The sequence below is a fragment of the Gossypium hirsutum genome, chromosome D09, assembly GCF_007990345.1.
Source record: "Gossypium hirsutum isolate 1008001.06 chromosome D09, Gossypium_hirsutum_v2.1, whole genome shotgun sequence".
NCBI lineage: Eukaryota > Viridiplantae > Streptophyta > Magnoliopsida > Malvales > Malvaceae > Gossypium > Gossypium hirsutum.
Window position 1 is genome coordinate 13,319,308 of NC_053445.1, and position 72,089 is coordinate 13,391,396.

The 72,089-nt window shown below is 33.5% G+C and overlaps 1 protein-coding gene, 1 long non-coding RNA gene and 3 other non-coding genes across 5 annotated transcripts; 2 read left to right on the plus strand and 3 right to left on the minus strand.

Annotated features, from left to right (window-relative positions):
• Window positions 1–22,447: 22,447 nt before the first annotated feature.
• On the minus strand, window positions 22,448–25,902 carry LOC107892143 (uncharacterized). Its single transcript, XR_001682495.2, has 4 exons — window positions 25,666–25,902; window positions 24,616–24,677; window positions 24,484–24,522; window positions 22,448–24,247 (listed from the first exon to the last, which is right to left on the minus strand). It is a non-coding gene; the product is annotated as an uncharacterized lncRNA (long non-coding RNA).
• Window positions 25,903–27,078: 1,176 nt separating this feature from the next.
• Window positions 27,079–27,625, minus strand: LOC107893001 (uncharacterized). Its single transcript, XM_016817998.2, has one exon. It carries the CDS (start codon window positions 27,484–27,486, stop codon window positions 27,274–27,276), a length of 213 nt encoding a protein of 70 aa, XP_016673487.1. The 5' UTR covers window positions 27,487–27,625; the 3' UTR covers window positions 27,079–27,273.
• Window positions 27,626–31,050: 3,425 nt separating this feature from the next.
• On the minus strand, window positions 31,051–31,156 carry LOC121221545 (small nucleolar RNA R71). Its single transcript, XR_005918936.1, has one exon. It is a non-coding gene; the product is annotated as a small nucleolar RNA R71 (small nucleolar RNA).
• A 2,347-nt stretch (window positions 31,157–33,503) lies between these two features.
• On the plus strand, window positions 33,504–33,622 carry LOC121221597 (5S ribosomal RNA). The gene has a single exon (XR_005918984.1). It is a non-coding gene; the product is annotated as a 5S ribosomal RNA (ribosomal RNA).
• Window positions 33,623–45,359: 11,737 nt separating this feature from the next.
• Window positions 45,360–45,466, plus strand: LOC121221428 (small nucleolar RNA R71). Its single transcript, XR_005918819.1, has one exon. It is a non-coding gene; the product is annotated as a small nucleolar RNA R71 (small nucleolar RNA).
• Window positions 45,467–72,089: the final 26,623 nt, after the last annotated feature.

The window sequence follows — 72,089 nt, forward strand, 5'->3', positions numbered from 1 at the left end:
GGCTTCAGAAACCTATTTTTACATTTCCTTCCTCACTCTTTTCTTTTTAATCCAATATCTGCTAATTAAGATATTTAATATTCACTACATGAAGACAGGTCTTTAACGGCGTTTTTTTAGGCCTATAGTGGTCCTTATAAGCGCCGCTAAAACAATTTACGACGTTTTGATAAGTGTCACAAAACACGCCGCTAAATTTTGTGGTGTTTATGTAGAAAAACGCCACTATAGAACATGACCTTTCGCGGCGCTTTCCCCATAAACGCCGCTAAAGAACATGACCTTTAGTGCATTTTTTCGAAAAATGCCGCTAAAGGTCATGTTCTTTGACAGGGTTTGTGGAAAAACGCCACTAACTTTAGCAGACTTTTACCATCCCATTTTCATTCATATAGAACCCAAATTGTCAATATAATTTCCTGTAACATCAAATCCAACAAAAAACTGCAAAAATAAATTATACTTCAAATCCAACCAAAAACTGCTAACTAAATGATACTTCAAATCCAACAAAAGAAATATGTATATGGTCAAAATTAATAAATGAAATAAAAAAATTATATTATATTATATTCAAAGTTATATTGTTAAAATATTCTCACAATAAGAAAACAAACGTTTAATATGGCAGATTTTGCGACTGCTGAAACATCTTCATCATATTCTAAAGCTCTAATTAGAGTTCGTCATATTTTCTGCTTGCCTCTACTTCCCTCGCTGCTGCCTTTGCTTTAAGTTGTAGTTGGAGTTCTTTATATTTTCTTTGAGCCTCTGCTTCTCTCGGTGCTGCCTCCGTTTTAAGTTGAGCAATTTGCTCCACTGTGCTCGCTTGCATCTGAGCCATCTGGTCTCTTAACCTCTGAACTTCAGCTTGAGCCTGATTCACCAAAGGCATGTATTAATGTGAGCTGGATCCAAAATATTGGGTTGGGTTAACAAAAAATCTTTGAAATCGAACCCAACCATACCTTTCAGGACCCAAAACTTCAGTAATAATTCGGATATCAATGTCGTCAAGATTAACAGAACTATCACTTGAAGCGATTGCTTCATACTCCGCCCTTTTATCCTTTAGTTCCTCTTAATAAATCAATCAAAGAGTTAGAAACGAAATATTTAATCAAAACAAATGCAACATAACTTAACATTATTTGCACTACAAACGATGAATTAAACCATTATAATTAAACATGATAAATATTTAAAATAATTCAAATTTTATTAAGTAAATATACCATAATTTCTACAGCTTTAGTAGTCATAAGAGATCCATCTTTCTTTCTATGTGTAATATCAAAAAGCTGAAGGCGTCCAACTTTTTGACCAGACGGTAGTTCCTACAATATAGTAGGAAAAATATCATTTAGTGCAAAGTAATTAATATTTGACACAATTAATAAATTCAAAATACCTCGTCATCAGCTACACAAGCAAAACTTTTCAACCCAGCTGTGTGCATGAATTTTTGTTTTTGCCTACTTGTAGTTTCAACTCGCTCACTATCCTACATTATGAAATTATTATTACGTATATAGTAAATACTATAAACCGAAATAACTATAAGAGTTTAGAAGTATGTAATACCTCTCCTTTCTTTAAATTCCAAAATCTAACTGCATCTTTCCATTGGTACCTCAGCATTCCCAACGGGACATTTCGTAATTTCTCTTCGAGGTTTATATTTTTCTTAAAATATTCCTTCTAAAGCACTTTTATGGTCTCTCCATTTTTCTCCTATGCCTTCTTCACATAATTATTCGAGACCTCTAAAGCAAATCTCTCCTACAAATAACACAAGTTTAGTAAGTAAATATAAATGAAACTTAAACCAAAGTATTATAAATTACATTCACGTTATTACCTTAATATTATCAAGAGCATGATTTTTGTTACTATTAGGCATATGATGCCCTGACTCGTAGTTGATAGGCAACAGATTGGCATTTCGTGCTATAATGCACAAATATCCTACTAAAAGTCGAGCTTCTGATCGAATAGGTTGTTCATGACTGTTTCTAGATACTTTGACACGCTCGATAGAATTTAACTCGTACAAATCTTTTAATAGTGTGCGTTATCGAGTTTTGCACCTCCCACCACTTTCAGCTAAAAAAATGGTATATTATAATATAAGAATTTGAAACAAAAATCAATAATAAAACTCAACATGCATGTAAATTAAAGTTAACATTACTTTGAATTTTAGCAGGTTTGTCGACTGTATTCGGAACATTCGAAGATCCAATAGAAGTCTGTTGTTCACTATTTGTTTCTTTTGAATATGGAGGATTTTGAATAAGACTTAGATCTTGCAATCTTCTTCTAGGCATTTTATCTGTAATACACATAAAATAGTTGAAATATTAGTAACTAATTACAACAATCATAGTACATATAAAATAGTTGAAATATTTAACAAGATCAAGGCTTAAATTATAATATTTCATATAGTTAAAAAATCATAAAATCTTACTACATCATGATTCATAAATATCTTCATCCACATCCTGGTGAACCCATTGAAATTGTGTACTAGGACTAGGATAGTTTCATTTAAGTTTTGTTCTAGAAAAGGCAAAGTTTTTGATCTTTTGTGAATGTCATCTCTACTTCCATTACCCATGTCAAACAACGTCTCTAGGGTTGTTACAGAGTACAATGTACCAACCCTTATCAGTTGGATCTTTCGAGTAAAAAACTTGTTTGACTTGAGAAGAAAATAGATACGGCTCGTCTATCAATTGTTGTCTAGTGTGAATTAATCGAGAGAAGTTCACCATTGTAAAACTAAATTGATCTTTTTTAATACCACGAGTAGTATAAACGTCAGCCCAATCACATCGAAATAAGACAACCTTACGTTTGCTGTAATAATCCAATTCAATAATGTCAGTAAGAAGTCTGTAATACTCCACAATTCCCTCAACATGATTACTGTCCCTAGCACTAGCATAACTTGTTTTGCTGTAATACTAAATAATGTCAGTAAGAAGTCTGTAATACTCCACCAAGTTTTGCTTCATGAGGGAGATGGATTAGCAAGTACACCATAATAGTGAAGAAGGAAAGTGGAAAGATCTTCTCCAAATTTCATAAAGTCAAGGCAGCCCGATCTTTTACTTTCTCAAGTTCTTCAACAATCAAAACTTTGCCACAAATAGCTTTCATTATATTGGATAGTTCAATTATACAATACGTCACCTTTTTTGACATACAACACAATAAAGCAACTGGCAGTAAATCTTGCATCAAGATGTGATAATTATGTATTTTAGGGAATATAGTCTTTGATCTTTAAGACTCGCACATCGAGATATATTTGATGCATACGCATCTGGGACCATTACATCCTTCAACACCGTGCAGAACACTTCTTTTTCTTCATTCGACATGGTAAAAATAGAAGGCGACAACCGAGATTTTCCATTCGGAAGTAATTGAGGATGAAGATTGTAATAGCCCATTTTTGCCCGAGCCCAAAACTAAAACCTAAAATAAAAATTACAGTCCATTAGAGCCCAATTCAGACTTAAATTAACCCATTACATATCAAGCCCAAACCCTAAACCCAAACTAAACCCTAGCCCACAAAACTTAAAAAAAATTCAACCAAAAGAAACACTAGGTGCGCCGCACCTAGGTCCGCCCCTAGCCGCCGCCCTTAGGCCTGCTCTTGGTTGCCGCACACCAGCCACCTCCAAGCCCGCAGCACGCGTCTGACACTTGCAAAACGAATAACCACACACAATAGCAAAAAATCCAATAGCAAGACGACAAAAAAAAAATTAAAGGATTGTAACTTAGCTATAAAAGCCGAAGTATTCTCGTTGTAATTTTTTTACGCACACTAGTAAATCGAAAAAGTAGAACAAAAGTTTTAAAAGGTGTTGATTTCGGTATTTTACTATTTTCTCTTCATTTTCTTATTTCCTTTTTATTTATTTATTTTTTACTTTTTTACAAATCAATTTTAATAAAAAAAACATAGAAATAGAAAGGGATTTTAAAAGAGGCATACCTTAGGGTTGCGCTCCTCTGTCGGGATGCTTGTGATAGCCACCTCCGATGAAAGGTGGCCAGAATTCAAGGGGTCTCTGGTTAGGTCGGGTATTTTCGCTTGATTTTTGGAGGTTTCGGCTTCAGAACGGGCTTGGGAGGTTGTTTTAATTGAAATGGCCCTTTTTTGGGACTCCAGCCGCTGTAGGCGGCGATCACTGCCGTCGTTGGCCGGTGGCCACGACGGACAGACGGTGGCCCATTTGGCCGGAGAAAAGGGTAAAGGTTTGAGAGAATTTCAATTTTTTCTGAGGAAGAAGAAAAATGAAAATTTTTGAAAAAAATTTGATTAAAATAGCAACCACTAAACGGTGTCGTTTTAAGAGTTGGGTTCAGAGACCAAAACGACGTTGTTTTGGCCTCTGACTCGTGACTCGACCCGTCTGTGTATAGGATCTGCTTGTTTCTGCGATGAATGGGCAATTTGTGCCCTTAGTCCTTCCGCTTTTGAGGCTGGTTGCAATTAGATCCTATCCAATTTTCTTTATTTTTAATTTTGCCACAAAATTTCATTTTTCCTTCAATTTGGTCCTTAGACCATGTGCAGACCCTCGGTTAAAATGCTGCGCATAAAGGGGACTGGGGCACTTTCCCTTTTGCTCCTTGGTAATTGCAGCGTGTTGCGAATTAGCCCATTAGTCTATTTTTATTTCAAATTCTTCCCAAAATTGTTATTAAGGTTTCAATCCAGTCCTTTCCCTTATCCTTATATCTATTTTATTTAAATTTAGACAAAAAATCCTATTTAAACGTCAATCAAGTCCTTATTAATTTAAATTTGGACTCTCTATTTTTTTATTGCATTTTATTATCCTTATTTATTTATTTTGTGTAGTATTATTTATTAATAGTTATTTATTTACAATCCTTTAGCCGAACACTTTTATTATTTTATTACCCTTTCTATATGTGTGTATTACCTCATTGTTCATTTATTTGTAAACTTTTCTGTGTTATTTTTATCATGCACTTTCGTTTTATTGTTTTATTTGTTTATTTATTGTGACCTATTTATTAGTCTTGGATCCATCTTTGTAATTACATCATCGCATTATATTGTTTTATCATATGTTTTTAAATATCGCATAATTTTATCCAAATTCGTAAAAAGGAAAACTTTCAAAAAAAAAAGGCAATATCTCGCATTTTGGAAATTCGAGAAATTGTACCCTAACTTTCAGGGTTTCAATTTTCTCGTTAAACCTAAATAGCAAAATATCCTTTCAAGTTTCAAAATATACGAAATTTTAATGAAAATCAAAGGCAAGCTTCTTTCTCTAAGGTTTCAAATGTCGTGTCCTAACTTACGGCATGTGACATTTTGTTACCTCAATACGAGTAGGTCTTTAACTTCCTTTTCGATTCATTTAAGCGTTTTTAATAACATTAATAAGAAGGGATCGTATTTTAAATTTCCATTCAGATTTTCAACCTTTGACATTAAGACATTAATTAATCAACTAGGTACCGATTTTGGGCATATCGAGGGTGCTAATCCTTTGTAACACCCCAAACCCGGCCTAAACATTAGGGCCGAATCTGGTGATGTCACATTTAACACCTCATACCCGTATTCAACGCTGGAATAGGGTAGGAGCCATTACCAGAATAAATACACTTATAGACATATTAAACCGAGTTATAAAATTTCATCCAAATTAAAAACTTTCAAATTATTATCTTCGAGTCGCTAATTAGGGCATACGTGACCCAATACATACCCATTCATATGCTCAATATATTCGTTAAATCAATCCAATATTGAAGAATCCACTTTATGTCAGAATCAATATTAATAACAATCATAAATCTTTTCATGTTAATTTCATATATCACTTACCGAACTTCGAATGTTAATTTACAAATATGTAATTCACTAACACATCCTGGTATACACAATGTTTAATTGATGAAATCATTTAATTAAGCTGAATTTCATGTTCATTCCAAATTTTCTTCTAAATCCATAAATGCTTCCACTTACCATTTACCTAATCAATTTCTCGAACCAAGCTATCATACAACAATAATACATCACTTGTGCTTCATGAATTCAATATTCGATTCTTATCACCATCAAATCCATGTCATTCGAATACTTAAAGTTTATTCAAGCATATATTATTACGTTTCATATACCAAGCATATGTCAAAATTATGAATATGCAATCAATTCTTTTTTCATTTTTTTGACTAGCAAATTAACCTCAAAATTTATAACATTCCATTACTTAAGATATGCTATAAAACACTCCTTTAACATAAACTAGCACCATGGCCGAATTTTATTATGCTATTTATTACCCCTTTTCCGAATCACATAGCAAAATATTACAAATATGTATATATTTGAATACTATAATTATGCATCAACTTACCAACATGAGTTAATTCATGAGTCACTTATGATATCACTTCATGCCAAATATACCACACACATATGCTATGAAACTTTATTTTCTCTCATGAGCTTACCATGACCAGTAATGCACCAATATAAACACCAGTCCTATTTCAACGATTATCGATTATAATCAGGCATATAACCAATTATACACAATTCATTCATATACTTTATTGTCCTCCTCCTCCTCTTCATCCCACATCCTTTATGTATATAACATGCTCAAATAGCATTATACATAATTTCACTATTCACATATATTTAAATTCAAAGCTATCAATTTGAGTCAGAGTCACTAAATCATTTTTATCCGAATCTGCAGAGCTTCAAATTAAGATCCGTTAATTTTCTCCAAAAATAAACTCATATATCTTCTTACCATAAAATTTTCAGAATTTTTTACTTGGAAAATTAGTACAGTTTATTCTTTAAAGTCACCCCTGTTTCACTGCTAAACATCTCAGACCTCTCTTCACTAAAAATGAATTGTCTCATTGTACAAAATTCGGATGATATTTCCGTTTGTTTCCTTTGAAAATAGAATTATTAAGGATTCTAAAAATATAAATTATAACTCATAATTATTTTTTAAAAATTTTTAATTTTTTTCCAAAGTCAGAACAGGGGATTCCAAAATCAATCCGACCCTGCCTCACTAAAATTCAAATATCTCAAAATACATAACTCTTTTGCTTGCTTTGTTTCTTTTATGTAAAAATAAACTCATTAATATTTCATTTCATATCTTATTCACTCTCTACTTCAATTTTCACCATTTTTGGTGACTTTTCAAAGTCACACAACTGTTGCTGTCTAAACTATTTTGTTGTACAATGTATTCTTTCATAATTTCACTTTTTCACTATCTCAATTTCATTGAATTTTTTCACATCTCATTCCAATAGTTCATTTCAATTCATATACAATTCATTCAATTTATCACTATATTCAAAGCAATCCAATTTCTCATTTCCAATTTCAAGTCAATCTTCAATTCAATTCTACATATATATTCATCACTCAATTACACTTAGTCAATTTCCCGATGAACACTTTGGAATAATAACAGATACATGGTGGAATCAACACATAGCAACCACCTTATAATAAGTGATACCCAGTTCACATAGTAGCCTGCACATAGTACTACACACGTGATCGAAGCTATCCGGTACGCATAGTAGCCTGCACATAGTACTACACATGCGACTTATCATTCCGGTACACGTAGTAGCCTGGACATAGTACTACACACGTGACCTAGCAACTTCACTCGTATCTCTTTCATTCCGAAGGTTCAACCGGGATTTTTCACTTTTTCTCACTTCTTTTTTACCAATCAATGTCAATTTCTCGTCTTTCTCAATTTATAATAACATATTTAGCTTATATAACATTCACATTCTTCAATCCAGTCCAAAAATCACATTTTGGAAAAATTACATTTTTGCCCCTAAAGTTTCACAAAATTACAATTTTGCCTCTAGGCTCAGAAATTAAACTTTATTCCTTTTTCTTATGTTTTATAACATGCTGAATATTTTACCTTATATAGCAACAACAAATTCTTGCTCTAACATGCACTTATGAACAATAATAATTTTTACCAGTTTTGTCGTTTCACTTGTTTTCACTAAAAATCGCTTAGCAAAAATTGTTTAACACAATTTCAAGCTTCATATTTTACCATAAAACATCAAAATAAACACATTTCACCTATGGGTATTTTTCCAAATAAAAACCCTAGGTTAAATTATTACTAGAATAAGCTAAATTAAGCTACCGAGACTTCAAAAACCTACAGAACATTAAAAATGGGGCTTGGAATCACTTATTATGGAGATTGGAAGCTTGAAAACCCTAACCATGGATTCCCCCTTGCTATTTTCGTTCATCCTGGAGAAGATGGACAAATTTTTGGCTATTTTGGCCTTTTAATTCTTTTAATTACTAAATAACCAAAATGCCCCCAACTTAAAAAAATCCTATTTCACTTATCTCTTATCCATTTTTATCCAACAAGTTAACAAATGGTATAATTACAATTTAAGGACCTCCAATTTAAAATTTCATAACAATTGGACACTTCTAACATGTAGAACTTAACTTTTGCATTTTTTACAATTTAGTCCTTTTAGCTAAATTGAGTGCCCAAACGTCGAAATTTTTGAACGAAATTTTTACGAAATCATTCCGTGAAATTATAGACCATAAAAATATAATAAAAAGTAAATTTTTCCTCATCGAATTTGTGGTCCCGAAACCACTATTTTGACTAGGCCTAAAATCGGGCTGTTACATCCTTCCTCGTGCGTAACCGACTATGGAACCCGTTTTCAGGATTTTGTAGACCAAAATTTACATTTTAGTAAATTTAAAATTTTATTAAAATTATTAAATTAGGAGGTGACATGATCACACCTCATAAAAATGATCGGTGGCGACTCTCAATTTTTTTTGTTTTCAAAATCCAAGTCGACCATTTTACAAAAAAATGGTTTCGACAGCTTGGAGACTCTACTAGGGACTATAAATAAGAGAGTCAAGCAATGTGTTGATTACATTTTGTCTTTTTGTCAAAAATTGAAAATTGAGGTTAAATTTACGATCCTTTCATTGTATTTCATTTTTATAGTCTGCATTATTTTGATATGTTTGTTTTATTGGTTCAAGTCCTTTAATCTCTGCATATTGCATAGCATAATCGCTCGATTATACCCCTTTAAGTGGGAGTGAGAAACTACGCCTTCGTGAGGTTTTCACCTCCGTATGGGGTAGTGGATCGTTTTCGGGATACATCCGTACCTATGTCTTCGTGAGATTTTCATCTTCGCAGGGCCGTAGGGAAATGTATTCCCCTGAACTGAACTCGGTCCATATGAGCCTATAATGGGTGAGGATTGAGGAATCTGCCGGTTCGAGTACCTTTACTTTAGAACCAAACTGCATATAGTGAGCCCTAATAGCCTACCCTAGGAAGAACTACACCAAACCCTAGTGGTCACCCAAATAGGTGATTTGTTTATTATTCCTTGCTCACTTTAGCTTTCTTAAACGTACTGACCTGTTTTGTTTTGCTTTGACTGTGATTGCATTGCATTTTCATCATAGAAAAGAGGTGTTGATTCATGATTCAGTTGCTAAATAGAGAGCTTGTCATGGAAAATAGATTTCTTGATAAAGTGAAGACAATGCGGTCGTCTGAATAGGGTTTAAGAAAACGTAACGAGGGAAGAATGATAGTCTGATGAATGAGTACACGACTTTGCTTCGTTTCCTGAGGATTCAAGCTCACAAAGATTATTCGAGAGTCGTTGATGTCCCAGCTTTCGTAAAGAAGCTAACGAGTGCCACGAGGATGAGTGAGCAATGGGTCGTAGCCTGGATCGAGCAAAAAGAAGCTAGTAGAGGTATCTATTGAAAAGTTCGCGATATTTGATCTTAACATCCGGATATGAAGAAAGAGATCGATGTCTTCGCTTGGAGTATAAAGGCAAGGCCGTAAATATCCATTTTATGTAAAAAGATTTGTTTTCTAGTAAAATTGTTCTAATAGAATTGAATTAGAATCAACGCCTCTTTTTGCATTCATTCCATTCATCTGCATCACATTTCATTGCATACATTAAATTTCACAAAAGAACACTAATTAATTGAAATTGTTACAGCTACCCTGGAAACTAACGAAAATCCATCAACTAAATATCGTTACAATACCCGCCACAAAACCAAAGAAATGGATCAAAGATTAGAAAGATTAGAACAAATACAGAAAAATATGCAAGATCAGTTGCAAATGCAACTGCAAGAACAATTAGCGAGGGTACAACAACAGATGAGGGATTAGATACTGGAATCCCAAAGAAGTATGATAACCAATTAATGCAGTTACTAGCCAGAGGGCTTGGAAAAGGGAAAAGCCCAGCGGTCAACTCTGGAGATGATAATGAAAACCCTGCCTATCCCTCAGGTTTTACCTCGATAAGTGTCTAGGTCCAACCCTACGCGCATCCACAAGGGGCACCCATTACTATCAGACCCTAACAATATCAGATCAGTACCTCGGCACCAATAAACTACCCTACAGGCTTCGGTTCCAATCCAGGAGACAGTCTAACCAATCATGTAGTTCCTGACCTAGATGAAATGGTAGAAATAGAAAAAACAAAGCTGGAACTGCCAAAAAAACTCGAAGATCGGTATAGGAGGTTGGAGGAAAAGCTTAGAGCAATGGAAAATGCTGATTACCTTGCGGGGTTGATGCCAAGGATCTGAGTTTGGTCCTATATCTACTACTCTCGTCGAAATTCAAGACTCCAGAATTTAAAAAGTATAGTGGGACTAGTAGTCCTGAAGCTCATATCATGATGTTCTTTCAAAGAATGATGAGATACGTTAATAACGATCAACTGTTAACTCATTGTTTCCAGGATAGTCTGATTGGGTCGGCTGCCAAATGGTACAATCAACTGAGCTGTGCCAAAATTCACTCATGAAAGGACTTGGCACAGGCTTTCATGAAGCAATATGGCCATGTGACAGACATGGCACCCGACAGAATCACTTTGCAGAATATGGAAAAGAAGTAAAGTGAGAACTTCTGGCAATATGCCCAAAGATGGAGAGAGGTAGCAACACAAGTGCAGCCACCTCTTTTGGAGAAAGAAACCACGATACTTTTCATTAACACTCTAAAAGCTCCGTTCATTAACCATATGTTGGGAAGCACTACCATGAGCTTCTCAGATATGGTAATGTTCGACGAGATGATTGAAAACGTGGTAAGAAGTGGGAAGATAGATGTGGGGGAAAGTGTCAAAAGATCAACCCCAAAGAACAAGGAAAATGAAGTGAGCAACCTGAGCCTGTATAATAAAGGGTATTCCAAATTGGTCACTGTACGCCTGTCGAGAGCCATAACCACTAGCTATCAAGGCCCTTCAAGATAATAATCCAACTCAAAGCCAAACACAAAAAGACTCCAGTTCACACCCATCCCGATGACATATAGAGAGCTGTATCAGAATCTATTTGATTCACATGTGGTATCCTCGTTCTATGTAGAACTCGTGCAACCTCCGTTCCTGAAATGGTATGATGCGAATGCCCAATGCGAATACCACACGGGAATAACATGAAACTCAATTGAAAATGCACTACATTTAAAAAGTTAGTTGAAAGGTTCATCAAGATACGCATCGTGAAGTTTGACGATCCATCAGGACCTAATGTGGCAGAAAATCCTTTGCCCAGTCATCTAGACCCAGAGGTAAATGCAATAATTGAGAATGAAGGAAAGAGAACCAAACCAATGTTGCAGTAGTAAAAACCCCACTGAAATGAGTTTTGAAATAAATGATAGACATGGGATTAATCATTTAGAATTTGGAGAAGAGACCAAAAGGGATGAGGAGTTACTGTGAGTTCCACGCTGAAGAAGGCTATGAAATCCAGGAATACGCTAAATTCAAAGCTTTGGTGCAGAGCCTAATGGATAATAAATAGTTGGAATTCTTTGAAGAAGCCAAAGGCCCGAAAGGAATGTTAGGGGAATTTTAATGTTAACACCATATCTGAAGAGGGAGCCGGGGAAGAGAATTTATGAGGCATTTTCCCTTACACACTTGAGAGTGTTTTGAACAATGAGACTGTGGAAGAGATCCCTGTATTTTTTAGACCTAATTCAGAGTAATGTCCAAAACTCGTTTATTGCTCTAAGCCTAGGAGCAATAAGAATCCTTTTGTGAGATAGGCTTATGTCCAACATATTTATTTCAATAAAATGCATCTTTGTTTCTCACTTCGAGCAAATATTCTTTTATTGTTTCTATTTCATTCATAATCATACTATACAGATAAATATTCTTCGATTCTTTTGTTCTTTGGATCTTCCTTCGTCCCTATAATAGATCTGTAGATATCTATGATATGAGTGACCCTGCTATTGACTCAGAACCCCCTTTTGAGCAAAATATGTGTCTAGAGGAACCACAAGACTTTGTAGATGACCGAGACTGTAACTTATCTCCTGATCTGTTAAGGATGGTAGAAAAAAATGAGAAATATATCCTACCTTACAAAGAATCAATAAAATCCATGGTCTTTCTCTATGTGGGGCATGGATGTCATTAGGCTGATCTCGCCAAAAGCTTCTGGTGGTCATCGATTCATCTTTGTGGTCGTCGATTACTTCACTAAGTGGGTGAAGCTGCTTCATATGCCAAAGTCACAAAGTCGACAGTCAGTAAATTCTTGAAAAAAAGAAATCATATGTCGGTATGAAATGCCAAAAAGGATCATATCTGACAATGCACTAAATTTGAACAACAATACGATATAAGAAGCTTGCAGTCTATTAGAGATTAACACCATATTACCACAAAATGAACGGTACAGTAGAGGCAAAAAAAATCTACTAGGGCAACGCTTTTCTCATTAGTTTATGGATGGAGGTGGTTTTGCTCATTGAAGTCGAGGTTCCTTCTCTCCGAGTTTTATTAGAGTTTAAGTTGGATGAAGCAGAATAAATTTAATCCCGATATGACCAGCTAAACTTGCTAGAAGAAAAGAGGCCTTATTTGGAAAAGCATCGATATTGACTAAGATGGATGGCAAGAACCTTCCGAACCCTGTGAATTCTGATTCAAGCAAAACATACTTCACTTTTTTTTAAAAAAGAAAAAATGAAAAGAAAAAAGAAAAAAAGAAAAGAAAAGAAAAAGAAAAACAAATAAAAGAAAAATAAAAAGGAGAGGCTAAGGTGAAAACCCGCAAAAGGGCACCTTGAGACCAAAAGGGTTTTGAGTTGAAAACCCAGGAATGGGCAATTCAAATTTTTGATCAAAGGTGGGGCATGTGGTCTTCTTGTCCTCTCCGAATTAACAAGGAGGGGTGCTACATCTTAGGGCATCAACAAAGTCTTCTAGGACATTTAAACACGTATCAAGTTCAAAGGGTCCTCGAGAAGTTTTGTGCAGAGAAGCTCATGCTACGATATCTAAGGCACCTATTTTCATCTTATTCATTTCATATCTTAGCAAAATTTTCTATCTTGATTAATTTATTCATTTTAAGCTTTGCTCTCAATAAAATTTCATCTTGTCCATTGTGATAATTTTTTCAAGCATTTTTCATTGAAATAGCGATTAATGGACTGATAATATTCAAGCAAAAAGAGTTCTGCATATTACTCTAAAAGCTTCTAAATACTACGAGGACCTGAAAAAAGACCATTTGTCAGGACTAACGAAACTTAAGGGTTGGAAACATTTGAGAAAGAATAGTCTAATTTGTGACTATTTCTTTGGATTTTCTGTTAAAGATACCAGTTGAACAAGAAGGCATGGTAACACATTAGTGATAGAACCTTGATGAACAACGAGCAGTGTCAACCTAAGCATTAAAAAGGGATCATTGTCGTGACATATGCATTCATGCAAATATCATTCATACACATCTAGTTAGGAGCATTTGATTCATTCTAATCATGACATCCTAATCACTAGGCATAAATAAGTCCATGAAATGGATTCTACAGGTCATGTTACCCAGAAAATGGTGTAACAGGTCAATGAAACCATTAATCCTATACCCCTAAAGTTGTAGTGGGATGGATTGAAGATTATAGCAAACCTTATCTCCCTGAAGTTGTAGTGGAGCAGGTTGAAGATACCAATCTTATCTCCCTGAAGTTACAGTGGAGCAGATTGAAGCTACTAATCCTATCTCCCTAAAGTTGCAGTGGAGAGAATTAAAACAATGAATCCTATACCTCTGAGGTTGCAGTAGGTTAGATTAAATCTACCATAGCAAGTCTTATCTCCCTAAAGTTGCAGTGGTGCAGACTGAAGATAGTGAATCTTATTTCCCTAAAGTTGCAGTGGAACAGATTGAAGCTATAAATTACAGATATTATCTCTCTGAAGTTGCAATAGAGCAGATCATATCAAACCTTATCTCCCTGAAGTTGCAGTGGAGCAGGTTGAAGATAACAATCTTATCTCTTTGAAGTTGCAGTGGAGCAAATTGAAGTTACTAATCCTATCTCCCTGAAGTTGCAGTGGAGCAGATTAAAATAATGAATCATATACCTCTGAGGTTGCAGTAGGTCAGATTAAATCTACCATAACAAGTCTTATCTCCCAGAAGTTGCAGTGGAGCAGACTAAAACCGCAAGTCTCATCTCCCTAAAGTGGCAGTAGGTTAGAACAAGGCTACTTGAAGAAGATGAGCACCAAGAAGTCAAGATTCGATGAGACCGGGTAAAATTGGTCCTTCTTAAAAGTCTTTGCTCCATTCTCGTTACATGACAACGATCAAAGTGGGGCAGCTGTAATAGCCCATTTTTGCCCGAGCCCAAAACTAAAACCCAAAATAAAAATTATAATCCATCAGAGCCCAATTCAGACTTAAATTAACCCATTACATATCAAGCCCAAACCCTAAACCCAAACTAAACCCTAGCCCACAAAACTTAAAAAATTTTCAGCCAAAAGAAACCCTAGGTAGGCCACTCTTAGGCCTGCTCCTGGCCACCGCACACCAGCCACCTCCACACCCGCAACACGCGTCTGACACCTGCAAAATGAAGAACTACACGCAACAGCAAGAAAGCCAATAGCAAGAGGACAAAAAAAAATAGAAATTAAAGGATTGTAACTTGGCTATAAAAGCCAAAGTATTCTCGTTGTAATTTTTTTACGCACACTAGTAAATCGAAAAAGCAAGATAGAAGTTTTAAAAGGTATTGATTTGTGTCGAAACCATTTTTTATTTTGAAAAAATGGGGTCGACTTTTAAAACAAAAAAATGTAGTCGCCACCGATATTTTATTGAGGTGTGACCGGATCACCTTGAAAATAATTTCAGGTCTACGAATTTTGAGAAAATAGGTTCGAGAGTCAGTTACGCATGAGGAAGGGTTAGCACCCTCGTAACGCCCAAAATTGGTACCTAATTGATTATTAATGTCTTATAGTCGAATGTCATAAATTTGAAATGATTAAAAATGATCCCCCTTTATTAATAACATATCTTAAAATAGTACTTGGATAAATTTAAACGAATGTAAAAAAGCCTTCTCATCCTGAGACGACAAAATGTCGTATCCCGTAAGTTAGGATGCAACATTTGAATTCCCGAGCGTAAGCTAAAAAATATTTATTGAAACTTTGTATATTTGAAAACTAAGATATTTAGACGTTTTAGTTCAACGGGAAAGATCGAAACCCCGTAAGTTAGAGCACGATTTATCATCGTTCCAAAGACAACATATTGCAAACTTCATTTTCCTTTTTTTACGAAATTGGATCAAAGCGAAGGTTTAATGCAATATTAAAAATGATATAAATTTGATTTATTCGAAATTAAAAGAAATGAAATAATCAAATTAACTATGATGTAATGTTCAGAACTGAAAAGCAAATGTATGAACATAGAATAATATACATGAGCAGACTACTAAACAATATGCTCGTACAAACCCCAAACACATAATAATTATCGAGCTCGAAATAATATATAAAACAAACTTAATTCCAAAGAAGGGGTACATAAATAAAACAACATGAAGTAAGTAATAGGCTAAAAAAATCTATTATGCAAATCAATTTAAGATAAAATGAATACATGAAATGAATTGAAATTAAATCATTTAATAAATTGTTTAAAACAACTAATAAAACACAATATACAAAAATATTTAAGCAAATGAAGTATGAAGAAAAATTAGAATATACATTATATAGAAAAATAATAAAAATAATTTAGAAAATAAGTAATATGTATAATCCAAAATAAATAGTATGTATGTGGATGAAGTTTAAAACAATACATGAATTAAAACAAATAATATATATGAATGTACAATTTAATACAAATAATATCTACAATTTGAAATGAATTGGATAATTTACAATAAATAATATATAATAAATTTGAAATAATAATACATATGAAATTTAAAAATTTTGATGATAATTCTAGAATAATCATAAGTGATAAATCCAAAATATATATAATAAATTTAAAAATATTAATGATAAATTTGAAATAGATATACATGATAAATTTAAAATAATGTTAACAATGAATTTAAAATAATAATATTGATAAATTACAAATAATAAAAGATGATAAATGTAAAATAATAATATACAATACACTTAGATAATATTAATGATTCATTTAATAATAATAAGTATAAACATTCAAATAATATCAGATTCAAAAATTAAAAAAAAACATAATAATCAATACTTAAATAAATAAAACACAAGCAAATTAAATTAAACTAGTGAGGATTAAATTGAATTTAAAACAGAATTAAAAAGAAAAAAATGAGAATAAAACCAAACTGAGGGCCAAAATATAGAAAAAAATAGATAGTATAAAAAATAAATTGCAATTGATAATATATGGAAAAAAAATTTAAAGCAAATTATCAAACAATTTAAAATGGATGATTTATAACACGAGTTTTAAAAAAAAACATGTGACATAATATTAAAAACAAATAAAGTATATAATTAATGGAAAAAAAATAAAAGAATGATAAGAATGACTAAATGAATGAACAATATGTAAATAAGAAAGTTGATGGATAAATAAACGAATAAAAGTAAAAGAGAATAATTAATGACTAAACAATTAAATGAATAAATAAAAAAGGTTAAAAAAAAGAGCTTAAGTCAGCCTTACTCCCAGAATATGAAGATTTAACGAAATTCCTCCACCAAAATCCAACTCAAATGAAAGCAACTTAAAAAGAAGCGAAGATGAACGAAAAACAAAATAAGAACAAGCCACAGAAAATAAGAACGCAAGAGAAGGAGAAATTTGAGTGAATGCTCTTAAGAATTATTATTGCTCCAAACTCCAGTGTTTTATAATGAAGGGAGAGACCTCTATTTATAGTTGAGCCTCTCCAAATCCAACGGTATAGATCAATTACATCAACGACTAAGATTAAAGGGTATCTACAAACTAAATCTCTAAGATTACAAAATCTTATCTTCTAAGATTGCATATCTTATCTAAGATTGCGTCTCATATCTAAGATTGCATATCCTTGAAGATTATGTTTCCATATGCGTCAAGCTTGTAGATGGAACTTTCAACCTTTTCAAGTAATGGGTCATTCCGATCGGGCCAAATGATACAATTTTCGACTAGACTTGGACTTTGTTTTATTATTTTGGGTTTATTATTTTTTTGTCAGCCCGGGCTAAATTGGCCTATTACAATTTGAATCTTTTACTGTTTTCTCTTAGTTTTCTTATTTCTTTTTTATTTTTTTTACAAATCTATTTTAACAAAAAAACATAGAAATAAAATGGAAGTTTAAAATAGGCATACCTAAGGGTTGCGCTCCTCCTTCGGGATGCCTGAGGTAGCCACCTCCGATGAAAGGTGGCCGAAAGTCGAGGGGTCTCTGGCTAGTTCGGGTATTTTTGCATGATTTTTGGAGGTTTCGACTTCAAAACGGGCTTGGGGAGGTCGTTTTAATCGAAATGACCCCCTTTTTTGGGACTTCGACCGCCGTATATGGGGGTCGTCACCGTTGTTAGTCAGTGGCCATGACGAACAGATGGTGGCCCATTTGGCTGGAGAAAAGGGGAGAGGTTTGAGAGAATTTCAGTTTTTTTCTGAGGAAGAAGAAAAATAAAAATTTTTGAAAAAAATTTAATTTAAATAGCAACCACTAAACGTCGCCGTTTTTAGAGTTGGGTTCAAAGACTAAAACGACGTCGTTTTGGCCTCTGACTCGTGACCCGACCCGTCTGTCTATAGGATCCGCATGTTTCTGTAGTGAATGGATGATTTGTGCCCTTAGTCCTTCCGCTTTTGAGGCTGGTTGTAATTAGATCCTATCCTATTTTCTTTATTTTTAATTTTGCCACAAACTTTCATTTTTCCTTCAATTTGGTCCTTAAACCATGTGAAGACCCTCAGTTAAAACGCTGCGCATAAAGGGGACTGGGGCAATTTCCCTTTCGCTCCCTAATAATTGTAGCGTGTTTCGAATTATCCCGTTAATCTGTTTTTATTTCGAATTCTTCCCCAAATTGTTATGAAGGTTTCAATCCAGTCTTTTTCCTTATCCTTATATCTATTTTATTTAAATTTAGACAAAAAATCCTATTTAAACGTCAATTAAGTCCTTATTAATTTAAATTTGGACTCTATGTTTTTTTATTGCATTTTATTATCCTTATTTATTTATTTTGTGTAGTTATTTATTTATTAATAGTTATTTATTTGCAACCCTTTAGCCGAACACTTTTATTATTTTATTACCCTTTTTATATGTACATATTACCTCATTGTTCATTTATTTGTAAACATTTCCGTGTTCTTTTTATCATGCACTTTCATTTTATTGTTTTATTTGCTTTTTTATCATGATTTGTTTATTAGTCTTGGATTCATCTTTGTAATTACATCATCGCATTATATTGTTTTATCATATGTTTTTAAATATCGCATAATTTTATCCAAATTCGTAAAAAGGAAAACTTTTAAAAAATAAGGCAATATCTCACGTTTTGGAAATTCGAGAAATTGTACCCTAACTTACGAGGTTTCAATTTTCTCGTTAAACCTAAATAGAAAAATATCCTTTCAAGTTTCAAAATATACGAAATTTTAATGAAAATCAAAGGCAAGCTTTTTTCTCAAGGTTTCAAATATCGTGTCCTAACTTACAGGATGTGACATTTCATTACCTCAATACAAGTAGGTCTTTAGCTTCCTTTTTGATTTATTCAAGCGTTTTTAATAACATTAATAAAAAGGAATCGTATTTTAAATTTTCGTTTACAATTTCAACCTTCGACATTAAGACATTAATTAATCAACTAGGTACCGATTTTGGGCGTATCGAGGGTGTTAATTCTTCCTCGTGCATAACCGACTCTGGAACCCGTTTTCTGGATTTTGTAGACCAAAAATTATCGTTTCAATAAATTTAAACTTTTATTAAAATGATTAAATTACGAGGTGACCCGATCACATCATATAAAAATGATCAATGGCGACTCCTGATTTTTTCGTTTTCAAAATCCAAGTCGACCCTTTTACAAAAAGTTGGTTTCGACAAAGATCGCGCCGAATTCCCATGTCAACTAGATCAAGTCGACTCTGAAGATTGTCTTTCAATTTTCTATCGACATTCAGAATTGTCCCAATGATGTTCTCGCAAACATTTTTTTCAATATGCATGACATTAAGATTGTGTCGCAAAATGTCATGCTCCTAATAAGACAACTAAAAAAAGATACTTCTTTTTTTTCCACAAGTCCGCCTCATTAAGATCATCCTCTTCATCAGATTCATCATCAATCTATCGATCAACATCGCCAACATACGCCTCCCTCGATCTTCTCTTTGTTTGTGTGTTGGGTCGTTGATTCATCTTCCCATAACTGAAATTGATATATTTTAACATGAACAAAATTTCAGATCCAAAGGACTGTTCAGGAGCTTCTCTAATCTCTTCAGTACCATCAAATAGAGTCTTCTAAAATCTAAATTTATGATTTCCATCTAACCACCGACGATGCCCCATACAAGAGAACTTCTTCCCATTATATAACCACTTAGAACATGTTTACGTCATACAACAAGGACAAGTATAACGTCCTTTGGTACTCTAACCAGATAAATTGACATAAGCTGGGAAATCATTAATAGTCCACAACAAAGCTGCACGTAAATAAAAGCTCTCCTTTCTCAAGACATCATATGTTTCAACACTCAGCAATAACTATTTCAACTCTTCAATAAGTGGTTGCGTATAAATGTCAATATCATTTCTGGGACCTTTCTCTCTAGGGATAATCATATATAAGATAAAAGAAGATTGCTTCATGCAAATTGACGGAGGCAAATTGTAAGGAACAAGCACTACAGGCCAAGTATTGTACGAAATACTCATGATTTTAAAAGGATTAAATCCATCAGATGCTAACACAAGCCTCACATTCTGAGGATCACTTGCAAAACTTGGAAATTTAATATCAAATGATTTCCAAGATCATGATGCCACCTCATAGACTCGACTGTCTTTAAGGACATGAAAAGCCTTTGAAGCTTTGGTATTAGTGGAAAATATCGCAAAATCTTTATTGGCTTATTTCTTGACTGTGCCTCACCTTCATCCTCATTCACATCTTCTATATTCCTATTCATCCAACGAGATTTATCGAAAACATGACAAGACTATTGGTTTCTCTGATCACCCCAATACAACATGCAGTCATTTGGGCAATTATGAATTTTTTCGTACCCAAGGCCTAAATCTTTTATCAGTTTCTTCATATCTTTGCATGAATGAGAGATTTTTGCAAACGAAAACATATCTCTCAAAAACTCTAACAATAGTGTAAAAGAGTTTCCGATCCACCCTCCAAAACATTTTAAGTGAAAAAGACGAATGTAGAAGGACATTTTTGAAAATTTTGATCCCTCATAAAGTTCTTCATTCATTTCATTAAGTAACTTGCAGAACTTCGCCGCTTCTCCATTTGGCTCTTCATCAGGTACACTTATTCCCGTTTTAGTAAAAACTTTTCCACCAATATCACAATCATCGGATGCAATAATTTCAGGTGGAAATGATTGCAAACCATGACTGTGCATATTAAATGCATCCCGCAACATACCTTCCATGTCATCTTCTCTAACAGACTGATGGTAAGCATTATGAGAATAAGCCGAATTAATCATTGAAGAGGTTCTACGAGGTGTACACTCTCCATGGAAAATCTATTTTTTATACCCTCAAATAAAGCCATCAACAATTAGATGTTCGTAGACAACTGTACGAATATGCCAATTGATGTTGCCACACTTCTTACACGGGCAAAGAATCATATTCTCTTGGCTTGCATTTTGAAATGCAAAATTTAGAGAAGTTTGTACTCCATTTCGATAGTCGTTGCTTACCCTTGACAAATTTATCAAACTCTTATCCATTTCGTAGTTCTTGAAGTCTAAAGTTGACAATAAATTACATTTACTTAAGTGTTTGAAATTGATTTAAATCATGTCATTGTACTAAAATAGATAATACATATCAAGTATCAAGTATCTAATGGGTGTAAACTAATCTAGGTAAGTTGTTTATTTATAAGTTATGTAAGTTATGATATGATATATATTTATGTAAGTTATGTAAGTTATGATATAATATATATTTATGTAAGTTATGTAAGTTATGCAAGTTATGATCCAAAGTTTTTTTTATTCTTTGAATGTTTATGTAAGTTATGATTATCATTTTTAAATTTTAATTTTAAATTTTAACCCTTTAAGTATACTCTTTTAATTTATAAATTTGTGTTTTTTATCACCTTTATGTTTATTATACTTAAAAACACAAAAATTAATTAAGTTAAATATTATGTTTACTATACCCAAGTTATGTAAGTTATGTAGCTTAACTTTAACATTAAGTTAAATATTATTTTCCTTTAAAAAAATTATTTTAATTAAATAATAGTTATTTCTATGGTAAATATTATATTATGTTTTATTTTTGAAATTTGAACTTTAAACTATATACTTTTAAGAATAAATAAAAAAATATTATTTAAATTAAATTTTCTATGAAAATTTTAACCTTAAAACTAAATATAAAAATTAATGAATTTAAATTTAGAATTTAAAATAATAAATTAGTAACACAATTAAAAATATTATGTTTATACTATGATTACTTAAGTGTTCTAAATAGATTTAAGTCAAATTTCAATTCTAATTTTTATATTATGCTCAAATTTATATCTCAATGTTTATAATATGATTAATTAATCTAAATTTTTTATTTCATAAATTTAAGGCTGTAAATAAATAGTTTATGAGTTAGATCTTTGTTTATTTATATTCGTTTGTTAAGTTGAATAAATCAACATTAGTTTAAATTTTAAAATTTTTTATTAAATTTAAAATTGTAATATCACAAGGAGATATGTAAGATATTATGCCTTAATTTAAATCACTAACATGGATTTATCTGAAAAAAATATTGTATTAAATTAAAACATGTAAGAAATACGAAATACTTACAAATACAATTAAAGAGAGCTTAAAACAAAGTTGTTTGATTAGACAATTTAAACGAGCTTATCGAATACTTCTTTTGTAGGGATTCAATTAACTGTTTCAATAAAAAACATAATAAATAAATGATATGATAAATTGGCATTATTAACAACACATATTTAGAGGGAATACTTAACCAAAGAGAAGTGTTAACATATTATGGATGACTAAATACATAAAAAACCATTAGCATGCTTTATGAGATTCTTGTACCCATATGATATATGGTATCATCCCTGTTTATGCAATTTATGTATTTATTATGGTACAATGAATGATAGAATGCAACATCTCTTTATGGCTAAAAGTACATATGTTATGATGTATAATCAATAACATCTTTTATTTAATCATTCATTTACAACAGTATAGATATATTTAAGATCTATGTATATTGATTTGGCGGGAATCCTATCCAGCCACTTCAATCGAGATCATAATCAAAACTACCGACTATTCCAATTATTAGTTAATCATTCTTTCAAATTAAGTGAAAATGTGTACATTCACCTATCTTAGTTAAACAATAAAGTTGCTGAATAGAAGTAAGCGTTTTTACGGTCAATCATCGATGAATTCAAAATGCATATATTTTAAAGACATTCTCAATTTTATTAAAAAATATATATAACTAACCAACTTTTATTGGTTTTTTTACACAACTTTTTCTAAGCCGAGTACATTAAACAATGAAATCCAATGGTACTAAATAGATCACTAATGATGATCCTTCATGGAAAATGAACTATGTAATATAATTACTCCATGCATAATTGAACTATGTAATATAATAAAAAATGACGTTTAATTTTAAAAATTAAAAGGTAAATTAAATAATCTACTTAATTAGACTTTTATCAGTTTAAAATTATTAACTAACAACAGGAAGAAGAAAATTGATACGTTACTTTGAATTTTTTTCCTAAAATAACAATTAAAACATTGATTAATAAACATTATTAATAACAATTTAATGATATGATAAATAAACTTTTATAGTTTTTATTTTTTTATTAGAGCTCTTTTTTTGATTTTTCAAAATTATATATATATTGAACAATCTCAGAGTGTACGTGAACATCTCTTAATGATGATATAAAAATATATATGTTACATTGTTTGACAAAAAAGTTCAAGAGCTAATCTAGACAAAAAATAATAATATTTAATGAACTGAAAAATATTATCAAGTTGAAAGACTAAATGTTGCTTTATGCCACAAATTTACCAAGATAAAAACAAAAGCAAAAGGGAAAACAGTGTATTTTCAATCTCACAAAAGCAAGATAAAAACAAATTTACCAATAATATTGAATTATCAATCTCACCAAACCCGAACTTGGAAACAAGATATTTTCAAATTTATCTCAAAGATGCATTAATAACACTTAAAACTGGGGTTTGAAGACCGAACCGAACCAGGCAACCGAAGACCCTACAGTCTACATCATTTATAATAACACAACCAAAGACCCAAGCCTTGCCTTTTTTTTCCCAAAAGAAAACAGTGTAAAACTGATAACAAATAGGAAAGCAAAAGGAAGATGGTAGCTAGGATAAAAGGATAGTAGGGTAAATTACATGTCAAAGTCAGGAAACTTTTAACCAAATATTTTGAACAAAAAGAAATAATGCAGAAGAAGAAATTACCTGTCTTTAGCCGAGCAGACAATTGATATTTTCCTACAAGCATTAGAAAGAAAAAATCAAAATTCAATGGAAATAGTTACAGCAGTAGAAGTAAGAAATGAAGATTGGGCAACATTTAAATAGCTCCAGCAACAATCAATCAGCACTTGTGCCAACTTTTTGAAGCTCCAAATGTAAAAAACACAACATTGGCTTAACAAAATTACTTAAGATATTACTAAATATCTAAAAGTCACGTTCGATCAGTAATCTTCAGTAATAAATCTTACTTTTTATATTTTTTTTACTTCTTTGGCTTTCTGGAAACCCTGAAAGTTCAAACAATGGGAGAACGAAATCATATTACTTAAAAATGCTGATCCCTTTACCAAAAGAAGTTCTATTTCGAAGATGGTACTTACACGGCTGGTTGCATAGTTGCCGCAAGCTGTGCTGCAATTGGCTTTTCTCGTCCTCCAAGTCCCTAAAGAGAAGAAAAATATTGTACATTAATCCATAATTACATAAAAGATAACCAATCGTGATAGGAACTGTACCATAAGACCACAAAATTTCAATTTTTTTTCTAAAATGATAGTAAGAAAATTGTTATGGTTCAAATGTTCCTACATGGGCCAAACGCTCTTCCCTCATAGCAAACTTTCTGTCAAATAAGGACATTGCAATCAAATTCGAAGAAACCATGCATAAATAGGCATAGCAAGAAAGCAAATAACAGAAACCATGCATAAATATGCATCAATACCATTGAAGACTGAAAGGTAGGTATGCATTTATTTTGCTAATTACCCAAGAATTCATTCCTACAAATAAACTTTTCAAAAACTAATAAATTATCGTGCAGTATAAATTCATCCTAAGGGGGTGTACAAATAACTCAAAGACATGTGGATATTTGTGAAGAAATTCACCCATGCCCACGTTCAGACCAACAATGTTTCTCCATCGTGACATCAGTTGCACAGAGACAAAAGGACCACACTTTTGCTAGGCCATAAGCTGCTGGATGTTGAGGATGGTTTTGAGTTTGTTAATGTGCATCATGAGCTTGTCTAGTTTTAAATCTTTAGTTCTGGTTTCTAGGTGAGTTAGGGCTGAAACAATTAGTTTTTTCCATCGATAAGATTTGGTTTTTTCCAAACCTAAGATTGCTTAAGGTATTTATTATTTGGTTCGTAAAAGTATATTGTGAAATTTTTATGGATTAAACACCATTGTAAATCACAAATTCCAGTTTCGGTAGGTAAAAATTAAAAAAATTAAAAAAATTAGAAGAACTAAAACATCAATGAAAACCCCAATTTTCTAAGCACCCAACCAGCATAACCCAGAATTCAGAAGAAAAGAGAAAATAAATTACAACAGATCTAGAAATTAAAGAAAAACACAAAAATAAAAAGCCAATAAGAAAATTAAAAAATAAAGGAAGAAATGAAGTAGAACTATCTTACCTAAGACAATGTCGATTGAGACTGAGAAAAGACAGATATTTTCTTCAATGTGAGGAGTAGCTAAAATAAAAGCACAAGGGACGGGATTTTGGGGTTTTCAAGCAACAAAAAGACTGAGAAAGAAAAGGGACGAGATTTTGGGGTTTCAAGGAAAGAAAAGTCTAGAAAAGAAAAGGGAAATGATTTTAGGGTTTCAAGCAAAGAAAAGACTGAGAAAGAAAATAACTCGTCTGTAATATATCACTATGAAAAACGACGCCATTTCAGTTAAAAAACCTTTTGCGGCGTTTTTACCACAAACGCAGCTATTACTAACCTTTTGTGGCGTTTTTATCATAAACACCGCTATTACTTACCTTTTGTGGTGTTTATCATAAACGCCGCTACTGCTTTACCTATTGCGACGTTTTTCCGTTAGCACCACTAATGTATAATATTTGTGGCGTTTTCCGTTCAAACGCCACAAAAAATACCACTAAAACCTTCATTTCCTGTAGTGATTTTTAGATTTAATTTTATAGAATTTCTTGCTTAACCGACCTTCGCACCCTACCAGATTGAGCAACTTGACCTTCTTACTCGAGATGACGTGGTTTGGATATGGTGTGTTTAAATTTTATTCGCACCATGTGCCCAAGCTTTCCACGTGGGAATTGTGCATTTGATTACAATTATATTTAGATGTTATAAATATTTTCAACTTCGAACTTTAAGTTCCAAGTGACATTTAAAACTTAAAAATTGACATATAGGTCAACAAAGGATCTAATTGATATGATACTTATACTTTAAAGATTCAATTAGAATATTTTGATGTTTTAGAAATTAGTTTACAGTCTAGACAATAGTTTGAGGTTGTTTGGCACCATTAACCCTTATTTTGTTATTATTAGTTTTGAAGATCACTTTGGCTTTAGTGCTGTTTATTCACCTTGGTTCTTTGGTTTGGTCATCATTTACCGCTTTGTTAGCGTCGTTTCAATGTTGCCTAAGGTTTGGAGGTCGTTCGTTGCTTTTAAGGAATATGTCATGTCCCTTGTAACTCTCCATTACATAATATTCTTCTCTACTTTTTTTATTTTCTTGTAAAATTTCTCGGTGGGAGTTTTCTTATTTGCATGGACATATCCTTTGTTTTTTACATCTTTGAGGCTGTCCTGAAGCTAAAACAGTTTGTTCTTATGTTCGTTTAAAGAGACATTCGACAGTATATTTTCATGCCATTTTAGCTTTGTATACTGGATTCCATTAGCCCTGTTTTGTGTTGGAAGAAGTTCAAGCCCAAATTGGGAAAAAAGTTGTGTTTTCTCTTTTAGAAGTTAAGCAAGCATAGGGTGTTTTCTGAATTTTCTGCCAAGAACTCGTTGCTTGTTCTACCAATGGCAACCTCCATGAAAGTAAAAACTGTGTGTAATTTGCTTTGTTCTACCATTTCACTGATTCACCATATCAATACATCAAATATATATAGACGATATAAATAAAACGTAAATCACCAAAGCTGTTGAGATTTTGAAAAAAAGTAGAACAGTTTTTATCTTAAAACCTACAATTTGTAAGGAAAAAACATGAAATGGAGCATGATAGCGTTGCCTACTCTTATCTGCTCTAGCCTGAGTAGATGTGAATTCCAATAGCTATCACAAAGATGGTGACTAGGCCAAAGAATATGATTGCGTGAATAAAAATGGAGATGGGGCTGGTCTGAAAGTTTGCAAATTCCACTGGCCTTTTGTTTCCAGGCAACTGACAAAGCAACCCTGGTGTGCACAACACGAACAGCACCGTTGCCACTAACACAGGCCCCCAGTCGCCCGACATTGCTCTCCCTTTGTTTCCTCAACACTATTGAAATTTATGGGGTGGAGCTAAGAAATGCATGAAGGTTTTATACGCAAATTTTTGCTTAGGAAGGCCTAGTCAACCACGATAAAAAGGAGGAAGCAGAGATAGAGACAGGTGGAGAAGGAGAAAGGGAAATGAATTTAAGGATAAAGAGAGAAGCAGAAGACAAAGGAAAGGTTCATGACCGGAATAGGAACTTGGAGCCGACGTTGTTTTGATTGGAAGAAACCCTTGGACGGCCTATTTTGGCATCAAATCCTGTTGCTTGCTTGAATAAGCATAAAGAAAACCATTACACAAAAGTAAGTTATGTGCTGCCACATGTTTAAAAATAATAATTAAAATGGTTAATCATGTGATGCCATGTTTTAAAAAATTTAATTAAAAGGACAAGCAACTGTATTTACTATATTTTTATAGGTTTAATATAATATTTAGTATTTGAATTTAATATTTTTCAATTTCATATTTAAGTTTTTTTGTCTAATTTATTACTTGAATTTAATATTTTTTTTCTAGTTTAGTACCTATTTTTTAAGTCTAATTTGGAATTTGAACTTGACAGCTATTTCAAATATAGTATCTAAATTTTTTGTTTGTCAAATTTGCTATATAAACTTGTCAAGTGTTATATAATTGACTCTATATACTAACAATTATATTTTTTTTACGAAGTAGCAAAAATAATCAATGTATGATTGACATGTAGCATATGACATGGAATTTCTTCTTTTGTATTTTAAATATTCAATTACTTTTAATTTAGTTTAATTTAATTTATCTTAATTTATTTTTAATTTAACATAATAAATTTCTTTTATTTTGATTTTTTTAAATCTTGTTTTCTTTTTCAATATCAATTTGTTAAACATAGTTCAAAGCACAATTTTTCATCACAAATTTCCTTTGATACTTATGATAATTTTTTGGGGCATGTAGGGCTTTGTGAAAACCAAGCCATGTTTTAAGCAGTTGATCCTTCTTGAATTATTCTTGTCATGAACCATCAATGTAATCTCAACTCACTAAAAAGTACAATTTGAGCATATTATTTAACAAAACAAAAGAAACTTCAAATAAATGTAATTGTTTTTTTCATTACAATACATGCTATTTGTCACATGATGGTCATATATTAGCTATTTCTATCCACTCGTAAAAAAACTAACATTATTAGTGTTGGGATAATTTGTATAATATTTGACAAATTTAGGTACCAAATTGGACAATAAAAGCTTGGATAACAATTAGGAAAAAAGTATCATGTTTAAGTATCAAATTAGAAAAAAAACACTAAGAATAAAATTAAGAAAAAGTGTTCAATTTAAATGCAAATTTGAAAAAAAAAGAGTATTAAATTAAAAAAATATAAAATTTAAGTACAAAATATTATATTAATGTAAAAAAAAGTTTCTAATAAGATGTAATTGATGTATAAATTTATACATTATATGTGAAATAGAAAACCCATGTTTTTATTTGTCTTTAAGATTTATACTTCTCCGTTAAATCATTAACAAAATGCTAATGTGACCTTGGTTTTTATTGATTTAATAGTAAATTTATTCTTCCAATATTTTTGGATTCTATCAAATTTGTCTTAATTCTAAAAATTCAGTACATTTAATTTTCAACTTTAGACATTCTATTAATTTAGTCCTTATTCTAAAAAAAATTCAAAAATTTTAAAAATTTAAAAAAGTTTAAAATTGGAAAATTATTTAAAATAAATCATTTTCAATAAAAATATATAAAAAATTATAAAAATACATGAAAGATTAAGTAAAAACATCAAAAAGACATGAAATAGATGCATTAAAACAAGAACTCCAACTAAAAATGAGAGGGAAAAAAAAGAAAATGCAAGTTAGATCTAGTCTAAAATAAAAGAATTAAGGAAGAATATTTGAAAATGTAAACATTTACATCCTCAAGTACAACTGTAAACTCATGCTTGAACTAGTTGACATCTTTAATCTATAGTCACAATTTAAACTTTATCAAGATCTAAATCACATCTCATCAATATTTTATGTGGCATGTACTTCTAGACTCGTTTTTGATCCTACGTTCAGTATAGCAACTCGAGTAAAGGATGTCACATTTTTCTTAAACTTTTGATTTCAATCCATTCCCTATAATTAACTCTTCCATCTAATCCATGTTGTTAATGAAAGCCATGAGGAACTAATCCTTCTATGGGGGAATAGTGAGTGGAAGCATGATCTCTTAACTGTTTTGTAGGGTTACTTAATGGATCAACTATTTAGGAAAGGAAGAACGTGAAGCAAACCCTAGGCCTAACAACCCTAGGAAGTCATCAAGGTGGGAATTAACTCAAAGTTGGGATTACCCATTCATGAACACCTTTACCCCAAGCCAGGTTGGACTGTGAGGTCGAAAGATAAGTATTTCTTGCTGACTCATTACGTTTTTGGAACATTGGAAGATCCTACTAGGGTAGCGACTAGTTGATTGACAAGGAACTCGAGAAGACAGATAATTGGGATTGCTAAAACGAGTTGACTACCCATCTTTAAATTTTAATTCCGTTATATTATTTTATTTTATTAGTTTACAAACCCTAAAAATACTTCTTATTCTACTTTTGTACTATAACTGATTTAAAAGTATTAATTAGATCTTTAATTGTTTCAGTTAAGATTGATTTAGTACTAGCCTCCTTGGGGTACGATCCTTGGAGTACTCACCTACTTCGCTGTAAAATCTATATTACAACTCGACCTGTATGCTTATGGATACCACCTCATAACTCTCTATTTTATTGCAGTATTCACACTTTGTACGTTAGTACGTCTGAAGGCGGTCAAGTTGTTGGTCCCATTGCTGGGGAGGCAATGTCACTAGGTTAATTTTAATTTTTGCACTTTAAATGAATAATTAAGAAATTGGTAGGTTATAAATATGATTTTCTTCCATTTATTGCTACTAACCTCCTCTTACTGGGTTTAGTGTATGACTTGCAGTAGGGGCATACCTATTGTAGCAGCCACAGATCTAAAAAAAGTAATCTGAAGAAATCACCAACAACAGCAACAATAGATGCAAGAACAACCACCACTCGTTGTAGGTAACGTACCACGTGACAATAACGCCCTAGGAGACCCACTAGCACCATAGCTACCAACAAACATGCATATGGCTTGAAATGAGAGAACTCTAAGGGACTATGCCCTACCAAGTGTAGACATGGTTTAGGAAAGTATAGCAAGACCGGTGATTACAACTAATAATTTTGAACTGAAACCAACGATGATATAAATGATCCAAAATAAGCTAAAATTTAGGGGCACTATGACAGAGGACCCTAATAAACATTTGAAATGGTTTCTTCAACTCTGTGATACTTTTAAGTATAACGGGGTCACTATGATGCTATTCGTCTTCGGTTGTTCCCCTTTTCTTTGAACAATAATGTTTTTTCTTAGTTAGACTCGCAAGCACTAGGGTTTATCACGACATGGGATGAACTTGCTGGAAAGTTCTTATAGAATTTTTTCCCAATCAGTAAAGTAGTCTAGCTAAGAAGAGAGATCATTGTCTTAAGATAGATGAAGGGAGGAAGTTTTTAGGAGGCGTGGGAACATTTCAAGATGTTCATTCAAAAATGTTGGCACCACGGATTTCAAAAGTGGATGCGATTGCATGTATTTTATAACGGGCTGAACGTAAATGCACGATCTAGATTAGATGGTGTAGCAGGAGGAGCCTTTATGAATAGGATACGAGGACGTTTACGAAATTATTGAAAATATGACATTAAACTCCTGTTAGTGGCCGACTGAATGATTCACATATGGCTAGAAACCCGCTACGATCAATGCTATTCAATAGGATGACAAGTATCAGCAAACAGTTGATAGACTCAATTGTATCGAATCTGATTCTACACCGTCTATGCATGGAGGAGACAATTCGCTCTTCCATTATATCAATAATCCTTCGTAGGATGTAAATTACATCGGGAATAGGGGTGGAAACCCTTATTCAAATACATACAATCCTGGCTCGAGAGATCACCAAAATTTGAGATAGGGCGGAAATCAAGGAGAAGGTAATAGTTCAAATCAAGTTAAAAATACTAATTACCAACCTCCTTACTTGTAAAACCTCAATATAGAACCAACCCAAGTGACCATACTACATGTGGTCAATGTCTGGATAGAGTTGAGGGAGAGATGCAGCCAATGAGGACAGATGTTAAGCAGATGCAATCTGAGTGCACTAACTCAAAAAAAACCTTATCTAAGCTCGAATATCAAATGAGCCAATTGATGAGCATAATGGGCGACATTAAAAGAAAAATTGGCATAGGTATTCCTAGTAATACAAAGGGTAATTCATAGAGGGAATGTAAAGAGCATGTGAAAGCTATAGCACTCCAATCGGGCAAAGTACTGAGTAGCCTAGACACACCTACAGAGAGGTAACTATGGATAATACTAATGAACTTGAAGATAACTCCCTAGAAGTAGAAAATAAACCTGAATGGGAGAAGGAGAATGCACTAGGGGTTGAGACAGGAAAAGAGACACTTAAAAATGTTGAAATCACAAAAGTCCCATTCCCATCAAGATTAGAAGAAAGACAAAAGTAGGACAAAGATGAATTTGTAAGTTTCTTGAACTTTTTTAAAACATTAAATGTTAACCTACCTTTAATTGATTTAATTGAGAAGGTTCCCAAGTATGTCAAGTTTTTAAAGGAGATGATGGCAAGGCAAGGCGTAAGAAAATCAGGGTAAGAGAACAAGTTAATTTAAGTGCTTCCTGTAGCGTGATTATTTCAAGACAAGTACCTCAAAAGTTGAAAGACCCATGAAGTTTTACTATTTCTATAGAAATAATGAGGATTCAATTTAATAGAGCTCAATGTGATTTAGGAGCTCGTATGTTTTTTATGCCCTTATCATTTTTTATAAAAAAACTTGGGTTAGGGAATCTTAAAATAACTCAAATTACATTACAATTGGCTGATAGATCGTTGGTACATCGGAAGGGAGTACTAGAAGATGTGATTGTAAAAGTGAGAAGTTTGATTATTCCCGCGGGTTTTGTGGTGCTTGATTTTGAAGAAGATCGTGAAATACTAATACCCTTTCTAGCCACCTGTAGATCCACCATTGATTTAGAGAAAGATGAATTAACTATGAAAATTAATGGTGAGACTGAAACCTTTTAATGTGCCATCAACTGAGAGGAAGATAGGAGAAAGATAGGGGAGCAATGTAAAAAGATATTTATTCCTAATGTCCCCGAGTCAAGGGATACTCTTCCTATTATGCATGCAGAAAGAATAAATAGGTTCAAGGAAAGGGACAAACGGGTAATGTAACACCCCAAATTTTGGGCCTAGAAGAAATAGGTTTTGAACAAGGGAATAGTTAGGAGACTGCACATAAATATTTATTTTTGCAAGGAAGTGACATAAATGAATGTCTGCTTCAGTGGTTAAGTGATTTAGGAGTGTTTGGAAGTGTCTGAAAAGTCAGGGGCTCAAGCCTTGGCTTATGCAAAATTTTTATTTTAAGTGAATAAAATCCTTGGATCTAGATAATAGGTTCTTAAATTATTATGGTTAAAATATGATACAAAGGAGTTGTTGGTCTAGTGGTAAGGGGTGTGTGGAGTGTACATGGGGTTTAAGGTTTGAGTGGTGGCGCATCAAAAAGGGAGTATTTATTTTGCTGCCTAATTCGTGTGGGTGGTAGAGTTGGATTGAAATACTACTAAATGGAGTTTGAACTGGTCATAGAGAGAATTGAGGAGGGATATTTGGAGAGATTTGAGGAGAGAATATTGGGATTTGGGGAGGTTATTCTTGTGGAGAGATATATATCATCTCATTTGTTCCTTGTTCTCAATGGAAGATCGGTGAGGTTTTCAAGGTTTTCGTCACTTTCTCCAACTTGCATTGCTTCCATTCCTAACTGGTGGTGATCGAGGTTGATTGGCACATTGCCTGGGAACCAAGGGTGCGATCATACCAGCACTAATACGCCGGATCCCATAAGAACTCTACAGTTAAACGTGCTTGGGTGAGAGTATTACTAGGATGGGTGACCTCCTAGGAAGTCCTCATGTTGCATCCCTCTGTTTAACTGTATAGGTAATCCCAGTTGTGGGCAGGTCGATGCTGCGAGGGACTTAGAGGTTACCACAGAACTGCAGCTGTGCTACACTTGCTTTTATTTAAAATTAAAGTTTATGTTGGGTTTTGTTTATGTAATAAGGCCATTTATGTTTTTTTAAATTTTTAGTTGGGCTTTTGCTTACTTATTTTAAACTGCTAGTTTAGCAGAAAACGAATTTTCAAAATAATTATTGTTTTCAAAGACACAAAATTTAAACATTAGAGTTTTCAAAAGCTTCTTCGATTTTAGATCAACTTTTTATAACAATAGCAGATAAAAAGGTAAACATTTTTGACTAGATGATTTGTTAAATAATAAAGGGGTTTTTAAACCTAGAAACGAATTTTTACCAATGAGTTCAATTTTTGCTAAACACCTTAATGTGACACTGCTAGGTTCGGCCCTAACTGCTAGGCCGGGTTTGGGGTCTTACAGGCAAGGAAAAAATGGCACGACGAACAATGGACCAATATTGATAGAATAAAAAGATCGTCCGCTAGTGAATTTACAATACTACTAGATAAATCTAGCAGTATAACATAAAATTTGTGAATTGCTGTATGATATTTGTAAATTACCATATATTTAACTAACCACATAGTTTATATTTTAAATTTTCTTTATGTAGGTTTATCCTTAGATCGAAACATCCTTAAGATAGAGTTCTAGGCCGAAATAGAGTTGGTGTCGCGACATCACAACAGCAAGTCGCAATATAGCAGACAATCCATGAGGATCTCCAAACTGATGGATGTGTGCGACACGGAACCCATGTGTCATGATATCAGTATCCTACCAGGAAATTCGCGACATGGAACCCCTATGTCGCGACATCGCTGCAATTTTTTTAGGGTTGAACTGACCCATTTGCGCAACCCAACGACCTACCTTTGATTTAACCCGATTTTTAACCGTTTAAAACTCTTTTTTATAACCTAAAACCTTATTTACTTCTAATTAAAACACCTCCTAACCCCTAATCCCTCCAAATCTCTTAAATCTTTTAAAACCTCTTAAACACTAAAACCTTAATTTCTCAAACATCCTATTACCTCTTTACCAACTCCTCAATCATACTCAGAACAACAAGGAGCAGGAATATTGTGGGAATACAAGGAATTCACACAAACTTCAACTATATATTTAAGGTTAAGGGTTCTTAAACTCAAACTTTCTACTATTTCATTGAATTATTTTCTTAGGATTGAAATACAATGCGTTCTAGGAAAATTAGGTGAACCATGGAAACGGAACCATTGATGGTTCAAACTCGCTCTATGTTCTTAAATACGAATGTTGAAAATAATTTTTGTGAATTTCAGGAAAAACATTCATTCAAGAGAGGAAATTTGATTAGATATCGTCGATGGATTTTGTGTAAAGAAATATTTCATTTGGTCAGATATTATTGATGGGAATGTTTTTCGACGATCTCGAAGGATAATGTCGTGATCCCTATTGTCCAAGAGTTCTACACATCTCTATGGGACAACGAGTTTAGAAATGCTGAAGGTCATAAATAGGATACAATACTTGTATGAGGGATAGATGTGCAAGTAACACCTAGAATAATTTGCCACTTTTATAATGTTCCATACTATGAGAATGATTTCATTGATGAAACTGAATTAGAATATTTTAGAGACATAGATATGGATAATATTATAAGCTTTTTAACTGAAGGAAGGGGTGAATAGAAATATCGTACAGGTATTAATATCCCAATATATTTTCATCAAGTTATTATGTTTCCTAAAGCTAATATGTGGATTCAATTCATTTACACACAAATTGTACCTGCTTTAAATGTTTCTAACGTTAGTGCCTTTAAACCAGTTTTACTTATGCTATTTTGTAGAAAAAATAGGTATGTGTTGGCAAATGGATCCACTAGAACATGGGAAGATGCATTAGTAGCTAGAATATGGGAGTATTCTTTCCCCATCTAGTGACGACTTTATGTAAAAAAGCGGGTGTACCTATGACATTCACTGAGCAATTGTTGAAACCATCCCGAAGTATTATCTGGGCCACCTTGTTCCAACAATACATTGAGTTGCAGGCCACACAGATAAAAGACTGGAACAAGTGACAGCAAGAAATGACAACTACACCTACTTCATAAAAAAGGTTAGCATGAGCTCAATAGGACATTAGTGAGAATAGTCATCCAAAGTTAGATTGGATTATTTAGTGGATACAAGAATCGAGAGCACTTTTTCAAGACTTTTCTAGGAAAAATAACATTCGAGTCCTCAATTATACACCAGATATGTTCGGTCTAACGAATATGGAACAAGAAGAAGAAGTGCTAAAAAGTGAAGAGGAAAGAGAAAAAGAAGAGGATGACGAGGATGAGGAGATGGACGATGAGGAGGATGATTGAACTATTTTTAATTTTATAAAAACTTGTATTAATTTTTGGGATAATTTTAATTTAGACTTTGTAGGAGTAGGATTAATAAGTAAATTTTAGTATGTTGCAATCTGTTTAAGTTTTCTATGTAGGAACCTAACACGAAGGACACACAAACAAAATTCGAACTTTATACGAGTAAGGGAGGAAGCACCCATCAATAGAAGTTGGAGAACTCACGGGTAACTTCTTTTCTCATCTATTTATTGGCTACACATTGAGGACAGTATGTTAACTAAAGTGTGGGGGATAACATAGAAAACTTGTTTAGTTGTTTCTACAATTTTCTATATTTTTCTTTGATTTTTTTATGTGCTTGAGCTTATAGAAATGCCACTGGTTGGTTAGGAGCATGTAAATAGGTTGCTTGTGTTTGTGAATAAATTTAGCATGATGATAGGTGATTTTAAATTTTTGATTATTAGACCACTAAATTCTATATGTTACACTATAAATAGGTATTAAGCTATCGTTTGTACCAAGTGATATAGAAAATACAAGGAAACGAACATGTTAGTAGGAATGATAAATGGTTGAATTTGTGTTTGTTTGGTTGATTAAATTTGTGCATGATGAGATATTTAGCGATGACCTAAGGAATTGTTTGGAACACATCTAGAGCCAAAAAGCTATCCTATTTATACTTAACATTTATAACTGGAATGATGAAAATGTGCAAGTGTATACAATCGTTATCAAGTAATAAAGTGACAAGTAAATCTCGAGTTATCATACCCAAAAGGATTGTGAAAGAAAAATATTTATGAAATGTACATCAAACACTTTGGTGATGAGAAAAAATCTTTTATTTTGAAGAAGTGATTTAAAAACTACAAATTAGCTAAGTAATAAAAATAAAAAGTAAAAATTCCAATGCACGATTTCAAAAAGATAAGTTTTAATCAATATGACATAATTGTGTCAGATCAATTACATTCCTTAACTTAGAATTACTAAACCCATGTTCTTGTTGTTACAAATATTTTCACGACAACTTGATAATTTGTTAACTACTATACATACATACTTATTAAATTAACCAATTTCTTGAACATTTTTCAATGCCAATTCAAAAAATTAATCAATCTTCGTAAGCACATATAAGATTAAGTGAGGTAACAATATATTTCTATATTGAAATAGTTTAATCACAATAATCTTGCAAGTTATGCAAGGCTAATGTACCGTTTAATGTCGTCGCTAATTTAACCCTCAACTACCTTAGAAGATTAAAAATGCACCAATTAAATATTTTTTCAATTAACCATAATTTCAATACATTTAATAATTAATTCATTCATTACCTTACATTTTATAATGCAAGTATAACATAAGCATGATTTTATTTAATTGAACAACTTACGAAGGCCTAGAACAACACAAACATATTGTTAATAATTTAAGTGGACAAAATGCAATCAATCCAAAATGAATTAAATTTAAGTCATTTTAATTAGAACAAGAACAACAACACAAAAATTATTTATATTCATAACCGCAACAAAAATATGAAAATTAAAAAGAAAGGAACTAGGAAGCAATTCAGTATTTCTTTGAAGCTAGACTAATGTGCTCCTCTTTTTCTCTGATTGTTTTGTTGAACTGATGTCTCTATGAAAAATTGAGTGTTACTATTTCAAGGTGGACGAAGGATCCTCTTCAAGAGGAAATCGGCAAGGGAAATGGAAAAGAAAAAGGGAATGAAAGAGAGAGAAGTAAGTGAAAGAGAGAGATGTGTGGGAATGAATGGTGTGTTGAAAGAGGAAGAGAATAGAGGTATTTATAGGATGTAATGGCTACTAAAAATAGTAATAGATAGTAGCCTCTCCTCGTCCCTTGGCTGGCCACAAATGGTGCAAGTTTGAATTGCTCAAACTAGCTATTTTAAGCTAGGGGCAAAAGTTTGAAGGCATGAAATGTTGAGGCATTTGAATCGGATTTTAAGGAAACTTCAAGGGCTATTTTGAAAGTGTGGAAATCAGCTAGAATCAGCTGATTGGGTTAGCTTTATGGATGGTTTGGGCTGCCCCATTTGCTAACTGGATTAGTCTTCTTTACTTAGCATAATTGGGCCTCTTTTCATCTTTAGGCTTATAATTTATTTTTAACCCAATTAATTTGGATCAAAATTAAATATAAAATAATTTTAATACAGGTTTTTGGATCATCCGTGGCTGGAAAATATTATTATTCTTTCTCTTGATCACTTGATGCACAACATTGCCCCAACAGTTCAAGCCTCTCAAGGTATCTACCAAGCAAATTTTCACCCTTTGTGCAAAACTTTCGAAAATAAACCAAATTTGTATAAATTTATTATAAAATAATTAAAATTAAATATGTTAATAAATTAAGTTTAAATTAATTATTTTATAATTAAAGTATGAATTTCAACAAAAATTACTACAAAACTGTAAGAATTAGGGCTCAATAGGTGCTGAAAAGTCTATATATTTTTGTGTCTCCACACCCCAGACTTAATTCATTGCTCATCCCGAGAAATGTGTAAATTGTAAAAGAATTTCTCAAAAACACCTTTGAATTAAAAAAACATTCGTCTCATAATTATGGTATTAGTATAATTTTATTGAAGAACAAGAAGTTTGAGATTATGCAATGCAAGTATACATATTATTCAAATTAATCTCAGTTATCATTATGATAGCAAGAATAGAATAAATGTTTTCTCAATAAAGATATGTTAAATTCCTATAAATTAATTTTTATTCCCTTATTTAAGACTAAACCGCAATCACTAAGTTTAATTTATACTTTCATATGTTGAACTTAGCAATTTCTCTCCTCTAATGTAGGCAACACGGAAATCTAAACTGAAAGGTCTTTTAAATGGGTCGTAGCGTGGCTAGGTTAGGGGTAGGTAAAAGATAGATAAATTTAGGCTAAAAACCTAGACTTGGCATGTATTGGACCTTCGGAATAAATACCTTCAAATTCACCAACTCATTTTGCAATTGAGTTCACACATCCTCTTTGTACATCTATTTCTTTTGAGTACATATGCTCATTTTTTTCCTTTTTTTTCAAGCATATTATTATATGTACTACAAATTTTTCGAGCATTTGATACTTCTTTTCAACTCCCCCAAACTTATTTTCAGAGAATATTCTGGATAGACTGAGTCCAGTATTTGAGACAATTTAGAGATAATTATGAGAGAAGTGATGGCTTAATATTGCAATGGTTAAAAAAAATCAGGCCATATCGTCTCAAATTTGGGTTTCAAGGGATAAATATTCATTAAAGTAGGCTTGAAAGGCTCAAACAGCCCAAACAAAACTTTGCCTAAGTCATTTTCAAAATTCCATGCTTCCTAGGATTTCGCCTTAAGAAATTACTAAGTCAATTCTAGAGACTTAAACTTTCATGCATGCCTAGCTCTCCTAAGGAATTAAAAAATTTATCGTACAATTTATAAACTTTATTAAGAGTAACATTTATGTCATAATTCAGCTAACATTGTAACGCCCCAGAATTTTGGACTAGAAGTATTGGGCCTTGAGCAAGGGAACGGTTTACAAACTGTGTACAAAAGTATGTCTGCTTTAGTGGTTAAGGGACCCTGAGAGGAGTTGGAAAATTCTTGGGTTCAAACCTGGGTTTTAGCAAAAATTTTGGTTTTAAGTGGATAAAACCTTGGATGCTTGGATGTAGGCCTTTTAAATTCCTGTGTTAAAAAAATTTCATAAGGAAGCATGTGGTCTAGTGGTTGTGGTGTCATTAAGGTTGCAAGGGAACTTGGGTTCATGTCTTGGCTCTTGCAATTTATTTTGGTTTTTCTTTTAAAGGAACCTGGACTTTGGCCTTTAGACCTTTTAGTTAATTGAAGACAAAATGTGACACAAAAGAGCTTGTGACAAGGAGGCAAGTGGCGTGTTGAGCTATTGAGGGGGGCTTGGGTTCGAATCCCATTGCAAGCAAAAAGGATATATATTTTGCTGGCATGAGGTTGCAGGAGTTTGAGGTGGTTTCGAACTCTGTTGGGTGAGAGTTTGAATGAGTCTTGGAGGTTGTTATGGAGGATATCAAGGAGGGGTATTTGGAGAGATTTGAGGAGAGAATATTGGGATTTGAGGGGGTTGTTGTTGTGGAGAGCGCTATATATCCATCTCATTTGGTCATTGTTCTAAATGGGGGAGATCGACGAGGCTTTCAAGGTATTCGTCGCTTTCTGCAACCTGAATTGCTTCCATCCCTAACTGCTGGTGGTCGATGTTGATTGGCACATTGCTTTGGAACCAAGGGTGCGATGATCATTGATTTGCGGAATAAGGGTGTGTTCAGATCGAAGGGAATTTGCAAATCGCATCAGGTGTGTAAACTCCCCACTATAACTGTAGAACGGCAAAAGCCGAAAAGCTGAAATACGGCATTTGAGACCACATGAGCATGCGATCGCTTGTGTGGAAAGCCGAACCTGAAAAACATGGGCGATAAACTGTGGAGGCCTCCATGAGCATTTCCATGGGCTTAGGCCACATTTGGCCAAAATGGGTTGTGTGGGCCCCACACAGATGAAATCCACAAATTGTGACAAATACTGAACTGGGCTATGTAAATCTCATAGCCGTGGTGAAATCTGGGCTTAACAGCCCACACGAGCGTGTGGGCCCACTAGGACCGAACAATGGTCCTTGGGCCCATTTACACTGTTGTGATCAATTAGGTTACCTTAGTGGCTTGAGGTGACAGCAGACCTTTTGAGAGGTCGAATACCAAAATAGCATCGATGGGTAAAATGATCGAAATACCCTCGATGGGTAAAATGACTAAAATGCCCTTATAAGGTAAAATGATCGAAATACCCCCGTAAGGTAGAATATCGAAATACCCCCATAGGGTAAAATGATCGTAGTACCCTTATAGGGTAAAATGACTGTAATGCCCTTGTAGGGTAAAATGACTGTAATACCCCTGTAAGGTAAAATGACCGTAATGCCCTGGTGTGTAAATGACTATTTTTGCCCCTCGAGGTCAAATGATTGTTTTGTCTGTGGTTAAATGATTGATTTGTCTGTGTTTGGTATGATTGATTTGTCTATGATTTGAATGACTGATTCTAAGCATGGCATTCAGCATACACGGCATACTGCATGGGTTGGGATACTGTTATGGAGGAAGTACTATATTGGTGGCTCTACTACAATCACTGTTACTGGTGGCTTGGCCATATATACTATTATTGGTAGCTTTGCTGCTGTGAACTTACTGATGGCTTTGTGTCGATCATAGTACCGTTATTGATGGCTTTGTGCCGGTCATTTCACTGTTGCTGATGGTTGTGTGCCGATCATATCACTGCTACTGATGGTTTTGTGCCAATCACATTACTGTACTTATGGCTTGTAGCCATTCTGTTTATAGCTTATACTATCATGTTTATGGCTCTTATCCATTCTAACTATTGGCAGCTCTATTGCATTATTACTACTAGCAGCTATGCTGTGATATTGGTGTGAGGGTTGGGTGGGTCGACTCGGTCCCCATATGGTGTGTTGGGTTGGTACGGGTGGTGTGTTGGCTAGATTGGGATGGGTTTGCATACTTGCACCATACTGATATTGTGTTGGGCTTAGGCCTACACTAATTCTGTATTGGGCTAAGGCCCACACTGTACTATTACTGTTAAAGGGCTCTGGCTTAGGCTGATTCTATTCTGTATGCCGACTGTTTGATAAGGGATTACACACTGAGTTTTCGCAAACTCACCCTTCTGTCTAACTGTGCAGGTACTCCCCAGCCTTAGGCGAATCGGTGCTGTAAGCGACTTGGAGGTGGCCACACAACTGCTACTGTTTAAATTTACTTCTATTTTTATTGAATTTTATGCTGGGTTTTATTCCTATAATAAGGCCTCTAAAATTTCTGGATTCTAAATTCGAGATTTTATTAATTGTGATTCTTATCTGCTAGATGTAGAACCCGATTTTCCAAAACAATAATTATTTTCAAACGCTACGGTTTTGCAACTTATTTTTATTTAAATATCACTTTTTCATAAATCATTTGTTTTAAATTAAGCTTCCACAACAATAAGGTTTTGAAGGTAACAACTTTTCTTTAATAAACCCAGATCAAAGATAGACAAACGCAAAATGAGGTTTTGTATTTGAAATTTCAAGAAGGGTTTCCAATGAAAACATGGTTTTCGAAAAACACTTCAATGTGACACGCCAGATTCGGCCATAACGTCTAAGGTGGGTTTGGGGTGTTACAAACATAGCAATCATTGAGATAATAGAACTTTATTTATACTAAATTTTTGCATAATTAAAAAATTCCAATTTTTGAGAAAAATATTACTTACCATAATTATAAGAACAATGTAACTTGAAAAAAAATTTTGCTCCCCTCTACTTAAGATGAACAATGTCCCCATTGTTAAAAATAATAGAGAAAATAAAAATATAGAAGTGAATAGATACTGTACACCAAGTAGGATCCTACAAAAAGGAGGTGAGTCAAGTTTGACTGCTTAAATACCAAGCTCTTCCTAGACAGATCCAATCCTAAACATGTACATACCTACTGTCACACTTCTTATTTGTAAATTGTTCAATTTTATTAATGATTTCAACCTCTTATTTTATTATGCGAGAAATAAATTCCTAAAAGAGCTTTAAGCTAAAAACTTAAAATATCCTGAAAAGTAAAATAATGTAAAAACAAGATCCCCCCTTTTTATTTATTTGTAGTCCCCTCTGAATACGACCACCTTATTCCTTCCTCAACATTGGAGTCCATGGTTTGAGTATAAAGTCTGGAAACTCAAGCATAAAAACAAACGTGTTATTAAATATATATTTCAAATGCATATCTGATTAAGTCATCCCGTATTTTTTAGTATCTTTAGTAAGGTTCTTGTTGCAACTACATGTGTTGCAGCATAGCCATTATATCAAACTGTTCACTTTGTGAAATGGTGCAAGATGAAGGGACTCTCAGTGTCAGACTTAGAAAATATGTTAACAGTGGTTTCAGTTTTGGGCAGGTGGTTGAGTAGCCGATGGTAAGGTTTAGAGTTGAAGGGGGTGGCAATTTTAATGATAGTTTAGGTGCGGTAGTTTGTGACTTTGAATGAAGGTGTTTGGGGTGGTGATTTAAGGAGTTAAGGGTTGCGACATTAAGGGGTTAAGTGAAATGCACTATTGGGCTACTTGGGAGTGGCGGTAAAGCAAGGTAAGGGCTTTATGTTTGTGTAGAAAAGGGTTGAATATTTCCATTCCTAGAAGTGTCTTAAGCCCAATGGTAGCTCATTTTTGGATCCTAAATTCGTATACAAAAAGTAAACAGAAAAAAACTCAAAGAAATTAGTGCATGGGTAAAAAAAATGACCCTTTTTTTTGTAACAGAAAAATTAAATAAATTCTTTGGACTACTTAGAAAAATATTTTTCAAAAAAAAAACATTAAATTGAACTCTCAGGAAAGACTAGAGGGGTTACAAATAGTTCTGCTTAAGTTCCAATCTCCTAGAAAGAATTTTATTTAATGTAATGAACCAAAGAAAATTTTATCTAAGTCTACCATTTTATTTAAATGAGAAAAAAAAATGAAAAATATAAAACAACGATAGGGAAAGTGAAGAGAACTTCCTCCATTTTATTCAGGATTGTCATTGACCATGGTGGTGTTAAATGACCATTTGTCATACCAACCATACCCATCTAGGAATTAATCATATTCTTTCTCATCAAATAGGTCCAACATCTTATTAGGGAAAGACAACCCGAAATGATCTTTCCTGGTGGCCTTATTTAACTTCATGTAATTCTTATAAATCCTCCAACTTGTGACTCAAATATATGAAATAATCCATCCAATACCCTTCTTGTGCCTTTCCAAAACCATAAGTGCCTCTTCTTATTGATCTTTGGTGAACTCAACTGAAATAATGATTGGTAAAGTCGAAGACAGACCCAAATAGTTATATTTCAAATGATGATACAAAATTTTCAGTTCCAATTCAGCTGGCTCTTCAATAAACAACTTTGGTTGTGTATACTCCTTAGATTATAACTCTAATGATTCGATTGAAACTTATTGAATAAATTCCTTTGAATTAGCTTCTAACAAAGCCAAACATCCCTTGTCTTCATCATCACTTAGCGAATCCACCTGAAGAATATGTTCTAACAGATCGTCTAAAGAATTGAGCTCCAATTCTATAAAAGCCAACGATTCTATCTTTGAAATAGTAGAGCAGTCTTCAACTACATCTGGGGATTTACAGCATCGAATTCATTAAAAGTCACCTCGTCATCAAAGATTTCTTTTAATTGAGTATCATTTTGCTACTTCTAGAATCATTGAGGATATGAAAAAGGTGGAATCATAGCTTTAACCAGATAACTCTTCTCTGGAAATTTTTCTATATCTAACAAGGGTGTTAGGTAATAAGAACTAACTAGTTTAGAGTTTGCCATATCAAGGATCACTGAATCTAAGTTCTATGAAATAGGAGTTTCAACACTCATTGAACTTTCTCTTTGTCTTGAGCTACAATAGGTTCTTCTTGAACCTCAACCACATTGGGCTTCAATGTCTTTCCACTTGGAAAAATGACTACTTTGCAATGTTCTTTGCCCCAAATTCTTGGATTTTCTGCATCGCTGGGCCGAATACCTTAGGATCTACTTTTGAGCTCATTGATTAGTTGTCTTACTTGGTTTCCTAAATTATTCAATATTGCTGCTTGGCTTTGGATTAGTTCATCATTCTTCGCTATGTACACCTTCAAAAAATTCTCAAGATTACTTGAAGATTCAATTGGTGGGGCTTGTTGCACTTGTTGAGAATAGTCTGGTGGATAATTTGATTGACATGGCATAGAAGAGTCACTATGGTCCACCCATTAATTACTCCATGGAGAAATTGGATGATTTTGCCATGAAGAGTTGTAAGAATTTGATTGCGGACCATTCCAATTCTAATTTCCCATGTAATATTGACTCTTGATTTGATAGGCAATTTTCAAAGAAATGGTTATCTCCACAGTATTCACAAGAAATATTCTTGAACTGGTTCGGCTGGGCTGCCAAAAAAGCAAATGTGTTCGTTTCATGTACTCGTGTTACTCGTCTTTCTAAGGTTGCTCGGTTGGTTGGCCACTGATAGTTATTGTTTTCAATTCTTTCAATAATCTCGTAAGCATCATTATAAGACTTAGAAAGAGGGATTCCATTCGCCGAAGCTTCCACCATAATTCTAGTTTGGATATTGAGACCAATATAGAAAGTCTCCATTTAAATGCAGTAAGGAATGCCATGATGATGACACTTTCGTAATAACTCCTTGAACCGTTCCCATGCCTCATATAAAGATTATTCGTCAAGTTGCTGAAATGAAGTGATTTCATTTCAGATCTTAGCCGTCAAAGATGGAGGAAAGTATTTCATTAAGAAACGTTCAACCAACTCTTACCATGTAGTTATGGAATAGGATGGTAGGGAGTTCAACCACACTTGTGCTCTATCTCTTAAGAAGTATGGAAATAATATCAGTCTCAAGGCATTCTCGTCACCCCAACTAGTTTGAATAAGTCACTCACTTCCATGAATAGTCGAAGATAAAGATGTGAATCTTCAGTAGGCATCCCACTAAATTGACCAATATTTTGCAACATCTGGAACATGACAAACATTAGTTTGAATTGCAGTACCACAATTTGCGTACCACAGTTTCGGGTATCACAATACTCAGGTTGAGCTTGTTGAATAGAGGAATGACATATTGTCGAATTGCAAAGTTTCAATCATCGGCAACAATGATCAGATTGTAAGTATTATAAGTCAATACTCTTCCTAGATTTTGGTTTTGATTTTGGCAATTCATCTATTCGGTCCTTCGTTGGTTCGCTTGTCTTCTCCTTTGTCTGAAAGTCCTTTCAGTTTTAGAGTGTACAAGGACTAAGTCAATAATTTGATCAATACTCATAAACACTTGAAACAAACATTCAAAAACAATATTGGAATTAAATTTAATAAAAAAAATAGACCAAAATGAAAAATTAACAATTTCACAAATAATATCTTTTAAAACTGTCCCCGGCAATGATGTAAAAACTTGAAACAACGGAAATGTGCAAGTGTACACTACAGTTATCAAGTAATAAAGTGACAAGTAAATGTCGAGTTATTATACCCACAGGGACGATGAAGTTTTTTTTAATGAAATGTAAATCAAACACTTTGCTGATGGGAATAATCTTTTGTTTGGAAGAAGTGATTTAAAAACTAAAAATTAGCTAAGTAATAAAAACAAAAAGTAGAAATTTCAATGCACAATTTTGAAAAAGATAAGTTTTAATCAATATGACATAATTGTGTAAGATCAAGTACATTCCTTCACTTAGAATTACTAAATCCTTGTTCATGTTGTTATGAATATTTTCACGGAAACTTGATAATTTGTTAACTACTGCACATACATACCTACTAAATTAACCAATCTCTTGAAAAATTTTCAATGCCAATTCAAAAAATTAATCAATCTTCATAAGAACATATAAGATTCAGTGAGGTAAAAATATATTTCTATATTGAAACAATTTAATAACAATAATCTTGCAAGTTATGCAAGGCTAATGTACAGTTTAATACCGTCACTAATTTAACCCTCAGCTACCTTAGAAGATTAGACATGCACCACTTAAAAATACTTTATCAATTATTTAAAATTTTGATAAGTTTAATAATTAATTCATTCATTAGCTTACATTTTATAATGCATGTATAACATAAGCATGATTTTATTTAATAGAACAACTTACAAAGGCTTATAACAACACAAACATGATTATAATAATTTAAGTGGATAGAATGCAATCAATCCAACATGAATTAAATTTAAGTCATTTTAATTATATCAAGAATAAGAACACAGCAATTATTCATATTCATAACCACAACATAAAGAAGAAAATTAAAGAGAAGCGAATTAGGAAGCGAATCCAGTATTTTTCTAAAGCCAGACTAATGTGCTCCTCTTCTTCTCTGCTCGTTTTGCTGAATCAAGGCCTCTACAAAAAATTGAATGCTATTATTCCAAGGTGGAAGAAGGCTCTTTCTCAAGAGGGAAATCAATAAGGGAAATGGAAAAGAAAAATGGAATGGATGAGAGAAAAGTACGAGAAAGAGAGAGATGTGTGGAAATGAATGGCGTGTTGAATGAGGAAAGGAAGAGAGGTATTTATAAGTGGTAATGGCTGCCACTCCTCGTCCATTTTCTGGCCACAAATGGTGCAAGTTTGAATGTCTCAAACTTACTATTTTAAGCTAGGGGAAAAAGTTTGAAGGCACGAAAAGTAGAGGGGTCTGAATAGGATTTTAACGAAACTTTAAGGGATATTTTGCAAGTGTTGAAATTAGCATAAATAAGCTGATTGGGTCAGCTCTATGGATGGTTTGGGCTGCCCCATTTGCTAAGTGGATCAGTCTTCTTTACTTAGCACAATTGGGCTTTTTTTTATCTTCAAGCTTATAAATAATTTTTAACCCAATTAATTTTTGATCAAAATTAATTATAAAATATTTTTAGTACATATTTTTGGATCATCCATGGTTGGAAAATATTATTAGCCTTGCTCTTGATCACTTGATGCACAACATTGCCCCAACGGTTCAAGCCTCTTGAGCCAATTTTCACCCTTTGTGCAAAGCTGCCGTAAATAAATGAATTTTTTTGTAAATTTGTTATAAAAATAATTAAAATTAAATATTTTAATGATTTAAGTGAAAATTAATTAGTTTATAATTAAAGTATGAATTTCAACAAGAATTACTATGAAACTGCACGAATTAAGGCTCAATAGGTGCTGAAGAAGTGTATATATTTTTGTGTTTCCAAGTAACAATTTTGAGCCTTTTGAAACTTCTTGGTGAACTGAATTATAAATCCCAAGCATAAAAATGTTAATTTTTATATGCCCTTTTTCTTTGGTCCTATTCTTTACAGTTATAGATGTCTGGCCACATATATTGAGGGTTAAGTAGATACGACACAATGAAGTTTGTAAAATTAGAATGAAATAAGAATCATTAGTGTGATATAGGAACTAAAAGTTAGCCTAATGTGTGAAACAAAAAGAAAAATCTGAAAAGATAATTAGTACGAGTAGAAAAAGTATTAAACTAGCGAAAAAGCATTCATGAGTGAGATGTATTGCAAAGGAGAAAAGTCACAAAAGAAAGAAAAACTCGTTCATTAGTGCACAAAAACTCGTAAGGCTAGCCATTGTTACTATGTCATGCTATGACTTCCTATAGATGGAGACACAAGGAAGGTAAGAGAAGGAGAAATAAGGCGGTGAGCGGGTAAGGGTCACTAAGGGTGGAAGAATAGGGATTAATGTTTTCAAATTCCATACTTTTCCTAAGCCACAAAATGTTACAAGCTGAAATCTCCTATGTGACCTAAGTATATTCATACATGAATGGATATCATACTAAACATATGCATAAACAACTATTTTTATTATGCTCGGATAATCAAAGTACTTGTATGATTTGTTGATGGATTCCTATAGATAAGAACCTTAATATTTGTACAATTTTTAACGTACTAAACATAGATGTTTGTGATCGATAGTGGGAAGTCGACCACTCATCATGTTAAAATTATTAGTAAGAGTGAAATGCCTCACTTACATGCTCCGAAATTAATACTTGTACCATACTTGTTTAAGGGTTGTCATTTTTATTTTTGTCATCTTTGTTTATGTTGCTTGAGGACAAGCAATGACTTAACTGTGGGGGAGTTTGATCTGTCGTAATTCGGTGTAGTAGATTAAACTAGTTTACATTTAGGAAGCTTGAATACAAGCATTTTCGTTATGTTTTAAGTAAGTTTCCTTAGTTTTACTTACATCCAATAAAATGTGAACAGTGAGTCTTTTATTGACCTTGAGGGCCGAATGAGGCCTGAAGAAGAGCTAATGTACTTTCTGAATGTATAGGAAACCATTAGAAGGCATTTTGGACCAACACTAGACGCTATGTCGAAACATGGGAGATCCGATGTCACAACATAGAGAACAGAATGGAGAAAATAAGAAACTGCCTTCAATGTCCTGACATAGGCTGAGCGTGTTGCGACATACCCCTGAAGATGGCTATAGAGGAGCATACTAGTTGCTTTGTTGTGACACAGGTCTTTGTGTGTCGCAACATCGACTCTGTAACGAGAATAAAACACAAAGCATGGGCGTTTTGGTTTACACAATTGAACTTAAAGCTCGAGAACATCAGCTAACCTAGGGTTAAGGATGGCAGCTACCTGAAGGCTATAAATAGTTTCCTTTGGCACATATTATGGACTCCATTCTATTAACTTAAATTCTGTCTTTAGGTCTATTTGTTTTCTTGCTTTCTTTAGGTTTTCACAGTTTTAGTTTATTTGTTCTTTGTTTCTTTTAAGAGTTCTGATTTATAAAGGAGATCAATTGTTGTGGATTCACATTTATTATCAATATCAATCAGGCTTCTCTTAAACTCTCAATTTCAATCCATTCCCTATGATTAATTCTTCCATCTATTCCATGTTGTTTATGAAAGACATGAGAAACTAATCCTTTTTTGGGGGATTACTGAGTGTAAGCATGATCTCTTAACTGTTTTGTAGGGTTACTCAATGGATCAACTATTTGTGAAAGGAAGACCGTGAAACAAACCCTAGGCCTGATAATCTTGGGAAGTCATCAAGGAGGGAATTAACCCAAATTTGGGATTGCCCATTTGAGAACACCTTTACCCCAAGCCAGTCTTGATTGTGAGGTCAAAAGATAAGTAATTCTTGCTAACTCGTTATGTTAGTAGAACATCGAAAGATCTTGCTAGGGTAGCGACTAGTTGATTGACAAAGAACCTAAGAGGACAGTTAATTAGGATTGCCGAAACGAGGTGATCACCTATCTTCAGATTTGATTAAGTTATTTATCTCTGTCTCTTGCAATTTTAATTCCTTTATATTATATTATTTTATTAGTTTACAAAACCTAAAAATACTTCTTATTCTACTTTTGTACTATAACTGATTTAAACGTATTAATTAGATCTTTAATTGTTCAAGTTAAGATTGATTTAGTACTTGCCTCCCTTGGTTACGATCCACGAAGTACTCACTTACTTCATTGTAAAATCTATATTTCAACTCGACCCGTATACTTGTGGATACTGCCTCATAACTCTCTATTTTATTGCAGTATTCACACTTTGGACGTTAGTACGTCCGGAGGTGGTTTGTCACTTTGGTGGCTAACATGGCACACCAGATTCGGGTCGAACCTACTTGGCTGGGTTTGGGGTGTTAAATTGTCCATAACTTTCATACTTGTCATAACCATTTAACAACACATATCTATGTAGTCTACCAAATGAAACCAAGTAACTTCACACATTCTAAACATGCATTCGTTTTTAGTCAAGCATTACATATTAATACCATATACATGAATAAGAATCATCAACTATACATATAAAATTTCCTAAAAATAGACATCTATATAATTTAAATTTACATACATGCCACTTGACCAAGTGTAAGATTAAAAGTAAAATCTATCGAAGTAGGAGCTAGATAGTGTGAGTTGTGGTTTGATCTACCTATCGAGTTTCGCAGAATATAACTACAAGGCAGGGAAATTAAATAAAGGAAGAATTAAATATGCTTAGTAAGTTCATATGTTTTAAACATAAAACTCACCTCACAAAACTTTAATATAAATAACTTGACTAAAACACATTTCTCCCTATTAACACATTTCATACGTACAAGGTTAGTACATGACATTGAATCATGTAACACTTTTAATGTATTCGAACCATTCATGTTGATTTGCCATAAATCATACTATTATTTACATCCCTTTTTAGACATAATTATATCTTGTTTAGTAGTAAATCAAATTATCGAAGTATATATCTATGTTTTTCATACTTGAAGTAATGATTTATGCTTTTTAGTATTTTTATTATATTTTAGATATCTAAATAAGGTTTCGTGGTCTTGTAGGACAAATCGGGAGCAAAATATGCATATTCGAGTCGAATTTGCTGCCTATGTCACAACACTAAGACATTGATGTCGTAACTGCCTCTGGATGTACCAACGTCCAGAGTGTAAATACTACAATAAAGAATTACGAGACAGTATCCACAAGTATACGGGTCGAGTTGTAATATAGATTTTACAATGAACCGAGGATCGTACCCAAGGGAGGCGATTATTAAATCAATCTTATCCTAAACACTTAAAGATCTAATTAATACTTTTAAATACATTATAGTAAGAAGGTAGAATAAAGGATAATTTTAGGGTTTCTTAAAAATAACATACAAGAATTGTATTTCAAGAGTTATAAAGAATAAAGTGAATCGAACCTGAAGATGGGTGATTAGCTAACTTCAACAATCCCAATCAACTGTTGTCTCGGGTTCCTCGTCAACTAACTAGTCGCTACACTAGTAGGATCTTTCGATCTTCCACTAACATAACGAGTCAATAAGAACTAATTATCTTTCAACCTCATAGTCTAGACTAGCTTGGGGTAAAGGTGTTCATGAATGGGCAGTACCAATTTTGGGTTAATTCTTACCTTGATCACTTCTCAGGGTTGTTAGGCCTAGGGTTTGTTTCATATTCTCCCTTTCTCAAATAGTTGATCCGTTGAGTAACACTACAAAACATTTAAGAGATCATGCTTACACTCGCTAATCCCCCATAGAAGGATTAGTTCCTCGTGGCTTCTATAAACAACATGAAATAGATGGAAGAATTAATCATAAGGAATGGATTGAAATAGAGAGTTTAAGTAAAGCTTGATTGATCTTGATAATAAGCGCAAATCGTTAACATTTGATCTCCTTTATAAATTAGAACTCTTGAAAGAACAAAAGAACAAATAAATTAAACCTATGAAAACCTAAAGAAAGCAAGAAAGTAAAACTTAAACCTAGAGAGAGAATCTAAGCTAATGGAATGGTGCCTATGTGTGTGCCAAAGGGGTTTATTTATAGCCTTCAGGTCATCGTCGTCCTTCACTCTAGGTTAGGTGATGTTCTGAAGCTTTAAGTTCGATTGCGCAGACCAAAACACCCCCGCTTCATGTTTTATTCTCATTACAGAGTCGATGTCGCGACATGCTAAGACCTTTTTTGTGACATAGCTGCCGGTCAACTCCACTACAGTTGTCTTTAGGGGTATATCGTGACACCCCCAGCCTATGTCACGACATTAAAGGCAATTTCTTACTTTCTTCATTCTGCTCACTATGTTGGGACATAGCTTCCAATATTGGTCCAAGATGCCTTCTAATGGTCTTCTGCACACTTACGAAGTACGTTAGCTCTACCTTAGGCCTCATTCGATCTTTAATGTCAATAAAAGATGCAATTTGCAGATTTTATTGAATGTAAGTAAAACTAAAGAAACTAAATTAAAACATAACGAAAATTCTTGTATTTAAGCTCCTCAAATCTGAAAACTAGTTTCATCTGCTACACCAAATTACGTTAGATCATGTTGCAACATCAAAGATAGAAGCGAAAACAAGTCTTGAAGTGAATATGCTTGCTATGTCGTGTCATAGCAGGGCTATGCTGCGACACCAGATCCGATGTTGCAACACTTTAGGCCTATGTTGTAACACCGCCCCACCGCAGCCCAAGAAGTCTCTACACGAGATAATTGCGTTCTAGAGGGAACATAAGAGTATTTTACCTAGTCAAACTCTAAAGACTTCAAGGATAATTTATGCACTTTAATATTCTAAGTTTAACCTATATAAAGGCCACTGTAATCGATTTAAAGACACAATTGGAAATGAGACAAAAATTATTCTTAGGTTTTTATTTCATTCTTAGTTTTCACTTTGGGTATTTTATGTTCTTGTAATTGAAGATCCTATTTTGAAGTGAAACTTTTGCGAGTGGAGATTGTTTCAGAGCCACGCTATCATCGATAAATCCATGAGCATCTCTTTTCCTTATTCTATTCTTTATGTATCTTTCTTTAACATTGTTAGTTGAATGTTTGTGTAAATATTTGAATCAATTTCTGCTTTATACATATCTTGCATGTTTAACTTTTTTTTCACATAACCTAACACCCTAGGCTTGACGACCCTAGGATGTCATATAGGTATTGTCTATCAGAGAAAACCTTACCCTAATCCAGTTTTAATTGTAAGGTTGAGAGATACGTAGTTCTTGTCGACTTATTAGGTTAGTTGAACACTGAGAGGCACAACTAGGTTGATGACTAACTGGGTTAATAGACCCTTACATCAATAATTAATTAGGTAAAACAATTTGATCTAGGCTAAAGGAACTAGTGTAGTCAAAACAAGGGATAGGAGAAGCCTATACATGAACTTAGGAGTACATTTAGGTTTATCTCAATTTATTTAGTTTATTAATATTATTATCACCTTGCTTCCATATTAACACTACTAATTCATAACTCAAGTGGATTAGTAATTATTTCCAGTGATTGGCTCGATAGTAGTTCTCCCCAAACTACATCCCTTGGTTATGATCCTCGGAGTACTTACCTACTCCATTGTAACTATATTAAAACCCAATCGATATACTTGCATAAACCACTTTAATTCCATATTTTTGTAGCACTATTCACACTCTAGACATTAGTACGTCCAAAGGTGGTCAGATGTAACACTCTATATCCCATCTAGTTGCCCCAATCAATCTACAGAACGCCACATTAGCCACTTAAGTGACTCTCTTTTTAAACCTAACCTAATCTCCAACACACCTAAGTTAAAACATAAGACATTTTTAGATTTAAGAAAACACAAGTTCACAAACTCACTTCACTTGCTTCATGGTACACACAAAATGGTAATATGTGAATGTACATCACTTGCAAGAACTTACTACTCTTTTCCTAAAGACATAAAAAATTGGTAAAAGGAATTAAGAGCATGTGAACCCCAATTTTTGTATAACAATATACCCCGCGGAACACAGCAGTTCCACAATCTAATATTGGGGTTCGTACCCTTGCTTAGCTTATGCATTCTAAGTCTTTCATGGGGTAAATTTCCTTCAATAGGGTAAGTCTTTACGAACAACCATTTGTGTTGATAATCTACAAACACGTCTCATATGGTCTCTCCTAATTCCATGTATAAAATATTATTAAGGGTTCGTAGGTACCGGTTCACAAATTTTTAGGCTTCACACTTAGCACAGTTCGAAAACCCTGTCAGTATCTTTGTGAAACTCTATATAAGTTTGTTAGTTTAGATTATGGTGAACACTCTGTTAGAAATTAGATGCTTAAGTATGAACTTGTAAATTAAGAAACAAACAAACTAGACTTGGGCTATATTTATATACTTGAAATTCAAGTTTATAAATATAGTTTTATCGGTTCATAAATAAAAACATAAAGAAAACCTAAGTCCTAGAACAATCGATGAAATCAAAAGATAGAAATATATTTCTAAGCCTAAGTAGAGTCCCAGATTACCTTTAAGCCCAAAGTTTGCTTGTATCACCTATTCGGTGTTTATGATTCGCCTGGATCACTTGCTTCTGCGCTACATATCGTGTGATCTAACTATCTTAAGTGTTTAGAAAGGAGTGTGTAAGCTCTTCTGAACTTAGTGAATATAAAGAGAAACCACATAGCATGCAGAAAACATAAGTTGAACAAGAGTTTTAATAGAGTTACTTTTCTGCAAACTGGGTTCGCCATATTTACGCAAATTTTGGTTTGCAGTTTACCTGCTGTTAGTTAGTTTAAAACAATAAAACATGGTATTTTCGAAAACACAATCTTATTCATAGGTTCTTTTATGTTGGATAAGTGGATCTCCTTATAACTCCTCACTTTGACTCAAAGAGTTTTAACATGTATCATATGTGTAGCATAAAGCTAGGCACTCTCCAAACACATCAACATATTTCATTAAATGGAGATTAGATCGACATTCCCTTACTCCTTCTAACTTGTCCCGGAACCTCTCGTGCAAAACAAAAAACATAAAGGTGAGTACTCATAATCTTATGGCATGTCATTATATCCAAAGGACTCAGAAGATTATATTGTCACTAACAAACAAACCACATTAAAACTCATACATAAACAGAAGCGAACCTAAGTTTTCATATGTTATACTTTTGGTGAACCTAGTTTCCTTTGTTGTGAACATTTCTTGATTACTTCTAAAAATCAACACAATAGACAAAAAGAGTCTTACCTTAAATCCTAAGAGATAAGTTTTAAGTTCTTATTTTCGTAGAAACTTGAGAACAAGAGAAATAAATAATCGATAAAGATATTTGAGAGAGTTTTATCTTTCAAAAGAATATGAAACTTCAATAAAAATAGCTAGCTACTAAGTTTTTTGATGTTCTTAGGATACCCTCGTCGCAGTAGAAATAGAAAAGAGTTATGTGCATGAATGGTTTTATGAAGAGGAAAATAAGTTAACTTTCTAATTTTGGTATAATTGCCCTTTTTCTTCTCTTACTTTTGACTTTGAACCCAAAATAGTGATCACAGCTCAACAAGCCCACAGCCGATATCAGTTGGCTAGGCCCAAACTAAAGATTGCAACCCGCCAAGCCCACTAGCGACCACAACTCGCTAGGCCAATTGATAATCACCAGCTCACTGAACCCTCTAGGGAACGCCAGCTCGCCAAGCCTCAAACTCCTATGCCCTATTATGGGATGTTACAACTCTAACAAATTTCATCCTCGAAATTACCCATGTCAAAATAGATGAGGATATTGACACTTCATTACTTCCTAAGGTTCACAAGTGGCTTCGTTGGTTTTGTGGTTTCACCATAACACTTTCACTAAAGGTATTCTCTTTTCTTGCTAGATTGTTTCTTCCCGAGTTATAATTTTAACTGGTTCTCATCATAAGTAAGTTTGAGTCGCACATCAATTTCATCTTGTTTCACTACATGGGATGGGTTCGCACCATATTTCCTCATCATGGACACATGGAAAACATCATTGATTTGCTCAAGTTCTGGTGGCAACTTGAGTCGATAAACCACTGGACCAATCCATTCAACCACTTTATATGGATCGATGAATCTTGGACATAATTTCTCTTTTCAATGAAACCTCAAAACTTTTTTTCTATGGTGAGACCTTTAAGAGCAGTTGCTCCCTTAATTAGTACTTAATAATTTGTTGTTTTAAATCAGCGTAGGACTTTTTTTGTTTGAAGTAGTTTTCAGTTGTTCGCATATCATCATTACTTTTTCCTCTATTTGAGGAACTAGCTTTGGTCCAACTAACTGCCTTTTAACTAGTTCTACCCAACACAAGGGGGTTCTGGACTTCTTTCTATTCAACATTTCATAGGGTGCCATTTGAGTGCTTGATTGATAGTTATTATTGTATGCGAACTCTACCAAAGGCAAATAACATTCCCAAATTCCTGCAAACTCTAACACACAACTTTGCATCATGTCTTCTAGTATTTGTATCACCCTCTCTAATTGACCATCTGTTTGAACCCAGAGCTTTTTGCAGACATTTCTAGAATCTTGAAGTGAACTGAGGATCTCGATTTGAGGTAATAGAAACTAGCATGCCATGGAGTCGTATTATCTCTGTGATGTATAATTCAGCTAGTTTTTGGGAAGTATAATTTGTGTGAACTACTAAGAAGTGCGAACTCTTTGTAAGGCGATCCACAGTTACCCATTTCACATCTTTCTTTGTCAAAGTTAGGGGTAAGCCTGAAAGAAAGTCTAAGGTGATCCTTTCCCACTTACAGTCTAGAATTTTGAGTGGTTGTAGCAATCTTGAGGGAAATTGATACTTTGCTTTTAACTTCTTACAGACTAAGCACTTTGCCATAAATTTTGTGACATCTCGCTTCAACTCAAGCCACCAATACAATTTGCAGAGGTCACGATACATCTTATTCTTCATGGGTACATTGCAGAAGGGCTGCTGTGAGCTTTAGAAAGGATCGCATGTCTAAGCTTTTCATCACAAGGTACACAGATTCTCCCTCGAAAACAATGTACCCCTTCTCCATTCAATGCAAAGCCTCCTTGCACCCCTTGTTCTTTTTTCTGACCCCACCTCACTAATTCCTTATCCGTGACTTAATTCTTATTTATTTATTATAATAGGGTTGGGTTTACTTGTAATTCAATGAGCAGTCCCCTATCACTTGTCACATTCAAATGTGCAAAAAGAGCTCGAAGTTCTCTCATTAACTTTCTACTTAAGGCATCTACAACCACATTAGCCTTTTTAGGGTGATATTCTATGCCTTTTTATGGTGATATTCAATCACATAGTCATAGCCCTTTAGCAGTTCTATCCACTTTCAGTGTCGTAAGTTCAGCTTTTTCTGTGTAAGAAGATACTTGAGGCTCTTATGGTTTGTATATATGATACATCACTCACCATACAAGTAGTGTCGCCAAGTTTTTAGTGTGAACAATACCATTGCTAACTCCAAATCATGGGTTGGGTAGTTTTGCTTATGAAGCTTCAACTGTCTCGAAACTTAAGTCACCACCCTACCGTCCTACATTAGCACGCTACCAAGTCTTATGTGCAAGGCCTTACTGTAGGCTACAAGGTCCTGCCTAGATTCTAGTTGGATCAATACAGGTGCTTTAGTGAGTATCGCCTTAAGTTTTTTGAAAATTTTATGCCTTTCCTTTGTCCATTTGAACTCCACATCCTTTTGTAGTAACTTCATTAAGGGGTTCGCTATGGTGGCAAACCTTTCCACAAGTATGCGATAATATCCTGGTAACCCCAAAAAGCTTCCTACTTCAGTAACACTCTGCGACAATCAACATTCTAAAATTGCCTCAATCTTCTTTACGTCTACGTGAACTACCTTTGCTAAAACCACATGACCCAAGAATGCTAACTCCCTTAGAAAAAAATTCATACTTGGTGAGTTTCGCGAATAGTTGCTTCTCTCACAAGATTTGTAGCATAGTTCATAGGTGAGCATCATTCTCTTATTCGGTTTGCTATTACAGTAGAATATCATCTATAAATACCACCATGCACTGGTCGAACTACTCATGGAACATTCAGTTCATCAAGTCCATGAATTCAACCAATCAATTAGCTGAATCAAAGGGCATGAAATTCATAATGCACATACCTTATTCTAAATGATGTCTTCAAGAAATCTGACCCTTAAACTGATAATACCCTAATCGTAACTTTATTTTCGATAACGCTGTGGCACCTCACAATGGATCAAATAGGTCATCAATCTGTGGTAGTGGGTACCTTTTTTTGATGGTCAATTTGATTAACTATCTGTAATCGATACACATCCTCAAGCTACAGTCCTTCTTCTTTACAAACAAAACTGACAATCTCCATAGTGATTCTTTATTGGTTATTATGACCAAGTTTCTAATGTCAAAGGTACGCCTAATTAGAGTGAAAAGTTTAAAGTCTTTTATTTGAAATTTTGATCTCAAGAAATGTGAGCATCTTTGGTTTGATAAAATATAGATTATTTGACATCCATCCATTATAGATAAGTTTTCAATTTCTAAATATTGCAATACTATTATTAAAAGTCACAATCAAGTCATCTTTCTATAAACATGAAACAGAATTCAAGGTTTTTTTAAAACTTGGTACAAAGAAGATGTCTTTCAAGATAATCTCCCTAAAATTATCAAAATAAAGATATACATCTCTCACAGCTTTAGTTGCCATAGTTGTCCCATTTTCGATTCGTAATGATAGACTTCTTATCTATAAGATATTTTTTCTCATTGAACCCCTGCAAAGACACAAATAAGTGATTAGTGGCTGTCGAATCAATGACCCAGTGGTCTATTGAATATTCCACTAAACAAGCTTCTATCATAAAGAGTTTCATACATTTTCCTTTAATGGCCAAGTGTTCCTTCCACTTTTACAGTTTGCCTTGCAGCGTCGTTTCTTACTACAGAAGAAGCATTTTAAACTTAGATAAGTCTTTAGGCTTCCTAGTTCTCTTGTTTTCAACTTGTAGTGGCCTAGAGACATTTGTTCTACTTTTCTTAGCATGCATTCCCTTCCCGTTTGAGGAAGAAGCGACAACTATGTTTGCTTCTACTCTTCGGATCGACTAACCATTATTCAAAATCACTTATAAAATTGTAACTCCTTCATGAATTATGTAAACGGTAGGGTCTTATTCCTAGTGTTATATGTGGCTCGAAAGCCTACAAAATCCTTGGACAAGCTCTTTAAACACCATCTTAATTTGACTGTTTTGGTCCAAATTGGCCTCATTATTGGTGGCCTCATTATTGGCGGCCTCGATAAAGTATCCCATAAGTGTGTCGAGCTTTTGTTGGCCATTAATCAAACTAGTAATAATTGACTATCAATCCAAATCAATTTGGCCTCTAAACATGTCTTCAACTTTTTCTAGAACCGCTTCGGCATTCTTAGAGTGCTCCAGTTGCTTATAAAGGGTGCTAACATATAGCAACGAGCTATCTCATTAGACTCCTCCTAGCACTTTCTAGCCACATATTGAGTGGTCGGAGGGCATCTATTATCAAGAACTGTTTTAAGTTTCTCAAAGCTTAAGAAAATCATCAGGTTCATCCATTCTATATAGTTATTTTCGTTCATTTTGTTCTCAGTGAGTATATTTAATGAGGGAGTAAGTGTCATTTTTCAACTAAAACTGAAACATTCATTCATTAAAATCTTTTATATAGAAAATATTTGAAAAAAAATTCAACATTATCATATGCATTAATATGATAAACGTGTCTTACATTAAACATTGAAAACATTTCTAAGCCATTGTAATGGTAATTCCCGCACTCATTAAGTCAAGCCACTGTGGGATGATCGTGATTTACAAATAAGAACATGGGTTTCCATCCAATTCATACATGAACCTTATTCCTTAAGCATTCGCACATACTAATAATCGTGTAATGTTTGGCCATCATTCTAACTTAAGTACAGCTTCATAGGAAGTTACTTAACTAGAAGATCTTGAGTCTATAACCATGAACTCAGCACCTATCACATCATGTACCAAAAATGAGTTATTGTGGGTAATCTCATCGAGTAGCATGCTATGACTAGTTGTCCTCTTTGAAGACATAACTTCTTGTTATATTGCATGATAACATCTAGCACAGAGGTTGATCCAACTATTATACGAATACAATATTGTTCTTCATACTCTCAGAAAATTTCCTTAGTGAGGTCCACATTACAATCCTACCACGGGGTAGTTAAATTGTTATGCCATCACAAAAGACCATTGATGGAGGTTATAGGTTTTATTTTGAGACATTCTCCCACTCAATATTTTAAAAATAGACCGTAAGTCCAGTTTCAATCATAAATGATCAATATAAGCATGAAAAATACATGTGGCATTCTTCCATAAGCTATATGGCATGCTTATCATACATATGCTTGAACTTACATTCCCAATCAAATAAATATCAGCATGCTTATCTCATAAATAAAAGCATAAAAATTTAAATGATCCTGACTAGCCAAAGTTTCCATTACTTTATTCTAGAAAAAAATTACAAAATTCACCCAAAACATACTTTGGGTCTTCTATTATGCCACCATGGACTACTGTTGCGGTATCAATTCACGTTTTCATTGTTGTTGTCTTTTCATCATTATTTTTGTGTCGTCACTGTTGCCAGGCACCGCTAGGCTATCTTGGGTCTCTGTCAAACCACCACCGCCATCGACCCTAGCTGTCAAACATTATCGTCGGGCCACTAGTAGCCTCATACTGTCAGACCACCATTGGCCTCTTGTTGGTTTAGTTGGGTTCGGTTTGCATCATCTCGATTGGCCTGGATACGTCTTGGTTTTTCGATTCAGTCAAACACTTCTAGCTCACATATTTTATTCTAAAATAATAAAGTTAAGCCCTACGTACAGATGATAGTCCACAATCCAGAAATTATATATCCGAGAAAATTAGTAAATTACATTTAATTTTCTAAGATTCACAGCTTTGGAAAAATTACATTTGTCATATATAATAATAAAATAATATCATACATTCATTTGCATAAATTTCCCTAAAGATGCATACAATTATAAGAATGCCACATCTTATCAAAATTAACCACATATGAAGAAGTTAGAGAATTTCGGTCTTGGTTTATACTATAAACATAGTACAACTAGGCTTTGATACCAATTGTTGGAAAAAACTGGTTGGAAAATGATTTTGTTTCAAAGTGTAAAATAAAAATTTTGAAAATCGAGTTGGTTTGTGATATATATAGCAATAGACACTTTTCAAATTCACACACCTGTGTTTTAAACTAGGCATATCCTTGTAATTCCTAGCTTTCAACTGAATGGCCTTCTCCGTTCTTCTCGTGCCATGAATTACTCTGAGTGTGGGCTTGAATGATTCGAATCAAATATAGAACCAAAAATAGTTTTCTTTATTTTTAGTGTGAAAGTAAAATCTCTTCTTAATAGAAACTAGTAGAATTGTTATTTCGGGAAATAGTTTCAATACTTAGAGAAAAAAATCTTACTATTTTAAGACTAAGTAGCCATATCTTAAAGTTTTTTTTAGCCCTACCAGTGCCATCTATTTATAGGGAGAAGAGGTAAAACCCTTGATGAGTTGTAGAAGTCTATTTCGAATGGAAAAATGAAATCATAGTTTAACTACAATAATAGGGGACAACAACCTTAGTTAAACAAACTAGGGTTTTCCATCCCCTTCTTAAATATAAGGGACTTTCGGGCCCTTTACCATATTGGGTCCACTTACAAGGACTTAGAATTTTAACCCAATACTTTATAATTTGATCCAATCCGATATTTATTTTTTATTTCCCAAAATAAACATTTGAAATTAATTTAAATAAATTAATTTTCGATTTCAATTATTTTCTCAACCTAATTTTAATTCTGTTAAAATAATTACGAGTTTACTGTAAAATAATCTATGAGAAAATATATTTAATATTTCTATATTCAATGGGTTCACTATGATCATATTAATTATAAGCTAATTTAGTCACAAAGTTATTCCACTATAGTATCGTTACTGAACTCTCCCCAATTACAACCATTAGGAAAGTTACTCGACTTGTGCTCGCCCACTGACATTATCATAAGTGTGTTACCCTCAAAGGATATCCTTAATCTCTTTGAGATAAATCTGTTCTCCCATTATGATCCTATTTTATCTCATGGTAACCATTATATCTTTCTCCATGAAAAGTCAATTACTATCAAATAGTAAACAAGTCATTCATCAAAAAGATGAATGACCCGTGGCCACGTTTTTAATTTCATCAACTATGTAATGCCAATGAAATGATATCATTTATTTATATCTTAGGCTATGACTTCAACTATTGTGAATAACACTACATACTGCAAAAGTTATATATATCCAACACACCAGCTTTCAGTTACTTATCTATTTGAACTCAGGATTTTACTTACATCAAAGTAAAAATGTCACACATACATAGTTTGTCATCCACTCAGGATTTAGGTATGCCACACTTTAAACACCATAAGTGAATAAATCCATAAATAAGTTCATGATCTATTCTTTTTGGATCAAACCTGATGTACTATTAGTCCAGTTCGTTACATCTATGTCTCTATCTTTTGGGAGTCATCCGTTCCAATTCTCAAGATAATGCATCTTCCCAATTGGACTTGATAGATGACATTAATATTTCAATCAGTTTACTCATTTCTAATTAGAGTAATGACATGTTTAGGTTCGTTTACTAATATAAGATTTCTTTTCATATTATGATCTAACCAACCATGCAACATTACTTAGTATTAGTTGCAACATTAGACAATCAGTGAGCCTATATTTACTTCTATTTTACTTTGCATGCAAAAACCACATGAGCACAATTATATAAAAAATGTTAATTTAATCCATGAAATGTTATTTTAACCAATTTGTTTGAAAAAAAATTCAAGTCTTCAAACGAATATACTATACTCAGGGCACCAGATCCAACCAATCGTATTTTAACTAAGCTATTCCCAATTATATACCATTACGAAAGCTACTCAATCAGAGCTCATCTAATGAACTTGTCATAAGTGTGTTACCATCATAGGATATCATTAATCTCACTAATATATATCTGTTCTCCTAATATGAGCATATATTATCTCATGTTAACCATTACATCTTCCTTCATGAAAAGTCAATGACTATCAAATAGTAATTAAGTCATTTATCACAAAGACAATTGACCCATGGCCATATTTACTTTTCATCTATCATGTTATGCCAGTGAGAGGATACCATTTACTCATTTCTTAGCTATGAATTTCCTTATTGTGAACGATGCTACATACAGTAGAAGTCATATTGTAACATTCCACACTGCGAAGCCCTAGAATTTTGGTGTTGTATTAGAAGTAAGAATTTTAGGAATGAGTTTTGAATAAGTAAAATCATGGATTCATTTAAGAAAAAAATTCATGAGTACGCCATTGGGAAAAGTCTTGAAAGTTTGAAATATAGTACATAGGAGTAACGTTTAATAGGATAGTTTTAAGTGTCTGACGTTAGGATAGAATTAAGTATAAGTTACTTTCTGAGCGTGTTTATGATGCCTTAGTCTGGTGTATTTTGGAGGAACAAAACTTATGGCTAAGTTAAGTACGGTGATTCAAAGAATAGTGGTAGGAGTGTATAAGTCTTTGAATTCAGTGTATAGTTATAAAACGATGGGTGAAGAAGTGTTCCCCCAAAACGGCCCATCTTAGAGTATAGACTAGGCAAACCAAGAATGTTCTATTTATATAACCATCTATAATAGGAATGATTAAGGAATCATACGGAGGAATATTTGAATAAGTAGTAGTAGTCGCCCAAATGAATTTTTTGGTGTATAGAATAAACAGACTTTGATATAGAAATAAGTATACAAGGATTCCTATTCAGATTAGGATGATAAGTGAAAGAACAGTGATGGTAATGAAAATGATGGGTATGAGGTATGAGGCCACACCAAAAGCCATAATACCTCTAGTGACTAATATGGTCCAGTAGATCTGTCGTAATTTGTTATGGCAGATTAAACTAGTTTTCGCACTTTAAGAGTTTGAGGATAAGCATTTTTTGTTAAGTTTTAATTATGTTTTTGCAATTTTAGTTAAATTGAATAAACTGTGTAATTTGAGTCTTTTAGTGACCTTAGGGGCCGAATGAGGCCTAAAGGTGAGATAATATATTTTAAAAGCATGCAGAAGACCATTAGAAGGCGTGCTAACTTGTTACTGGTCGTTGCATTGCAACACAGAGAGTCAGATGTCGCAAAATAGGGAGCAGAATAGAAGGATTTCATGACTGCCTTCAGTGTCGTGACACACCCCTGAAGACACCCTGAAGATGGAGTATACTGCCCTTGATGTCACGACACAAGACCTGGTGTGTCACGACATCACCTCTGTACGAGAAACAGTTATGAGCTAGGGGGTATTTCAGTCTGCACAATCAAACATTAAGCACGAGGATGACAACTGACCTAGGGTTAAGGACGAGAGTGCCTCTAAAGTCTATAAATAAGCTTAATTAACACATGTTAGAGACAACATTTCTAATTGTATAATATTTTCCTTAGATTTAGTCTTTAGTCTTTTTCTTTTATTAGGCATTAGGTTTATTTCAATTTTTCTTATTTACTTTGGTGGAAGAAATCATATTTGTAAATTTGACCAAAATCTATGAGGATTCTGCATTACGTTGAATACAAATCAAGATTCTACTAAATGTTAAACTCTTTAATTTTTATTCATGTCTACTCTTTTTATGAAATTCATATTGTTTATAAGACCCTTAAGACACTAATCGTCTTGTGGGGAATTAGCGAGTAGAAGTATAATTAATTAACTATTTTGTAGAGTTCTCTTAGCGGATTAGCTGTTCAGGAAAAAAATAATCTAAACCCTAGGCTTGATAACCCTAGGAAGTCATTAAGGTGGGAATTAACCCAGATTTGGTATAGCCTATCTGTGATCACCTTAACCCTGAACTAGTTTGGATTATGAGGTTAAGAGATAAGTTGTTCTTGCAACTTGTTATTTTAGTGGAATATTGAAAGCTCCTACTGGATATCGACTATATGTTTGGACAAGATAACCCGAAGCAACATTTGGTTATGATTATTGAAGCAAGCTAATCATCCCATATTCAGATTTGATATATTCTATTATTTGATTTCTAGTATTTATTTATTTATTTTCTGTATTTTATTATTATTAGTAAAGATCACAAAAACCTTTCTTTCTATTTCATCATAATATAATTCATCTAAATTACTATTTAGATCTATTTATGCTTAGATTAGAATTAATTTAGTGCTCGCTCCCTTAGGTACGATCCTCGGAGTACTTATCTACTCCGTTGTAACTTTATTATAACTTGACTCGTATACTTGTGGACACCGCCTTTTCATATTTTTGTGCAGGATTTCTACTCTGGATGTTGCTACGTCCGGAGGCTGTCAAGTTGTTGGCACAGTTTCTTGGGAAGCAACGCCATTGATTTAATTTTAATTTTTGCATATTAATAGAATAATTATGAAATTTTTGGATTATAGCTACAGTTTTATTTTCTTATTTTTAGTAATATTTTCTCTGTGGGTTTAGTGTATGAATCGTAGTAAGGGAACACCTATAAAGCCAGTCATTGATCTAGAAAGAGTAATACGTAGGATTCATCGGCAGCAACAACAATAGCAGCAACAACAATGCAGAACTAGCTACCTGATGTAGGTACTTTACTACCACAAGAAAATCCACTGTTTGAAAAAGCTAACAATAACAACCTAGAAGACGCACCGCACCACCACTACCACCATAGGTACCCACAAACATTAATATGGCGTGTAACGAAAGGACCCTAAGGGAATATGTGCTGCAAAATCTGGATATGATTGAAGGGAGTATAACGAGGCCAGCTATCATAGCCAATAACTTTAAGATCAAGCCAGTTATGATATAAATGATCAAGAATAACTTGTAGGTTCAAGGAACCATAGCAGAAGACCTGAGCCAGCATTTAAAATGGTTCCTCCAACTTTATGACACTTTCAATAATAATAGGGTCACTGATAATGCTATTTATCTTTGGTTGTTCCCCTTTTCATAAACTGATATCGTCTTTTCTTTGTTAGATTCGTAGGCACCAGGATATACCACGACATGGGACAAACTTGCAAGAAAATTTCTGCAGAAGTTTTTCCCCATTAGCAAGATAGTCCAACAAAGAAAGGAAATTTTTATGTTCAAACAATTAGAGGGAGAAAGTTTTCATGAAGCATTGGAGCATTTTAAGACGTTGATTTAGTTATGACTGCAAATTTTCTACAACGGGTTGGATGTACACACAAGGTCAGGATTAGATGAAGCAGCAAGAGGTGTCGTAATGAACTAAATGTACGAGGATGCATACGAATTAATAGAATCTATGGAAATGAACTCCTACCAATGGTCAACTAAATGACATGTATATGGCCAGAGATCATCCACGGTAAAGGCTGTCCAAGAGGACGATTGATATTAGCAACTAGTAGACAAATTTAATTGCATTTAGTATTAAAATAGTACACCATCTATATATGAAGGAGATAAGCTACTCTTTCATTACATTAATAATCCTACCAAGGATGTGAACTACATAAGGAATAAGGGTGGAAACCTTTATTCAAATAATTACAATCCCGGATGAAGAGATCATCCGAGTCTAAGATGGGGAGGAAATCAAGGAGTAGGTAACAATTTGAACCAACTTAGAAGTACTAACTATCAACCTTTTTATTTGCGAAAACCTCAGGAAAGGACCAAACCTAATGAACATATTATATGTGGTCAATGTATGGATCGAATCGAAGGGGAAATGCAGTCAATGAGAACAGATGTGAAACAAGTGCACTCTAAGTGCACCAATTCAATGTGAACATTGACTAAACTCAAAGATCAGATAAGCCAATTAATGAGCATGATGGGAGATATCAAGAGAGAAGTTGGCACTGGTATCCCTAGTAACACTGAAGATAATCCTCAAAGAGAAGTTAAGGAGTAGATGAAAGCAATCACACTTCGATCGAGTAAAGTGCTAAGTATCCTAGAGAACCTCATTCAGAAGGTAAATAAGGGGAATACTGATGATCTTCAAAAAGAACCTTCTGAAGTTGATAACAAACCAGAGTCGGAACAAATAGCTAAACTGGCAGCTGAATCAAAAAAAGAACAAATAATCTAACCTGCAATTGCAAAGGTACCATTCCCATCACAATTGAAGGAAAGCCAAAATCAAGATGAAGATGATTTTGTAAGTTTTCTAAATTTACTTAAATCATTTAATGTTAATTTTCCATTGAGAAACTTAATTGAAATAGTTTTGAAATAAGCCAAGTACCTTAAAGAATTATGAAAAGGCGTAGGAAAAATTAAAATTGGAGAGCAAGTTAATATAGACACATCATGTAATATGTTCATATCTAGGCAGGTACCCCAAAAATTAAAAGACTTGGGAAGTTTCACCATACCTATAGAGATAGGGAATATTCATTTTGGCAAAGCTCTATGTGACTTAGGAACTAGCATAAACCTAATGCCTCTATCTATATATGAAAAACTTAGGCGAGGGGACCTCAAGAGTACTCATATCATGTTACAACTAGCTAATAGGTCATCAGTACAACCTAAGGGAGTACTAGTAGAGGATGTACTAGTAAAAGTGTGTAAATTCATAATCCTTGTAGACTTTATGATTCTCAGCCTCAAAGAAGATCAAGAGATACCCATTCTATTAGGTAAACCTTTTCTAGCTAGGTCAAGGTCCACCATTGATTTGGAGAAAAAAAGAATTAAACATGAAGATCAATGGTGAAATAGATATTTTTAAATATGGTCACCAACAGAGTAGGGAAAATAAAAGGAAATTTTGTGAGCATTGTAATGAAATATCTATTCGTAACTCTAACTACTCTAAGTCAAGGGAAATATTTTCAAGAATTGGTGTAGGTCGAAAGAGTAGGTTCAAAGAACGAGACAAGAGAAACAAGGTGGAGTGGCACAACGAGCGATGGACTAATGCTGAAAGAAACTAAAACACATCCTTGTGTACATTAAAGGAACTATCAGATGAATTCGTTACTAAAACCTGATAATTTAATATAAATATTTAAATTTATGTAAATTATTGTATATCTAACTAATTGATTAGTCTAGAGTTTAATTTGAATCAAATTTATGTTTTATAGGTAGAGAGACACTTTAAAAATTGGAATTTTGGGTAAAAACAATCAGTGTCAACACAGCAACCCCATGTCACAACACCAAAGCTATAATCGAAGAGGATTGAGAAAATTATTTCAATGTCACGACATATACTCCGTGTGTCCAAATTCATTTTTTGGCGTATAGAATAGGCAGACTCTAATATGGAAATAAGTAGACAAGGATTCCTATTCAAATTATGATTATAAGTGAAACGAAACTAATGGCTACTAAATGATGGGTATTTTAAACTCAAAATTATATAGGGTTTTTCTATATATTTTTACCACCTTTTTTACTTAAAAAAGGTTTTTATCTTGAGTAATTATTATTGAAATAAGTGAATTTTACATAATTAGTAATTTTAGACATGAATTTAGAAAGTATGTGAAATTATGATTACTTATATGATTTTCATGCATATTTTATATTAATTCATGTTAATTTATTAATGTATGTATTTTTCACTAAGTATGAGGTCCATTGGAGACATAATTTAAATAAATAAATCATGGACATGTACAAGTTATCCATGTGGACGGTAATATCATATAATTTGGGGCATGAGGTTGACTACTTGACCCAATAAAGAAGATGATGGAAGATGGACATGTCTGCTAAAGTTTTGGACTGAAGAACCATCCAACAAGGGAATCTAAGAGCCCAAATTCAGTAGTTAAAGGTGGCTATCCAAAATATGTTTTGGGATAATTAATTGAAGGTCCTTACAGTTGGAAAATAATCAGAATTCAACCCAATAACTTATTTGTTGAAACCATCCACTCTATAACTATTCTTAGCTTGAATTTGAATTTCAAATTGAGAAGACTTGGTCATCCCTTATTCCTTGAAGCATGGCCAGCCACATGAGAGAGGGATGGAAGGAAATTTAAACATATTTTTTAGTAAACTCAAACCCTTACCTTCACCTATAAATACCTTGTCATCCCTTCATTCATGCATCATCCCTCAACACTCATTTCTCTTCTCTCATTAGCATTTTCTCTACAATCTTTTCCCCTTGCCTAGCGATCCATCCTTCATCCATTCTTTAACCTCAAAAGCTTTGCCAAAAGCACACCTTAGTCAGCTACCCCTTAAAACATTTAGCAAAAGAAGCATCAGTCAAATCGGAGGACTGCATCAATCAGAATAGATCTGAAAGGCTACTGAACTGAGTAGAGTTTAGTCTTTCCTTTTGTTATTTATTTAAAACATGTTTGCTTTGAGTTTTATGTTTTTGACTTCAACTATAAAGTTTTAATTCCTATATGCTAGGATGATTATATTAATTTAATAAGATTTATTTAATTCATGTTAACATGTTTTGTGCTTCAATCGATTATGTTTTCAATTTATATCTTGATTCATTTCATTCATACGTGATTGGGTGCACTTAGATTAGCTAAGCGATCCTAACCAGACAATGGCTAGTGACACAAAATTGAAAAGTGCAAGGCTCAATTTAGATCCTTAAACTCGACTACGTTGATGTTCATAATATCTTTAGTTAGCTCTATTATCATGCATGGTTTTTAGGTTTATGTAATTAAACTGTTGCAAACATAAATGTCCTTGTAACCTTGCATGAATTCTAAGAAACCCTTAGTCTAATATGATCACTAACATGCATATTTCACTAAGTAATAGATCCGAGAGGACTTAATTTGGTTTCCAAAACCATAAAAGATCGAGTTGCCATGGAAGTAATTCCAAACATGTTAAGCATGATGACAGTAAATTGAATTAATTAATATAATTCTCCTAGCCCATTTCATGTTGCTTGTTTTTGTTGCTAAAGTCTTCATTCATACATTTAGTTAAAATTGCATGTAGATTAAATTGCATTAGGGATCACTCTTTGCATTCATACACTTGCATAAACCACGTTGCAGGTATAAGGTTTAAGGCCACGCGAGAAGGCATAAAACCTCTAGTGACCAATGTGGTCTCGTTGATCTACCATAATTTGGTGTGGCAAATTAAACTATTTTTCGCACTTTAGGAGTTTGAACACAAGCTTTTTTGTTAAGTTTTAATTATTTTTTTGCACTTTTAGTTAAATTCAATAAAGTGTGTAATTTGAGTCTTTTATTAACCTTAGGGTCCGAATGAGGCCTAAGGGTGAGCTAATATACTTTGTGAGGGTCTAGGAGACCATTAGAAGGTGTGCTAACTCGATACTGGTCATTTTGTTGCAACACGGAGAGCTGGATGTCACAACATAGGGAGAAAAATAGAAGGATTCCAAGACTTCCTTTAGTATCGCGACACAGCCTGAGGATGTTAAGACACACCCATGAAGACACCTTGAAGATGGAGTATACTACCCTTGATGTCGCAACTTAGGACATGGTGTGTCGCTACATCACTTTTGTACATAGGGCGTTTTGGTCTACACAGCCAAACATTAAGCAAGAGGATGACATCTGACCTAGGGTTAAGGACGAAAGCCACGTTAAATTCAATAAATAGGCGCAATTAACACATGTTAGAGACAACTTTTCATATTGTATAATTTTCTCCTTAGATTTAGTGTTTAGTCTTTTTCTCTTCTTAGACTTTACGTTTATTTCAGTTTTTTTTATTTGCTTTGGTGGAATAATTCTAATTTGTGCATTTGATCTTACTCTATAAGGATTCTGCATTACATTTAACAAAAATCAGGATTCTTCTAAGTGTTATACTTTTGAGTTATTATTCATGTCTACTCTTGCTATCAAGATTATATTGTTTATGAGATTCGTGAGGAACTAATCCTCTAGTGAGGGATTAGTAGAGTTATGATTAATTAACTGTTTCGTAAGGTTCTTTTCGTGGATCAACTATCCAGGAGAGAAATATGTTAAACCCTAGCCCTAACAACTCTAGAAAGTCATTAAGGTTTTGTATGGCCTATCTGTAATTACCTTAACCTTAAACCAATTTGGACTGTGAGGTCAAGAGATAAGTAGTTCGCGCCGACTCATTATTTTAGTGGAAGATGGGAAGATCCTGCTAGGATATCGAATATTGTTTGATTATGATTATTGAAGCAAGATAATCATCCCATATTCAGATTTGATACTTTCTATTATTTGATTTCTAGTGATTTATTTATTTCTATTATTTCTTTTATTATTATTAGTAAAGATTACAAAAACCTTTCATTCTATTTCATCGTAATATAATTCATCTAAAGTACTAATTAAATCTATTTATGCTTAGGTTAGAACTAATTTAGTGCTTGCCTCCCTTGGGTACAATCCTCAAAGTACTCATCTAATCCATTGTAACTATATTACAACCCAAACTTTATACTTACGGATACCACCTTTTCATATTTTTGTGCAGGATTTCTACTATGGACGTTAGTACATCCAGAGGCGATCACTTGTACCAGTTGATTTGTAAGGAAAGTTGGTTGGGAACTTACCAAACGTGAATCAGAAGAGTTAATTGTAACACCCCGAACCCGAAACCGACACCGGAGTCGAACACGAGGTGTTAACTGACTTTAACCCCTTATAAAATTTATTTTCCAGACACTGCCCAATCTGTGTACTAGTCGTTTTAAAAATCATATCTTGAGTTTCGTAACTTGAAAATCAGTTCCGTAATTTTTCCCAGAAACTAGACTCATGTGCCCATCTATGTATTTTTTTCTAGAATTTTTGGTCGGGCCAATTAGTACAGTTTATTAGTCAAAGTCTCCCAAGTTGCAGGGATCGACTACACTGAC

What these genes read in the sequence shown, in the direction of transcription:
- LOC107893001 (XM_016817998.2), bottom strand. Translation starts at nt 27,486, where the DNA reads ATGTCGGGCGACTGGGGGCCTGTGTTAGTGGCAACGGTGCTGTTCGTG.